Raw genomic sequence first — 70,602 nt, forward strand, 5'->3', positions numbered from 1 at the left:
TCATATGCTTTTATTGATTAAATTTATTTTTCTTGTGTTGAACATGATCCAAGCTTTGAAGATGGAAAACCAAAATTGAAACTCCTACAAACCCGTTCACAATATTCATCATGCAATCCATATTCTTCTAAAACAACGGTGTTTATCTTGATATTTTTCAACCTTGATTGCATGAACCTTCACCATAATGCATGACCCAACGTTACGATTTACGAATTTTAGATTCTACATAAATTTTTTATGCATTATATCCATAATATTGCTATTATGTGAATTGAATATGTGTGAATAAGCAAGAAAAAGAAAGAATAAAGCAAGCCCTAGAACTTGACTAGGGCTTGGAAACATGGATATATATGTTTCAGATTTGGGCCTAATTTATGGGAGCCCAATGCTTGAGCACTGAGCTCACGCTGGACCTGTGTCTACACCATGGCTTGAAGCCCACGGTTGTACCAAGCCGCGAAGCCCAATTGGGCCACGCAGCTCATGGCCCCACCGTACGGAATTACATTGTTTATGACGTCTTATTCCCTTAACCCCCTGCACCTCGACAGAATCGAGGATTGCGCCCGCATCCGTAACCATCACCAAATCTGGATGATTGCAGGACCATGGTGATATAGAAGTTGTCCACCACCGTCGATCTCGACGATGGAGATCAATTTTCCCAGTTGAAACACTTCATTGGATTTCTTTAGACACCCATTGCAATTCATGGAGCCTCTCCAGCTGTCTTCTGCCATCTTGTTTTTTGAGATTCTATGGGGACAAGCATGGATCGACGGCCTTGACCTCTGTGAACCATGCTCGCTGCCTTCCCTTATGACGTCGTTGGCCTCCATTGTTTCCAGACGAAACCCCTCACCTATCGTAAATGGGCTCGGATCTCATGCCTTAGAGGCCTTGGGCCTGTACTTTTCTCGAACCACACCCAACAAACAGCCCCAGTGTTGGGCTTAGGACCTCGTGACCCGTTTTGGTTTTTAGACCTGCTGCATTAATAGCCAGCCTATCAGCCTATTCCGGGCTTTGAGCTCATTCTTTTATTTTTCTGGGCTTTCAACCTTTTTTTTTTTTTCAAGTTGGACCTGTAGTCCAATTCGTGTGAAAAAAAAAATGTTTTCTTTTGGGTCTATTTACTTTAGCCCATGAAAAACTACCCCATTTAATAGGAGTTGTTTTTCACTTTTTCTTTCTTAGCCCATATTTGGGCCTGAGTTCTGTTAACCCAATTTTTTTTTCTTGCTGACCCACCGTCAAGCTGATTAAAATAATAATTTTTGGACTTGAAGCTATATACCTTTTTTAGGGTCGTTTCCCTAAACTTTCACACAAAAGGTCCCAAAGCTACCCACTATTAATATATTTGTTTTCTTTTTATATGTTATGTCTTGTATATATTGCATTTGTTTGCAAGTTTTATGAACTTGAAGTTCATACTTCCAAACCCGAAATTTCACAAAAGTGTCATAGAAACCTAAAGTTTCTTAATGCGCAACACTCATGTTAAGACCTGAAGTTCTCCATGCTTAAATCTGTTTAAACCAAACCATGTCTTAGAACCTGAATGTTCTAACTTTGATGTTGATGGAAATTTTATTTCCTAAAACACCAATCATATTCTTGTTTTCACCATTCAGCGTATTGTCAAACCCTAACAAGTTCGATTTCACTTATTTGGAAGTTTCGGAAAAAAACTACTTTATATGGATACAAGACGTGACACCTCGCTTGACTACGACTAGTTGCGAAATCATTGTAGCCTGTTATGGTGTGGAAGAGCTGAATATGCCTCCGCCATGATCTTCATTTGAAGACTAATGCTTAAAGCATATCAAATGGAAGTACCTCACTACCAAGGACTCCATGGCTCTTTGACTCGCTCCTATGAACCGTTTCAAATCATTCAAAGATGAATTCTTGCTCGAAGCAAGATATGATTGAAACCTTTTACGTCCATGAAAAGATACAATTATGAAGTTTATATCCGATTGAATTTTAACTGAAAGAAAATCTTTCTCGTCCTTTTATATCTAAATTGCTCCTGAAGTAGCAGTATAGAGAGTGGAAGTTTATCAAATTCTTGGATCTGATTACTACCACACTTGTGAGAGAAAGGCACCCTAGCAATTCGGCTAAGAGGTACCGAACGGTTAAACCCAGTTTCGACTGGAGTCTACCGAATGGTGGTGCCTTGCTTCGGCAGGGATGCACCGACATGCATGCTTTGTTTCGACAAAGATGCACCAAAGGGCATGTTCTGCTTTGGCAGAGGTGCACCAAACGGTATTGCTCTGCTTTGGTAGAGGCGTACCGAACAAACCTCTTTAGTTTCGACTGGAGCCTACCGAACCCAAGTCTGGGTCTGTCTCTCCCTCACAATCTAATTTCAAGTTTGTTTTACAACATATGGTAAAATTAGGGCCTGCCAAGATATGGTATTATGCCCGCATCATGATCCTTAGTAAAAACCTAAAACTTCAAGAATAAGGGATAATATTCCTGAACCTCAATCATGCAGAATCTAATTCCGTTTGGACGAAATAAATCATTCGTTTTGCACTTGTCTGTACCCCTACCAATGTTGTTGATGAGTACCATCCCCGTAGTCAATTCGTGAGACTAATTTTGATCCACCTAACACATTTGAAAGAGCAAAATTTGACATAGAAGGCCTATTGGCCGAACCCCCTTGTATATTTGGTTTACTTTGTAACAATTTATTTTACGAATTTAAGATTGGTGTTTGGATGTCACTATTATTCTCGAATAAGAGTTAATTACCAAAAATTACCACATGTGACTAATACAATTAACTCATGCTTAGGTATGTTTTGTGGGAAGTTAGTTGTATGGTTTTATGCTAAATTCATACCTAGTCACCCCTTGACAACCCCTTCAGGCTTATCCAACCTGATTATGGGGCATGGCACTGCCCTATATTGTCCAAGGGTACTAATTTTACCATAAAGGGAAGCCTTATACTCACTTCGTTCTGGAAGAACGCTTTTTTTTTTTAGCTTTAACGATATTTGAAAGAATTATTACCATATTGAAACCAATGTAGAAAATGGAGTGAAATTCCTTTGCACTTCCTATGAATATGGCCAAAAGCATATTCTAGAGAATATGGAATGCCTAACGAGTGGATTACACGCATGTAGGCCCACTGTGTAGCCGGCCAGAAGCCTAAGATTTCAAGGGAATTTTCGCTATGGATGTACGATTGGGATATCTAGGATGATTTGTAATGTGCCATTTTGGGCATCCTCTTAACAGAAGTAAAGACATCATACCTGGAAGCATACCATGCTTTAGCACCCTCCATTTTTTCTACAAAGGATTCAAGGGGACATTTGTGGATTGATTCAACCACCCTGCTAACCATTTATATACTTTATGGTATTGGTTAATGCTTCTACATGTTGATCACACGTGTGGCTATTATCCACAAGCTGCATTTTCCACACTGGTGGCTCAGATTAATAAGCTCAGGGTTCACCGCCCTGATTATATGATTAAATTTATTTGATTGGATAAGTTGGATAATTTACATCAAAAACTTTCTATGGATATTCCATGACGAGGTTGGGTTTTGAAGTTGAAGATCAAGTACCCTATGTTCATGCCCATAATTCATTAAACGCCTTCAAATGATTACGCGATCGTTGGTCATACGTACCAAGTTTCCAATCTCTGCTTGGGGCCATGCAATATTGCAAACAGCCATGTTGGTCCGCTTAAGGCTAGTTACGACCCAACCTTATAAAGCGCGTGTCAGTTGATTACTAGATACGAACCCAACATATCGCATCTACGCGTCTTTGGTTGTGCAGTCTATGTGCCATTTACGCGGCCCTATACGTACAAAAAAAAAGGGTTCTCAAAGAAGGATGGAAATCTATGTCGGTTATGATTCTCCTTTTAAAATTCGTTACTTAGAACCTTTGACAGGCAATCTCTTTACCGCTTGTTTTACGGATTGTCACTTTTATGAAACAGTCTTCCTGCCGTTATGGGGAGATAAGAACGTCAATGTTCCTAAAGAACGACACAAATTATCATGGACGTCCCCACTATGTCTCACCTCGATCCCAATCTAGATCATCAGAGTCTAACAAGACATTTCTTCTAATTTAGCAAAAGTGACGAGATCACATATACCAGATGCAAATGTGCCTACAAAGATGAATGTGCCAAATGTATGATGTACCTTCATCCCTGAAAGCAGTAATGCCACTACTATGGCCTACCCTCGTACATTGGCGGCTATCCAATCAATTTGTCCTGCGCCAAAAGCGTGGCAGATCACTTAGTTTGAAGGATTCACTTCCTCAAAAATGGAGAAACATGGCACAAATGAATCCTCCCCTCGATCGTTGTCTCAATCATTTCCATATCATGAGATTAAATCTGAATTACTCCTGAGACTTGAAGTTCTTGGTCCAGTATACTAGTTTGGATGAGATATGAAATTGGAATGAGATTATCATAGATGATGTTTCATTTATATGATAACTACCAACATAAATGAAAAGCGACGATAACCAACCGCGTTCCATTGATTAGTGTTAATGTAAAACTGATTGGTCAACTAGAAGAATCAATTCATGATGAATGAGATGAACTAAATAGTGCGATATGACGACTTGTGGCGCAAGGCTTTTCTCACACGCCCTATGATTGATTGCAGCATGACAAATGTGGTTGTAGTATCTCTAGGATCCTGATATGAAACCTACATGGAGTTTCCAAATGACTTACATGTACTTATTCAAATAGTTCTATACCACAAGAACACCCTTTCGGTTTTGATGGCCTTCACTTTACGGATGTAGAACTATCCGGGCGGATGTGGTATACCAGTCTAAGTGAATATTTGATCAGTTAGGGATATATGCCCCTGCGTGTACAAAATTCGAAATTGCTAGAGTTGAGAAAACTGACTCGCACATAAAGTTGAACTTTAAGTTAAATGATCTTGGGAAAACTCAACATGACCTCGACTTGAAGTTTCAAGCTAGTTCTAATGGTATTTTGGTCCACCAGTCGAACTAGACCCTGAAGGTGTTACGTCCGAGAATACCTTGATCGTCTATACGTTAGATGCAAATGAGACCTTTACAAAGGATATGGAGCATAAGGTTCCATATTGGAACATAAGGCAACCATATCTAAGTATAATTGGCGTTTGTTGTACGTAGCTCAATGCACTAGATCGGACATCTTATGTGCTGATAATCTTTTGGCATAAAGCAGCACTGCGCCTACATGCCACCACCAAATTTGGTGTTAAAGACGTTTTTCCGTTACTACAGATTTAGGTTTATCTATCCCTATGCATCTCAGAATAGATCACGCCCCCTTGATATTCGTAATGATGCCTACCTTGTGGGGTTCACTGAATCATATTATCTATTTGACCACACAAGGTACATTCTCGAATGGTTATTTCTTTACCATTAAGGAACACCGCAATATCTTGGAGGTCCGTGATATAGACCTTTAGTTGTGAAACCTTTGAATCGTTCCAAGACTCACTGTATCTCATCACGTGAGAAATATGGTTGACAATTCTTGTTAAGCATATTCGAACTCCCTGCGATTTTCATCTATCGTTTAGTCCTAACAACGATCCATGAAGACAACATTGTATATATCGATTAGATCATGATACATCTAACAAGTCAACACCAAGCATATTATGTCTACATCAGCATGAGCATCAGAAGATTAAAGTCAAGCAGTCCGATCCCAAGCAACCTTGTTGACCTCTACATGGAATCAATGTCGAAGTCTACCTTCCAGAAGCTTGTTCGAGTAATTGGTATGCATAACTTTCTCATTTGCAATGCTTGTAGTTTCATTTGGAAGTTATGTCAAACTCGGGGGGAGTATCCAAAAGTATACTCACTTGACCTTAATGTACTATTTTTCCCTACGCTTAGAAGCATTTTTTCCCACTGGATTTTTGCTACCTGACTAGGTTTTGACGAGGCACCCATCCTGAGTTGATCATACCCTTGATAGCACTCTACATGTGTCCTAAAAAAGTATAGTTTTGACTTAATGCAACTTATCACTTTTGTCCTTTGAATATGAGTTTTTGTCCCGCCTTGTGTTTTGTCATAGCGAGGTTTTGTGAGTTTTACCACCCATGCATTCTTCCGTTTGTTTTGAGACTCGCATTCATTACTTGTGCCTACTAGACGAGACAACTTCATCAAACTGCTTCTACATTTGCCTGAAGATCCGATGCGCCATCTACTTGAGTATTTGCACACTCAAAGGGGAGTGTTGTGACATATGTTCTAATACATATTGTGATTGTGTAAATCCTAAGTAGAGATAAATTAGGAATCCTTTAGGATCTAGAAGATCTTTCCTAATAGACTTTGTATGACTTGGAGCAAGTTTCTCTCATCCTTATTACTATAAATAAAAGCATAAGGACTGGAGAATGAACACACAATTACTCAAGTCTATTCTCCACTCTCTTTCTCACCATGCTGCACCCCTCAGTTAAATATAGGCCACAACATAAGAGATATAATTACTCTTTCTCTTTATAGAAAAATGCAAATCAATGAGAAATAACACATATAAGAGATAAAACTTCCAATCTAAAAACTGAGTAAGGTTGTGACATAGAAAAGAGAGGGGGTAACGTTAGGGAAGAGGTCAGGGAGTTGGGAGGAGAATAATTTTTCTTCTAATTTTTAATTTAATTTAATTTTTAAATATTTTAAATCAAATAAATAATTTTATAAATAAGTTTATAATAATTTATAATTTTTTTTTTTACAGAAATTAGATGGAAATGTCCTTAATTGGATAACAGAGATAAACACAAAGACCAAATTGGCCGTCACGCAAATGTGACGTAGCCATGTGCGCAATGCGGAAGTGATAAGGATATGAAAATGTGAGTAAATAAAAATCAAACTAACTAATTTACACTAAACAAATATGTAAGTGTGAGTGAAGATATTTAAGTATAGTTACACTTATTCAGAGCGTAGGTAACCTAAGTGCAGTTTAGTAGGTCAAGTACTAATTATACAATACCAGAGAGATCATCCTACATTGATTACAGTCTGTCAGAACCACTGTCAACTCCTCGTAAGCCACCAATAAGCAAGCCTACCTAGAACTTGGAGAGGCGCAAAACAAAAAGTGTGAGTGGGCAAAAATAAAGTTTTTCAAAACCATTTCTCTTTTTCAAAAAATAATAATCCCTTGTCGTAAAACCCATATAATTTCCCAGAAAATAAAATAAATACATATATCGAAACCATACTTGAAATACCAAAATCCACATGTATGCCATGTCAAATATCTTAACATAATGAATAAATAAACCAAGTGAAGTAAATCAATGAAAAGTGATATGCCAGCCGAATCCACCTATTGTGGCATGTATGGCTAAACCTATAGCTCATCAAGTATGCCTGCACATGAGTCGGAACCATCTAATGTGGTCTGTACGACAGGGCTAGGTGTAATAAGTACGCTCAAGTGCTACGATCACGTGAAGGCTGTGCGATAAATCGCGGGTCACCTACGAGTCGGAACCATCTATTGTGGTCTGTATGACAGGGTTGTGCACCAACTTGGATCCAAGGTGAGCGTGAGGTGCGGGAGGTGAACATCACGTGAAGGACTATGCCTTGGCCATGGGCGGGAGCACTAACACCGGGGTGCAGGTTTATGAGCTCTAAATGCATCTATATATAACCATCATAATGCAACTCACAATCAATAACACATATACTCACCTGGAACTTACCTAAGCGTCCACAACGTCAAATACTAACATACATAACTACTAATACATATTCTAAAATATAAAGCATTTGACATAGCATCTAAAATGCAAAATCATTTAAATAATTTTTTTCTGGGAAAAACGTAAGGCATATATACATATATTAAAAACCAAAAGCCCACTCACTGGTATGTGGCATGGTCGTAACCCCCGAGTCTCACCTGACTGCGTTCGTCCTCCGGAAACGTCTCACCTATATGGGAAACAACTATTTTAACATTAATTTTAAGCACATACTCAAAACTATGTAATATCTTCTCATACGTTGCTCAATTGAGGTGTTTGAATATACCATCGTGGCCTACTCAACACCACGAACATCCCCATATTTTTAGAAAAAAATTCTGATAACTCACGCTCCTTCACGCGCCGGCCAAGGCACGTGCCTGGCACGCTGACGGTAACCCTAACGCCGTTAGGGAATATTCTGTTAAATAATAGAATATACCGTTAAATATACTTGACGCCGTTAGGTATATTCCATCAAAATTGATGGAATATTCATCTTCTTCTCTGGTGGTTTGCCGGAATCCGTCGCCAGCCGCCGCTGCATTTGCCGGTTTCTGGAAAAACTTTAAACCTTAATATCTTTATTTCTCAACCAAATTTCATGAAATTTATATGGATTTAAAGCTTTCAACAAGGAGAACACATCGATACCTATTAAAACTCCAAAATCCAATAAAAATGGCTGGAAAATTTCTTGAAAACCGGCTATTCCTACAAACCCACTACCGAGCTTATTTCGACTTCCAAACTTAACCAAAACTAGTCTAACATCCTAGGGAAGTTGAATAATTACCTTACTAAGCCTCAAAACTAACTAAAACCTTCGCGATCACGTTGGAGAAAATTACACACCTTGCCGGAGCTCGGGTATCTCGAGTTCTATCAGTCCTCTCCTCAAACCAAGGGTAAGGCTCAACTCATGGGGTCGGGAGAAGTACGATAATACTAACCTTACACTCGATCTGTGAGGTTTTGAAAGGATTTGGGAGCTATGAGCTCGGGTTGTATGGAAAGAGAGAGTTCAAGAACTAGAGAGAGTGTGAAGGAAAAAGGGCACGTGTGTGTGTGTGTGTATGAAATTGGTCACCGGTTGGCCTAAATAAAAGGAAATAGGGCCTTGATTGGCCATAAGGTTTTAGGGATAACAATTGATCTAATAGCAACCCAAAGTTCTAATTGGACCCAAGAAAATATGAAGTAATGTAATTGGTCCATTTTCTTAGCCCGATATACATTCACAACACATCGATTCGAGGGCAAAATTGTCATTTCCACACTTTCAGGATATAATATATTTTATTTCGGGACGAGTCGTCACAATGGTTTAACGTATTCACTTATGTTAATAAAGTCCTAGCTTAACACCGATGGTCTAACATATTCTAATTTTTGCATGTTAGTTAATTATTTAGGTTTTAAGAGGTCTTAGGTTTGATTGTTACCAAAAGTGAATTTAAATCACATTATTGGTAGCCCATTAAGAGGCTTAACTCACTCCTCCAATTCCTTAGCATAAATAATATCGTTTGTTAAAAAAATGTTAAAGACTAATTTAAAATCAACCCAACATTTAGTTAATTAACTTCGATTAAAAACTTCAAAATTATTTTAGTTAATTAACTAAATTTTTGTAGGCATAATTTACTAGACAATTATGGATGCCATATAGAGAGAGAGGGTGCAGTATAGAGAGAGAAGAAAGAGATGTGTAATTGTGGGTGTGTGTTATTCCACCCCATTGTTCCTTTATTTATAGTAGTAAGGAAGGTTAATTCCTTACCCTTTTAGGATTACAACTCTTAATAGGTAATCAACTCCTAATAGGAATCTAAGAGATATTCCAATATATACTAGGATTTATACAATCACATTCCTAATCTAATAGGACTGCAACACTCCCCCTTGAGTGTGTAAATACTCAAATAAATGGCGCATCAAGTCTTCATTGATGAAGCAAGTACAGTTGATGAAGTCGTCGGCACAATGAGCAAATGCGAGTCTCAGATCAACGGAAGAATGCATAAAAAAAGTAAAACTCACAAAACCTCGCTATGGTCAAACCCAAGGTGGGAGAAAACCCATAGACTAAGGAGAAAAATGAGAAGTTGCATTAAATCAAAACTATACGTCTTTTGGACGCAAGTAGAAAAGCTCACAAGGGTATGATCAGCCCAGGATGAGTGCCTCGTTAAAACCTAGTAGGAAAAATGCTCCTAATCATAGGGAAAAAGAGTACATTAAGATCAAGTGAGTATACTTTTGGATACTCCCCCTGAGTTTGACATAACTTCTAAATGAGAACTACAAGCATCGCATACAAATAGTTAGGCATACCAATTCCTTGGACAAGCTTCTAGAAGGTTGACTTCGGCAGTGATGTCGTGTAGAGGTTGACAAGGTTATATGGGATTGGCTTGCATGACTTCAATCTCCTGATGCTTTGCTGATGTAGATGTGGACGCAATATGTCTTGGTGTTGACTTCGTTGATGTATCATGGCTTGGTCAGGTGGATACATGCGGCATAGTTTTCATGGATCATCGTTGGGACTCAACGATGGATGAAAACACAACAAGCACTTCGAATATGCTCAACAAGAACTCCTAACCATGTCTCGCTTGTGGTGTAGTGAAGTGAGGTGAGTCTTGGAACAATTCGAAGATTTCGCAACTAAGGTCATATCGTGGACCTCCAAGATATTGCGATATCCCTTAATGGTAAAAACATAATCATTCGGGGATTTTTCCTTATGCAGGTTTGATAAGTAACCGGGGTCAGCATAACAACAAGGCAATCATCATTCTAAGAATCAGGGGGATTGGATCCGCTCGAGATGCATTGGGATTTTCCCTCGTAGTTCCTTCAGGGTACGTCTTTAATACCAATTCAGTGGATGCGTGTAGGCACGGTGCTGCTTCTTTCCCAAGATCAACAACGAAGAAGATGTCTTGTTTAAATATAATGAGCTAAGTACAACAAAGCACAAAATTGAACTTAGATATGGAATTTTGGATTCTATAACCTCTTCAAGGGTCTCATTTGGATATAACGTATGGACGATCATAGGTATACTCAAAGGTAACACATTCGGAGTGTAGTTCGACTGGCATACCAAAATACCGTCAGAACAATGCTTCAACTTCGGGTCAAGGTATAAACGAGTTTTCCCAAGATCCTTCATCTTAAATTCCATCTTCAGGTGCGAGGCAGTTTTCTCAAGCTCTTCCGGAGTCTCAGTGAGATTCGTGCTAATGACATAAACTGTAACTCTAGCAATTCGGAATAAGACTTCATAGTTTAACACGCAAGGGCATAATTCATCCCTAACTAATCAAATAATCACTTAGACGGGTATACCACATCCGTCAGATTGTAAGTGAACGCCTCAAACAAGTTAAGAGGGTGTTCCGTGGTTTGGAACTATTTGAACCAATCCATGTAATTCTTCGGGAACTTACATGTAAATCTCTGTATCAATATCCCCATGGAGAAAACACTAACCACATTTCATAATGCTGCTATCAATCACATGATGTTTGAGAAAAACCTTGCGCCGTAAGGCGTGCATCATATCGCACTATTTCATTCATCTCATAATGCTTCATTTCCCACTTGTAACACAATAGGGTTACCTTGGGCAGTGTAGGAACGACAATTCCAATACACACTTTGGTAAGGAATTTGACCTGGATTGTAATTTCGGTTGTCCAATCAGTTCTACGTTGTCACTTAATCAACGGAACACGGTTCGATATCATCATTTTTCATTTATGTCGGTAGCTACTATATAAGTGAAAACATCATCGATGATAATCTCATTTCAATTCCATTTAGCTCATCCAAACTAGTATACTAGACCAAGAACTTTAAATCTCGGGAGAAATCCGGATTAATCTTATGAGATGGAAATGATTTGAGACAACGATCAAGTGTAGATTCATTTTTTGTCGTGCCTTCCTCTTCTAGGGAAGTGAATCCTACGAACCGAGTGATATGTCATGCTCTAAGCCAAGACAGATTGATTGGCTATTCGTCGGTGTACCAGACTATCTAACATGGGGTCCAAACAGTCCAACAGAGGTGACACACCCTCTAGGGATGTTGACTCGACGTCCGTTAAGTACGTCTATACTTGCAGGCATGTTTACATTTGGAATATGATCTCATCACTTTAGCTAGATTAGAGGAATGCGTCTAGGGTAACATTCTGAAAGTTAGAATTAATCGCACTTGCTTATCACACTTGTACGGTATGGGGATTGAGATGAGACATAGTGGGCAACGTCCACTCAAATTCACGCCGTTCCCTAGGAACGTTGGCATTCTTATCTCCCCCTAACGACGAGAAGATTGTCTCATTAAAGTGACAACCCGTAAATGAGTAAAAATATTGCATGCAAGGGCTTGAAGAGAGCTCATAATCGACAAAGTTCACATCCTTCTTTGAGGACCCATGTTGGTACGTTGCGGCGGCGCAACTTGGCACATAGAATGCACACCCAAATGCGTAAATACGATAGTCGTCAGGTTCGTACCCAATAACCAACTGTAACGTCATATAAGTTGAGTGGCAATGAGCCTTAAGCCGGACCAACATAACTGCGTATTGCATAGCCCTAGGTAGAAACCAAAAACTTGGCATGTTTACCGAAACCGGGCAATCATTTAAATTGCACTTTTATGATCGCTAGGCGAGGCTATTTGTGGTGAACATGGGAATTCGATGTTCAATTATAAACCCAAAATACATGCAATACTTTATCGAAAACCGTCGATGTAAACTCTTCGGGATTATCCAGTCTCCTGGACCTTAAGGGATAAGTAGGGTGGTGAACTCTTAATCGGCTAGGGGGTTTAGCAGAAATGTGTGTGGACAAACATGTGACCAGTTTGTCGATTCATCAACCAAAACCATAAGTACTTATATGGTCCAAATTTTGTTTGGATTAGTCCACATATATTCCCTTGAATCCACTGTGAAAAAGGAGTCGTTTCGTATCTTTGTGAGAAATGATATAGAAAATCAATTTCCCTAATGAGCAAGCTTGGCAAGGTGTGCTTGTGGGCACAAGATCCTTACTTCGGGTAAGGAGATGTGTCGTAGCATCATTGTTCGACCTAAGTGTCCCAAAAGGTCGTGGCAAAGCAAGTAAATTACTCAATCACCAGGCTTCAGGCCAGCCACATGTGGTGTATTCCCAGTTGGGAGACAACTCATTGACCTCAAATCAAAGCTTCAGGCTCATTTTTTTAGGTGGTGAAAAGATATTTCACTCTATTGTCTTCAGTGGTTTCATTTATGATCCTTGTCATCTCGAATATCCTTAAAAAAACTCAACGACAAGGAAAATTTAAGGTCCCATAAATGGTAAGTCAGTACCATTCATACAACGAAGAGCGTGCTAAATGCTCTTAATCAGGTTGAATAAACCTGAAGTCATTGTTAGAGATGTGATTTAGGTGTAAAGTTAGTGGGCGTTGTACGCATTCATCCTGGCAATTAACTTTCCCACATTCTTACCTAATCACGTGTTTAATTGAATCGGTCACATGTATCAAGAAACATGATTCAATTAACTCATATTCAAGGACAATATCAATAAGATTATCCATAAGTAAAACATACACCAAACTTAAATCCAAGAACATGGAAAAATGTTCACAAAGTAAATGGTTTACTAAGGGGATTCGGCCAACAAGGCCATCCATGTCAAAATTCTGCTCTTCTAACAATGTTTGGTGAAGCAAAATTAGTCTCACATATTGACTACTAGAATGGTACTCCTTAACAACATTGGTAGGGGCACAAACAGGTGCATAACCAATGATCTATTCCATCAAGACGGAAGTAGATTCTGCAGGGTTAAGGCTTGAGAATATTATCCCTTTATTCTTGAAGTCTTAGGTCTTAGGTGCCAAGGATCACACTTCGAGCATGATGCCGCACCTTGGCAGGCTCTGATTCTACCATATGTTTGTGGTAGTAATCATATTCGAGAATTTGGTAAACTTCCGCTTTCTACACTTATTGCTTCAGGAGCAAGTTAGAAACAAGGAATGACGAGAAAAGTATTCTCTAGTCAAATTTCGATTGGATTTATAAACTTCAGAATTGTACTCATTCATGGACGTAATCATGGTGTGCTTCAGGCAGTGCTTTCATGATTAAACAGTCCGTAGGAACGAGCCAAATAGTCATGGAATCCTCGTTTAGGAGGTACTTCCGTTTGTAATGCTTTAGGCATAAGTCTTCGAATGAAGATCATGGCGAAGGCTTATTCAGCTCTTCCTTGCCATTGTTGACTTCAATGGTGTCTTGGCTTCTTAATAGTCAAGTGGATATTCATGTCTTGTAGTGGTTTTTATTAGAAACGTCTAAATAAGGGAAATCGAACTTGTGACAGTTCGACAATCTATTGAATTGGAAGGAACAAGATTGTGATCGGTGCTATGGGAATAAATCATCCATAAACATCAAAGTTAGAACATTCGAGTTCTAAGACATGGTTTTCATGAAAAATGTCGGGTTTTCATGGGTGTATTGTTTTATGAAAACTTCGGGTTTCAAAGGCACTAAATTTGAAACTACATGTTCAATTTAGTTTATGAACGTTTAGTTCATAAAAGAGAAGTTCCTGCAAGAACACAGAATGCAATATGCTGATTTAAGTGTAGTGGATTCAAGGTTCTTCGGGAACTCAAGTGTGAGAGCTTCGTTACTACAAAAGTATGTCAACGGTTCAAAGTATAAAAATAAATTATTGAATCGTTAATGTCCAAAAGTGATCTTTAGGTCAATAACTAGAAATTGTGCCCGCGCGTTGCTGCGGGATTGAAAATTGTATGAAAAATTACGCAACTGTATTCTCTTCATAAAACAAATATAACAGAGTTTTAAATAATTAGATAATGGAAATTGGATACAAAAATATTAAAGTGGCAAAGTAAATGTAAGTGGTGAGAAAAGCTATACTAATTCTGCCCCCGATCTTTATCGAACATAGGCTTGAACAAAGAAGCAATCATTTCTACTTTTGGTGATTGAATACAAACTCCAACATAAAATACATGACATGATAAAGCAACAAACTTTATAGGTGACATCGTACGAAAATTGCTAGTCCAGACGCAATAGTGTAATATAACAGAATATAATAGGATTTAAAAAAGTTCAATTTCCATATCAACTAAGTTGCTGAAACAAAATTTAAAATCAATTCAGTTACAATTCATCTAGTAGGATAATCATCAATTAAGTTGCATTTCAACAAAAATTAGACTGCAACCTGTAAGTGAAGAAAAAGAAGAATCTTACTACTATAAGGCCAGTTTTCTTGTCGAGCTCATACTTAACCTTGTTGCGTTTGCCAATTTCAACAAACTGATATAGAAATAACCATACTCACAAACCGGTCAACAATCAAGAAAATGGGAGTGTGTGTGAGAAAGAATCCAACCTTAATTGTGCGCATGATATTCAGCAACTTCCTATAATACCTCTGTAATCGTATCACCCATGAAACTACATAAACAAAACCAACAAATGTGGAAATCTAAAGGCATCATAAACATCACAGATTAAACACAACTTATGATTAATCTTCAAGATGTAAAATTTAAAATTATTACTCACATCAGCATTCGACCAACAAATAGGTACAATTATCTAGATACTGATGAATTAAAGCTTGCAGCAACAATTTCAAGACCCATTGACATCACGCGAGCGGATAAAATGTATTAGTTAATTCCCAAGCTAGTAAGATAATGAATTTCATGAACAAAAAAAGAGAGATGCAACTCCAATTTAACATGTCAAAAGCATTGCAACTGTAGGTTTGGAAATTATAAAAGTCCATCCAATCAATAGACAGAAAACAATAGTTGTGAGTAGGTGAATATGCAACCAAGAATCTAAAATATACTTGACAAATTTGCGATTCCATTGTAGCCTAAATGATAACAAATAATTTGCCCATTATAGACACAGTACAATTTATATACAAACTCATCATGAATGAAACAAATTTAAACACCAAAACAGAAATTTATTCCTCCAGAGTAGAGGGGGAAATAATTTTTTACTTGAAAAGTTGGAAGTAGCACTACTGCATAAATTACAAATGCAAATTGAGGGAGTACCTATCAAATAAGGTTGACTACATTCTGAGCAATGCTAGAGAATATTCTTCATCGTTTCAAATGCTACATGCAGCGAACATAAAGTTTGGATACCAGACTGGCTCCTAGTTGTTTCCAAAGAAGGAAAAATTGACATTATTTTGCAATAAATTGCAGAGAGTACCTTACACAGAAAACAAAAACAATCAACCAACGATGTACAATGATAAAACTATAAGACAAAATAAAAGGTTGATATTCAGATGACCCATGGTGATGGTGATCCAAAAAAAAAAAATATATATATATATATATATGGACAACAACTTCAAAATTGAGTTTTAGAGAGAGTGAGAGGTGAAGTCACCTTGTAACCAAAGACCAAATCCATTTTTTTTCTCATTACCCACGTTGCAATTCAACTTGAGAAATCCCGAAACCAAACACCCAAACACAATGCAATCAAATATCAGCACGAAATATTAATTGGAAGCTAAAAAGATTGAAACTTGCCTACTGTGATGTATACAGTTTGGGCATTTGCTTGTGAGACTGTTGTGACATGCTGATCTCAGCTCCTTTAAAGTAACATCAGGCGTTGTCTACCAAGTAGGTAAAATCCATAAGATATCTTATAATCCATGAGATAAATTATTGCGTCAAAGTTATACGCTAAAAGAAAATTCATACTTCCATATGAACCCAAAGGACAATTTTTGCATATACCTTGGTAGGTTCATTCTCTAGATGAGTTTCTCTACTCATCATCCATGTCATGTGAAAATCTCATGCTAACTTCTGCAGAAAGCCACCAAAAAAATGAAAAATAAAATTAGACAAAAATGTTGGAGAGAATATGAAATAACTAATTAGAGAGAGCAGAACCATAGTAACCAATCGGGAAAGATGCTTTTAAATTCAAGAAAAAACATTTAAGAGAAAGTGAGAATAAAAACCATCAATTTTCAATTATTTTTCAGTCTTATAGTTGGGATTACACAGAAAATATAACTAAAATCCACAACTTTCTCAGAAAACTACAACTATTTTTACAAATTTCTATCACCCAACATTGAAAAATGAAAATTAAGAAGCAACACAAAAGTAGGCAAACAACAGATAAAAGAACAAAACACGTGAGAACCGAAACGTTAAAAACAACACATACCCATTCAAAAACAAAAAATCCCAGAAAATCTGTATATTAGCACTCCCTGCAATACCCCAAAATCAGAAAATTAGAAAAATTTAGTTTGATAACATTGTACCTTAAGAAACCTCTAAATTTCTAGTCAAAGGAAAATTAATACCACATCTGCATAAAAAATAATCAGAAGATAAAAACTCAAATTCATAAAGCATTTGTTCAAAGTATTTATTAGAGAAACTTACATATGGATGAAGGTGTCGATCTCTTGTATCATGTAGAGCAGCATTGCCTGGACTTCGCGAATATAATAGGTTCTCAGCATTCAAATGATTTTCATACACTTTGCAAAAAACCAGACCATATAACTGCACAAAAAAATTAAAAAAAAATTATAATGATAAATTCGAATCTATAGTACAATAAAGAACAAAGAAAAAGTCACTTATTATAAATCAGCTACTTTGCTTCATCATTGTGGAGCCAAAAATATTCACTAGGCGACACGTGGACTTTTGAACGAAAGAGGACAAAAATACCCTTGAGGCATACCGGGATTCCTACGCGCAAGTAGTGGGTAATCATCCTCAACCAATTCAAAAATGCTCCAGAAGAGGTAACCAATTCCAAATTATCTTATTTTAGGTAATTATTTCCAAAACTTAATTTCCCTAATATATTATTTAGTTAATTAATTATCTAAATAATATATTCTTCCCATATCTCCTAAAATCATCCCTTAATTATCAATTTGAAACATCCACTCAAACCTAAAAAATAGTATAGGGCCGGCTATCCCATTCAAAACCTAATCCATCACTTTTTTTCTACCTTTTCCATCATTTCTTCCCTTTTATTAGCCAATCAATACCATAAAGTACTAAAACATTTCCTTTCATATTTAATTAGCCAATTAATTGGCTAATTAAACCTAAAATAAAACCTAAAACTCCCACCTAGTAGCCAGCCACATTCCCTCCCTTCTTTTCCCTACCTTTTCTGATTTCCTCCACTTTATTACCCAAATAAAGCTAGTCATTCAATTTGGTAATTTCCCATTTATTTCTATCATATTTTATTAGCCAATAAAGTGACTAATTAAACCACAAAAATTCACCAAAAAACACACAAAGGGGCCGGCCACTTTCTTGAAAAAGTGGACCAACTTAGTCCTATAAATAGTCACCCATTTTTACCAAACACTCATTCCAAACCTCTTGCAAAAAATCTCAAATACTCAAAACACTATTTCTCTCTAAAAATTCTAACTTTGGCATCGGAGGTTCTTCGGCCAAAGCCCCCCCATTCATCGTGGGCGCGTGAGGCTTTTGGCCTTAACCTAAGGTGCTAGTTGTTTTGTAGGTGCAAAATCGTCCAAGATCGAGGAGGAGAAAATTTGCATCCACAATCATCGTATGCACAATCTTCTGCCAATTCATACTTAAATATCCATAAGATCTAACAAATAAATCGCTTGAAAAAACATATGAAATCCAAACTCCAGCAGTTTTGAAGTAACCTAAAATAAAAATTATTCTTATAGATACAAAGAAACTAAACAAAATTTATACCTTTCTCTTTTTTGGGATTTGAAATTCTCGAGAGCCCCATCCTCATTTTCTTTAGTCCAGACAACATATTGAGAAGCATCTTTACAGAATACACACATGCATAAGTCAAAGTCGCTTGATTTGACATTCGACCATGAAAACGAAGAAAGGGAGAGGTGGCCGTGCTTTACCTTTATATGGGATTTGCGGAGTCCTCCGTGAAGGCAGAGTCATTGATGATGAGTGCAGAGCCGATCTGAGCAAGGCACCGCGAGATGGTGATGGATCTTGATCCAGTTTGGGGGTTGAACTTTTGGAGATCGATTTAATTTCTTGTTTCAAAAGTGTTAATCGCAGAAGACACAATAGAGACGTTTGCGAGAGGTGTGTTAGGGAAGCAGAGGGCTATAGTTTTTTTAGAAAGAAGCAGACGTCTGAGAGCTTGGCTTCCACCAGAAGGACCAGAATTTCTAGAACCACATCAACGCGTCGAGATCCCATAGAAGCAGGTTTCTTTTCCACGATGACCAACACGTGTATACAAAGGGTACAATTGTAAATTCATTGTACAAAAACGGAAAAAATAGCTGTGAATGGGCAGCAGCTCAAGGGTAGTTCTGCCAAAACACTGCTCGTGAACAGTGCTTTTCCACCGGGTTTTAGTATATAGATAATTTTGGATTCATTATTATATTAATAGACTGCAGGTCACTTTTAATTAATTCAATAGATTGGGACCAAACGGGGTCAATCGTAGAAGCAAAAATAATAATAACATTCGAGTTAAAATTATTTAAAATGCCAAAAATTAGCATTGGGTCAAAAAAGAATGCAGCCCAACACACTTTGGTTGGCTGCAATACAGAGCCCTGCAAAAAATTGCAGGCCTTTGGGCTCGGGTCAGGCTGCACGGAGCCCATGCAAGAAGGCAAGCTGCAATTGCAGCAGGAAGAAGGCCAAGACTTGGGCATGACCCAGCAAGCAACGCGTGCTTAATGCAGGCAAGCCAATTGTGCGGGACCAGGCCCAACAACATATGGGTTGTTGGTGATTGGGCCATGAGTGCAAGGGGAGAGCCGAACAAACGGCTGCGGGACGTACTGTGGATGGTCTGGGGCTGCAAGCCCAAAATCGAATCAAACCCAAGCCAAAGAGGCAGGGTTGTCCTTGCTCGCTTCTAGCCCAACGGGCTGCAATCATGGGCAGATGTCAAAACGACATCGTCTTGGTATCTTGCTCGACGCTGCTAGGCTTTAGGCCAGCGTGAAGGTCTACGGCAGTGGTGCTGGTGCTGCGCAACTGTTCCAAAAAAAATTTAAAGTTTTTCGACATCCCTAGGGTTTAGGAAACCCTAAATTGCTTCTAATTTATGTATATACTTTGACTCACAAATTCCACATAGCATAATTGCGTATTGCATGAACAAATATATATATTGACAAAATATATGAAATATATACAATATATATCGGAATGAAAATATAAACATAGGGGGTTCATGCATCATGGGGAATGTTTTCATGCTTCAAGGTCGTTTCAAATATCTTACTTTATTTTAAGCGTACCTGATTGGTAGAAAACAACAAAAGTCTTTGAATTTGTAAAAGATCCTTCGCAGAAAGCCGGAATTGCATCTCAATTGCATTGTATCACGTTCAGCAAAGAAAAATTAAATTGAATCAATAACATGTAGATCAATTCAAAATAATAAATTAATCATAAAAAGAATGATTAAAACGTAATACTCCCGTGATTGAATAATAAATTCTCTTGTTAGCGCAGTGTCAAGAGTGTAATGATAACGGGTTGTAGGCATAATTTACTAAATAATTATGGAGACCATATAGAGAGAGGGTGCAATATAGAGAGAGATGTGTAATTGTGGATGTGTGTTATTCCATCCCATTGTGCCTTTATTTATAATAGTAGGGAAAGTTAATTCCTTACCCTTTTAGGATTACAACTCTTAAAAGGTAATCAATTCCTAATAGGAATCGAAGAGATATTTTAATATATACTATGATTTACACAATTACATTCCTAATCTAAAATAGGATTGCAATGTAAATATCATTTTTCCATTGCTCCAGTCAAGCACTGTCTTTTCTTTTTGGGAACTTTAACGAAAAGCACCCGGTACTGTTCACTTTAACGAAAAACCACATTTTTACACTAAAAAGTCAATCCTGATACTATTCACTTTACCCTTTATTTTGTCCTTATCATTAAAACTCAAAGTTTTAAATTCCTTTTCATTAGTTCTTTTTCTTTTTTGAGACAAAGTCAACCACTGTCTGAAGTTAAACAACAGCAACTTCCCCTCTCTTTCCTTGTCTCTCTCCTCCCTCTCAAAGCATAGCTGAGAAGAGAAAACAAAGGCATGGCGGTGGTGAGTCGCAGAGAGAAAGCGCAGTCTCTTAGCAAATCGAAGGTCGGCGCCGCCATAGCAGTTGGAGTCCTTCTCGGCTGCGTCTTCGCCTTCTGCTTCCCCAGTGGCTTCCTTTCCATTTCCAATCCGGCCGCCATTCTCAATCGCAACTTCGCTAAATCGATCGCCCAGGTTCCTTCTCGTCCTTCTTGGGTTTTTATACTTCTCTGTTTGAGTGATTAGTTCTTGAAATTTTTTATAATTTTAAATTAATGGGTGATTAGCGATTGGGATTTAGGCAATTCGATGCGAAATGATGCCCGATGACTTGAGCTTTGGATGCATTGACTTTTTATTCAAACCCAGAAAATGTAATTGATTTGCCTGTGCTATGTACTTGACAAATGACAGTGTTTGGAAATACTAAAGCTGATAATTTGACATGCTTTTGTTTTTCGTTTGATAAATCGAAATCAGATTTGTATGTGTTTGGAATAATGAGGAATAAGCTTGATGTGAACTATGATGCGTGTTTTCAAACCGGCTTTCGTTTCCCATTTGGGCATTTATTTGAAGCTTTGACATGAGGTGGAAATCGTTTATGCATACTCTTTAACATAATCGTTGGCAGTTCATATAGCTGTTCTTGCACTACGAAATCAAATAGCTAAGCACATAACAGATGGTTTAATATTTTTGGGTGCAATTTGCGGTTCTTAAAGATGTTGATGTTGATATTTTTAGTTATTTGTGCACTAGGTTGGTTCTTCCCCGTGCGAGTCGTCTGAACGGATCAACCTGTTGAAGTCAGAGTTTGTTGCAGCATCTGAGAAAAATGCCGAGTTGAAGAAGCATGTTAGAGAATTGACTGAAAAGATTCGGTTGGCTGAGCAAAGGAAAGATCAGGCAGAGAAACAAGTTCTTGTGTTGGGAGATCAAAAGAAAGCTGGGCCTTTTGGTACCGTCAAAGGCTCACGAACCAACCCCAGTGTTCTTCCTGATGAATCAGTGAATCCAAGGTTAGCAAAGATTTTGGAGAAGGTTGCTGTTAACAGAGAGCTTATAGTTGCTCTTGCAAACTCAAATGTGAAGGAAATGTTGGATTTGTGGTTCACTAATATTAAGAGAGTGGGCATATCTAATTATCTGGTTGTTGCTTTGGACGAAGAAATTGCTAGATATTGTGAATCGAAAGATGTTCCAGTTTATATGAGAGACCCAGACAAAGTCATTGATTCAGTTGCGAGGACCGGAGGTAACCATGCTGTCTCCGGGTTAAAATTTCGTGTTCTGAGGGAGTTTTTGCAGCTCGGGTATAGTGTTCTTCTCTCAGATGTCGATATTGTGTACTTGCAAAACCCTTTTGATCATCTATATCGCGATTCGGATGTAGAGTCCATGACTGATGGTCACAACAATATGACTGGTTATGGTTACAACGACGTCTTTGATGAGCCAGGAATGGGTTGGGCTCGATATGCTCATACAATGCGTATGTGGGTTTATAACTCTGGTTTCTTCTACATTCGACCAACAATTCCTTCAATTGAGCTATTGGATCGTGTGGCCAATCGACTCTCTAAGGAGCGGGCTTGGGACCAGGCAGTGTTCAATGAGGAACTCTTTTTCCCCTCTCATCCCGGGTACGATGGACTTCATGCTTCCAGGAGAACTATGGATTTCTATCTCTTTATGAACAGCAAGGTCCTCTTCAAGACCGTGAGGAAAGACGCTAAACTGAGTAAGTTAAAGCCGGTGATTGTTCACGTTAATTACCATCCCGATAAGTATCCTAGAATGTTAGCTGTTGTGGAATTTTATGTCAACGGGAAGCAGAATGCACTGAAACCTTTCCCTGATGGTTCAGAGTGATGGAGATTGTTCCCCCTAATCATACATAAACTCAGGACATTTTTACTTTGTGTTCAAAGGAATTGTAACGTATATGTTCGAATGTCATACTTTGTGTTCAAAACAATATCCAGAGAGTTGTAGGATTTAAGGCCAATTTTTTTCTGTTTGAAATCGTTTTAAGAATTGAAATCCTGTGATATCATATTTACGCATGGCATTTTTCAATATTCTTAAAAATGCCAAGCACTAGTCCCGCGGCAAACAGGGGCTAGCGCCTAGACGGTTTTTTTTTTTAGTTTAGTTAAGTTTATTATATAACGTATTAATAAGCGTCTACTTATACTTAAAACATACATAATTGTGTTTAGGATACATAAATTGCAAAGTAAATATAAATTATAAAGTACTAAAACATATTGAAAACATAGGGAACAAACATATAATGAATGTCAATTAATTGAAAAATAAAATGTCAAATAAAACTTATCTATTTTTTGACTAACCGAAAGTTGCGTCCTAAGACATTTTGTTAAATAAAAAAAAATAAAGCAAAAAAGTTACAAAACTACCCATCTCGCCTAATTAGGTCTAGGCGTCCTTTCTTATTCTTTTAAACGCCTAGGACTAATCACAGTGGTGCCAAGCCACCCAGCGCTCAGGCGGGAACTTAAAAACACTGGTGCTACTTCTTTATCCACAAGTAGGAATTTTTCTGGAGCTTTCAACTACATGAAACAACAGCAGAGTGATTACAGGCCCGAACTGAGTGATGGAGGATCAGGACTTCAGCTGTCTCTGCTCGGCGTCTTTGGGTCAGTGTCTTTGCCTTTACCTTCCAAAGAGTCCTTCACAGCTCTCAGATCAGAAACTGCATCTGCACCATACTTCTTCTCTAGCTCATCCTGTTCCATTGGCAAATCGATGTCGTGAATTCTTTCTTCCTTCCAGAAGTAAAAGGTAAACTGAAGGAAAATAGGGACAGAGGATAAAGAAAAACTAGAGTTTAGATGACTAACAAATATGCTGTCGTTTTCTTCCCTGAGTTTCTCAATTTGCTCAGAAAGCCTCCATATATCGCGTGGGATCTGGGCAATCTCGCTCTCAAGAATCTCTGCGGTTGCTTGTAGTTTCTCACATTCTTGCTGGAAAGTAATACAAAACCAATATATCATATGGAACACAACAATAATCGAGTGAAAAAGAAACTCCTATATCAAATGCGAAGAGTCAAAAGTTCATCATCTAAGAAAGAAGAGATACATTACAATCAACGCATGAGAAAAGAAGAGTAACAGAGCTTGGAATGTTTGCTAAAACATCTTTCAGCCGCGGTACCAACTCCTGCAGGTCAGGTAAACCAATCCACTTATACGGTACCATAATTTTCCGGGAAGGCTAACACAGAAGAAGATGGAGGAAGGTTTGATTTTTACGGATTATATTCTACATTAGTTTCTAAATCATGATACCAGGAATGGGAAAGGCGAAAAAGTTCAGGCCTAGAGAACCGTAGAATATCAATATGTACTGAACTTATCCGATATCTGAAACTTATCTAATTTCCTTTAAATTTTGAGTCTCCACTCCACGCATTGCTTACATCGACGATTAAGAGTTCAAACCTAAAAGAATGTTCTTGCATCGACGATTAAGACTTCAAACGTCGTTGTACTTCTTATCATCCCCATCAAATCCTTGAGACACATAAGCAAGTTCTTGCATAGAAACCAAGATAGTGTTTTCCTAGAGTGACAATATTAAATACAGAGATCCAAGTAGTGTTTGACACCTTATATACTGTATCCTACTGTATCCTAAACGTTGAAAAAGGTAAGAACAAAACTCTGCTCACAAAATACCGCACCCTCTACTGGAAGGGAAAAAAGCTAATTAACGAATGAAATTATGAAATCTCTATATATTACCTGTCTGCGTATTCTTGACCTCCTAGCAGCTTCCCTGTTAGCCAGTCTTCTTCTTTCCATTCTCTGTTCATAATCTTCCTGTCAAAACAATAGAAATGAATAGAGGGGAGTACTGCAAGGGAGAGAACAATAGTTGCATTGGCATATACCAGACACCATGAGTGAATAGCAAGGAGAACAGAAAGGAACCGAAACATTGGAAGGTTCCGAAAATGATAACTAATCCAAAGGATGATAGGTCCAACTGTGCAAATGAAGATGATAAGAGCATCCCCACTTCATTTGCACATTTGATGTTCTATAAGAAAAAGAAAAGCATTGGCGAGTATGTTGCTCATCTCCAATCACATGAATCAATAATTCTAAAGTAGTTATCGTACCTGAGCGTCATAGTATGCTTGAAACTAGATCATAGCAAGAAAGGAAACACACAAAAAGAACTGAAGAATTCATGAAATCAACTTATTGAGCATAAAATTAAGTAGAATGGCATACTCGGCTAGTTCCACCGCTCTTGTCTGATGAGTCCTCACCTCTGCTTGCAGCACCGTCGAAAGGAAACAATGCAAAACATGAACAGACTTGCCAAATAAAAACATGTTACCGAAGGCGTTGATCATAGAGACAAATTAACAATACCTTTGAGAAGCACCATCACAATTATTTCCAGAAATACAAGTTGTCTTTTTGCCTTCAGCAACTCTTTTACCTACGAAATCCGTACCTACTGAGCCCCCCTCGTATATTGTCAATGACTCCGTGTACTCATCGAGAATCAGTTCTTCTTTCTTTTGCATTTCGAATGCCACAACCTGGCCATTTAGTTTAATTGGTTACAAAAGAAAATGTATTCATCCATCAATATGCAAGTAAGTTGAAGGTGCATAATGATCTGGAGAGAGAGGGGGGGAGAGAGATAGGGAGAAAGAGAGCACCTGAGTTGAAGGTGCACTGCTTTCCTTAGTTCCCATTTGTTTGGAAGGTATTGCAATCCTGCTGGTTATGAACTCCAATAACTAAAAGACTGAAACAAGAAAACAAACCTAAATTATCAAAAGCATACATCTCCACTTGTTCATCAGAGTTAGACCTCCATTAAACAAAAACAAGGGGAGAAAAAAAAAAAAAAAAAAAACAGATTTCTTAGTTCAAATGCCCATTCTTTATTTATTGGGGTAACTTTCATAGAATTAATCTTGCAATTTAATTTTAAAATAATTGCTCTACGAGTTTAAGCTAATAAAAAATAGCAAATAAATAATAAAAATAAATGAAGAATTAATTGAACTAATAACTGCATACATTGGCATCAATTTTTCTGACACTAAATTCATGATTCTCAACGGGTTAATTATAACTAAGAAATTCAAGAACCACAAACCCAATTGAATTTAATTATAACTAAGAAATTAGCGCCATAATTTAGTTGCAAGAAAGCTAGAGAGAGAGAGGGAAAGAGAGAGAGAGACCTGTGGCTGTTTTAGTTGTGGCGCCAAACGAGAGAGTGTAGTGAGTGTGGGATTTGTTGGTTTGGTTCACACTGTAGAGCTTGGGCTTATATACAGTGTACCATATGGGTACTGGAGCTTTCCTATTCGCACATGGTTCAAATACGACGGTTAGGATTTCTTCTGGACGATATCTACGGTTCAGAATGGTTTCGTTTCCACTACTTTCCGTATCTTCTTGTCCTGCCACGATTATCAAATACACGTCTCGTGTCCCGCCCTTTTCTTTCGTTTTTTCAATTTCTTTTTTTTTCATGTTGTTTTAACAGGGAACTTTAACGAAAAGCATCCGGTATTGTTCACTTTAACGAAAAATCACATTTTTACACTAAAAAGTCAATCCTCGTACTATTCACTTTACCATTTATTTTGTCCTTATCATTAAAACTCAAAGTTTTCAAGTCATTTTCATTAGTTTTCCTTTTATTTTTTCGGCTCTCATTCTTTCTTACAATGTTTCATAATAATTGAACTTTTTATATACGCAAAAAATCAATTAAATTGTTACTTAGTAATACAGTCAAGCGGTATTCATATTCACTTATAATAAGAAATCTTAGATTCGATTTTCGTTAAAAGCGAATTTGAACCATATTATTGTTAACCTATTGTGAGACTTAACCTACTCTTCTACTCTCTTAGTGTAGATAATATTGTTTTTTTAAAAAATCAATTAAATTAACAATTGTTTATTAATTGACATCATCCAAATTTTAGTTTCTAACTAAATAACATGATTCATCTATTTATTGAATAACTTTAGATGAATAAACGATTTCATATTTAGTTAATTTCTAACACATTTGATTCTTAAATAGTAGCTTTAAAAATAGACGATTCTGGTCATCCTACAAGACTTTAGCTTGAAAAGAGAGTTGAAAAGTTAAAACGAAAAGGTTTTCAATGAAGAGTGAGGAGGCTTAACCTACTCCTCTACTCTCTTAGTATAGATAATATCTTTTGTTTAAAAAAAAATCAATTAAATTAACAATTGTTTATTAATTGACGGCTTCCAAATTTTAGTTTCTAACTAAATAGCATGATTCATCTCTTTATTGAATAACTTTAGATGAATAAACGATTTCATATTTAGTTAATTTCTAACACATTTGATTCTTAGATAGTAATTTTAAAAATAGACGATTCTGGTCATCCTGCAAAACTTTAACTTGAAAAGAGAGTCGAAAAGTTAAAACGAAAAGGTTTTTAATGAAGAGTGAGGAGACTTAACCTACTCATCTACTCTCTTAGTGTAAATAATATCGTTTGTTTAAAAACAAAATCAATTAAATTAACAATTGTTTATTAATTGACGGCGTCCAAATTTTAGTTTCTAACTAAATAACATGATTTATCTATTTATTGAATAACTTTAGATGAATAAACGATTTCATATTTAGTTAATTTCTAACACATTTGATTCTTAAATAGTAAATTTAAAAATACACGATTCTAGTCATCCTGCAAAACTTTAGCTTGAAAAAAGAGTCGAAAAATTAAAACGAAAAGGTTTAAAAAAAAAGAGTGAGGAGGCTTAACCTACTCATCTAATCTCTTAGTGTAGATAATATCGTTTGTTTAAAAAAATCAATTAAATTAACAATTGTTTATTAATTGGCGGCATCCAAATTTTAGTTTCTATCCAAATAACATGATTCATCTATTTATTGAATAACTATAGATGAATAAACGATTTCATATTTAGTTAATTTCTAACACATTTGATTCTTAAATAGTAACTTTTAAAATAGACAATTATGTGTCACATCCCAGACCGACTCCGCCGTATCACGATATTATCCGCTTTGGGCCCCGACCACACCACCACGGTTTTGTTTCTGGGAACTTACACAAGAACTTCCTAGAGGGTCACCCTATCCTGGGAATGCTCTTGCCCGAACTCATTTAGCTTCGGAGTTCCAATGGAATCCAAAGTTATTGAGTCCCCAAAAGGCCTTGTGCTATATGGAGGTGGGCATGTACATACAGGGCCGGCCCAGGCCCAGTGCAAGCAGGGCAACCGTCCGGGGCCCAAAAATATTGGGGGCACCAAAATTATTAGGGTGATATATTTATATATGTTTTCATAAGAGTATAAATTTATAAAACTTGGTTCAATGACATAGAAATTTAAGTAGAAGAGGTGGTTTGGTCATTTGAAAATAATAAGTGGTCTTGAGTTCAAAACACCACATGTGCTTATTTACTTTCTAATTTTTACAAATTTATTTTCATAAGAGTATAAATTTATAAATTTGGTTAAAGGATCAAGAAGTGTAATTAGAAGCAATGGTTTTTGTTGTTTAAAATTAACAAGAGGTCCTAAGTTCGAAACGCTATGTGCATGTTTATTTTTTTCAATTTTTACAAATTTTTGTTTGGTTGTTAATTTATTTTTTGTTTGGTTGTTAATTTATTTTTAGTTACTAGCTTGTAGCTATGTGGGTTGTTATTTTTAAATATTCGTTTCAATTCAAGTCTAATCTTCAACAATGAGTAATACGTAGACCAAATTTTTAGCGCAAATTTGTAAATTATATGACGTGTTATCAAAATATTTAATTTAATGCCCATTCATTACTAATACATATCAATTAAAGACTCGAAAACATCATTATTTTTTTAGTCCCATATTGACAAGGTTAGTAAATAAGAAAAAACACCTCATGATTTATACAAAAACACTTTCAAAGTTCAAATGGAAAACAAAATTCATCATCTATCTACTTATAAGCCCAAAGTTGTTTGGTTTTCTTCTCTCAATACAAAATAAATTAGTCTTTTTGTGTTTCTAAATTATTGAGTTTGAAGTGCTTTTCTAAGTATAATTTTATCAATGTCTTACATGTGAAAATAAATAATTTTCTTATATGAAGTTAGGGCACTTTTTTTGGCGTCGCCCCGGGGCTCAAAAATCTCTGGACCGGCCCTGTGTACATATAAGGCACATCACCCCTTCTCTGTTGGTCGATGTGGGATTACATTCTTGTCATCCCGCAGAACTTTAGCTTTAAAAGAGAGTCGAAAAGTTAAAACAAAAAGGTTTTTAATGAAGAGTGATGAGGCTTAACATACTCCACTACTCTCTTAATATAGATAATATCGTTTGTTTAAAAAAAATCAATTAAATTAACAATTGTTTATTAATTGATGGCGTCCAAATTTTAGTTTCTAACTAAATAACATGATTCATCTATTTATTAAATAAGTTTAGATGAATAAACGATTTCATATTTAGTTAATTTCTAACACAGTTGACTCTTAAATAAAAACTTTAAAAATAGACGATTCCGGTCATCCTGCAAAACTTTAGCTTGAAAAGAGAGTCGAAATGTTAAAATGAAAAGGTTTTTAATGAAGAGTGGGGAGGCTTAACCTACTCCTCTACTTTTTTAGTGTAGATAATATCGTTTGTTTAAAAAAAATCAATTAAATTAACAATTGTTTATTAATTGACGGCATCCAAATTTTAGTTTCTAACTAAATAACATGATTTATCTATTTATTGAAGAACTTTAAATGAATAAACAATTTCATATTTAGTTAATCTCTAACACATTTGATTCGTAAATAGTAACTCTAAAAATAGACGATTTTGGTCATCCTGCAAAACTTTAGCTTGAAAAGAGAGTCGAAAAGTTAAAACGAAAAGGTTTTTAATGAAGAGTGAGGAGGCTTAACCTACTCCTCTATTCTCTTACTGTAGATAATATCGTTTGTTAAAATAAAATCAATTAAATTAACAATTGTTTATTAATTGACAGCGTCCAAATTTTAGTTTCTAACTAAATAACATGATTCATTTATTTATTGAATAACTTTAGATGAATAAACGATTTCATATTTAGTTAATTTCTAACACATTTGATTCTTAAATAGTAACTTTAAAAATAGATGATTATGGTCATCCTGCAAAATTTTAGCTTGAAAAGAGAGTTGAAAATTTAAAACGAAAAGGTTTTTAATGAAGAGTGAGGAGGCTTAACCTACTACTCCTCTCTTAGTATAGATAATATTATTTGTTTAAAAAATAATCAATTAAATTAACAATTGTTTATTAATTGACGGAATCTAAATTTTAGTTTTTAACTAAATAACATGATTCATCTATTTATTGAATAACTTTAGATGAATAAACGGTTTCATATTTAGTTAATTTCTAACACATTTGATTCTTAAATAGTAACTTTAAAAATAGACAAATTTCTGGTCATCCTGCAAAACTTTAGCTTGAGAAGAAAGTTGAAAAGTTAAAACGAGAAGGTTGTTAATGAAGAGTGAGGATCCTCTTTGTGAGGATCCTGAGGATCCTCAAATCACATCCGTTCATTGTAAATTTTTTTATTTAAAATTGAATATAAACAATACCTGACAAAAACTGGCCGCATGATGTATGATAAACAAATATGATCGGAGGATTCCCAGAATCCTCACAAAGAGGATTCGGCGAGGATCCTCTCTCTTTAATGAAGAGGTTACTAGAAGAATAGTAATCTATGATGATAAATAGAATATTTAGAAATATTGTTGTCTTCTCAATGTTGTCGTTAAACCATCTCTAATTAATATCTTTGGGAAATAAGCATATTGCATTGTGTCACATTTGTTGATGATATCTCTATGAAGTATGTGCATTTACATCATGAAGCATAATGATCAAGTATTAGATGGGTTCTTTAAGTGGGAAGTATTGAAACTCAAAGTGGTAGTAAAATCAAAGGAAAACAAATGAAAATGGCTTGAAAATTTTGAGTTTTAACGATAAGGGCAAAATAAAGGGTAAAGTGAATAGTACCATGATTGACTTTTTAGTGTAAAAATATGGTTTTTCTTTAAAGTGAACAGTATCGGGAACTTTTCACTAAAGTTCCCTAAAATCAAAGCTATCATATAAAGGCAGTTTACGGTTAGAGGGACATCACACCCTAATAGGACGAGTGTCTGGGTCGTAGTTTTCTAAAGAAAGATCGGTGTATGTTGTCTAATTCTAATTTAAGATCTAAATTCTAAGTCGTTTATATTGTCATGTCGTAAATTTATACCTTTAATATATGTGTATGTAGTTTATACTTTTGTTTGATTTCATCTCAGTTAAAGAAATATATTACAAAAAATAAATTGATTTCAATCTTTGTCAAAGAGCTTCTAACTTAATTGATTAAGAACATTTATCTTTGCAAACAAGTTACAAGTTCAATTCTTCCTTTTTTTCCGATATTTGCTTGTGTTAAAATGTATCCATAATTTAGTAATTCATAGATGCAAGGTTGATATTATCTATACTAAGAGGGTGTGGGAGTGGGCTAAGCCTCATACTTACCGGGCTAGTCATAATAATGCAGTTCACAAACTGTCTCTTTTTTCCTACATATTTTGATTTGTTTGAGTTTTAACACATATTTGTTTAATAACAAATTTTTTTCGCTCACCTTGTAAAAAATTTCTTAAGCTAGCTGATACTGTGAAAAATAAAGTATCAAGTTTCTTTGTTTATAATTATTTAAATCTTTAAGCTAGCCCACCCGACGAAAAATTCCTAGCTTCGCCATTGCCTTTGACGAGAATCGAACCTAAAATCTCTCACTTACTAGTGAAGAGGAACACCACTAAGCCATAGTACTAACTGACAATCTATTTAGAATATTAAATTGTTAAGTCATGCATGCTAAGCCATATTATACATAACATTAATCTCATGATTTGGGTGAGTAGAAACAAGTATATATACTTGATGAGTTGATATTATACTATATATTTTACCCGATTCTTAGTATTAATTTATTGGTTATTTTGTGTGAACTTTGATACTTTGTTATGTATTTTCAATGTAGGACATTCGACTTCCTCTGGAGCAAACAGTGATCAAAAGGATGAATTTTGGTGTTTCCAATTGGAGGATGTTCACGAGTCTTTCTAGATGATTGTATCAAAATTTCATATTTTTCTACCATGCTGTTTGACCGTGGCGATAAAAGAAAGGCCCAATGCGCAACTTTCCCAAATTGACGTCTTTGGACGTTTTGGGTATTTTGAAGGTCAAGATGACACAGTTTGAGGGAAGACTCATTCTGAGGATTTGTTAGGGACGTCTCAAGCTTTAAAAAAGAGACCTTTTGGGACCAAGTCGGAGTTGATTTGGTCGTTCAAAAGTCTGATTTTCTGAGACGTTCGAATTTCAGTTTAAATAGGAAACCTTTTATTTCCTAGTTATCTTATTCTATTATGCTTCCTAGTTTTTAGAAGACATTTTCTAGGTAGGTTTTATTTTGTAGTAGTATAAATAAGGCTATTTAGCCATTAAGTTTAAGAAAAAAAATGCACTTTAGAGAGAGCGCACTACTTTGGAGAACTTAGTTTAGAGAGCTTTTGATGATTGAAGTTTACTTTCAAGGTGTTTTCTATCCATGTTCTTAATAATATTTTGTTTTATGATTGTTCGTAACTAATCTCGTTTCCTAGGACGAGGCCACGAGCCTTAGCAAGAATATGTAGTTTCTTTTTAATTTGCTTATGATATTATGAATGCTAGTTTTGAATTATTAATCACCATGTTGAAACTATCTATTTATCTTAGTGATTGGCCACTATTAGAGTATTTAGAAAAGTAATTTGATGCAATTTTAGCAGAGGGTTGTCCCTAATATTGACTAAGGCTTCTTGTAGTTATATGTGTAACTTCTTAAGATGGATGACACGTTGTAAGGGTAATATGGTTTTTCAAAAGGTTTTCACAAAACTGAACGAGTCTTGCATGTTTACATTTGATCTGGACATCACAGATGGGTTGCATGTTAAATATACGTTCTATGTTGGAGGTTCCAAGTATAATATACTTTAGGAAAACCTAACCTTCAAAATATGCATGGGTAATTCATAAATAATTGGAAGAACTACGTAGGATTGTTAAGGTGATGATGGAACCCAAGTGCTTAAATTGATTTTCAAAACTATTTTCTTTACTTTGCCAATTTATTTGTTTGTTTTTAATTAAATTCGTTTTTAATATTTTAGGTCATAAAATCACCCTTTTCCAAAGTTTGTTTTCAAATAATTAATTAAGATTTGGTTTAACATAAATTATTCATTCAATCCATGTGGAGAACGGTCTTTCTAGAGCCTAGCTACTATACTACAATTATCTTGTACTCTTGCAAGTATTTTAAGCGTTTTTATCCCTACTTTTGTAAGTGGTAAAAATCTTATCAATACTCCTTACATCAACGTACTGAAGAAAAAAACCCTACATAAACGTACATGAATACAAATAGAACGAGTATATATCATTCGTAGTGCAAGGTAGCAATACTACATACACTCATAAATGTAAGTCCATGGCATGGTTGTTTGTTTCCACCACTTTCAGTTTTCCTTCCGTTAGAACCTAAAAAGAGGTTCTTTAACCATTAGATCTTTGTTTACAAATCAAGATTTAATGGTTAAAAAGTTCAGAGCATCTTATAAAAAAACCCTAAATAAGCAGTCAAACGTAGGCACACCCATAATAAGCATAAAAACCAAACACATTAGCCCAAAATAAGATACTACATGACCACCATGGGGTGCCCCAATAGTTGGAAATGAATTCCAAGTTCGTATTTCATACAACACGTCCTGGATTCGATTTATGACGATGGTGAATCGCACGATGGTGGCCAAGGAGAGGCTGAAATGCCTCTGTGAGTCTTTTCGGCTCTAAAAAAGGTAGACTGCCGTAACACGGTCACCATACTTCAGTCTTGAAATATTTCAACCAAGATAAAGGAACCCTGATGTTAAAGAAAAAGAAGAGTAATACCAATTAATGTCAATCTGTTGCCAATTCAGTGGCCATATATATGTACTAATATTAATTAGCTTCCAATAATCCTCTCTTGTTTCTGTGTATTTGCCAAGAAACGTGCACAAATAAAGCAACAGATTTAGAATAACAAAATACCTAATTTTTCTTTTCTACTCTAGCTGTCAAGACTAATTCTGGATGTTAGAACTGTTGTGGGACTCACAATTGTAGCCAGCTCGCATGGGATGGACCTACTCTTAATCAAATACATCTCATAGAATAAGACACTACTCTTTTTGGTCAATGTTAAGAAAAAGCTTAACTATGATTTTTATTTTTATTTTTTTTTATTTGACTATGTAGTTTGGACGTAGATGTAAGATCGGTTAGTTAGGATAATATGTTTGTCTCTTTGCACTCATGTTCAAAGTCTCGTCCAGTAAATTATAGAGTAATTTAGAATATTATGTTGCAAAAAAAAAAAAAGTTTGTTTAGTTTAGGTGAAGTTTCACTTTTCTCACTGCATTTCCAATTTTCGTGATTATGTTATCTATTTCTATTAGAGGTCGCACTTGGTGCGATGGCAAGTGCCTTCGCCCATGAGCGGTAGGTCTCGGGGTCGAGACTTGGGAGCAGCCTCTCCATAAATGGGGGTAAGGCTAGCCGACATTCACCTCTCCCAGACCCTGCGTAAAGCGGGAGCCTTGTGCACTGGGTACGACCTTTTATGTTATCTATTTCTATTGAAGGACAATAAATTATCTTCTTTGGTGTTTATTGGTAGGATTCTTGTCCATGGTGTACAATTGCGGCTTTTGCTCATAGTCACTAAGGGCTTTCAAATTTTCGTTTCTCTTAGGAGTTGTCTTAATTGATTTTTGTTTCCAATATTTTTCTATTTCTTCTTAGGATATCCCTTCATGTCCCTTAAAACTTATTGTACATTCATTTATTTTTCTTCAATATATTTACAACTAATGTCCTTTTTCATTACCGCAATGTTGGAGTGGAAGTGATATTGTTGTCTTAATTAAAAAAATAAAAACAAATTATCTCCTTTAATTTTATGCAACAATAAATTAAGTGGAAAGATACACACATTTAAATTGTGACAACTAAAGGCATGTTAGATACTGTTTCTTACTAAGTAGTTTTAGATTTGACTCATGAGTTCCAAATTATTATGATTGACATATTACTTAAATCTCCTACATCTTAATGTAAATATTGTTGTATTAAATTAAAAATGTTTTTTAACTCATAAGAGTAGTTTTTTAAAAAGGTAGACTGCCGTAACACGGTAGCCTGGTCCCTTTTTTTTTTTTTTTTTAAAAAAAGATACTTCAGTCTTGAAATATTTCAACCAAGATAAAGGAACCCTGATGTTAAAGAAAAAGAAGAGTAATACCAATTAATGTCAATCTGTTGCCAATTCAGTGGCCATATATATGTACCAATATTAATTAGCTTCCAATAATCCTCTCTTGTTTCTGTGTATTTGCCAAGAAACGTGCACAAATAAAGCAACAGATTTAGAATAACAAAATACCTAATTTTTCTTTACTACTCTAGCTGTCAAGACTAATTCTGGATGTTAGAACTGTTGTGGGACTCACAATTGTAGCCAGCTCGCATGGGATGGACCTCCTCTTAATCAAATACATCTCATTAGAATAAGACACTACTCTTTTTGGTCAATGTTAAGAGAAAGCTTAACTATGATTTTTTTTTTATTTGACTCTGTAGTTTGGACGTAGATGTAAGATCGGTTAGTTAGGATAATATGTTTGTCTCTTTGCGCTCATGTTCAAAGTCTCGTACTGTAAATTATAGAGTAATTTAGAATATTATGTTGCAAAAAAAAAAAGTTTGTTTAGTTTAGGTGAAGTTTCACTTTTCTCACTGCATTTCCAATTTTCATGATTATGTTATCTATTTCTATTGAAGGACAATAAATTATCTTCTTTGGTGTTTATTGGTAGGATTCTTGTCCATGGTGTACAATTGTGGCTTTTGCTCATAGTCACTAAGGGCTTTCAAATTTTCGTTTCTCTTAGGAGTTGTCTTAATTGATTTTTGTTTCCAATATTTTTCTATTTCTTCTTAGGATATCCCTTCATGTCCCCTAAAACTTATTGTACATTCATTTATTTTTCTTCAATATATTTACAACTAATGTCCTTTTTCATTACCGCAATGTTTGAGTGGAAGTGATATTGTTGTCTTAATTAAAAAAAATAAAAACAAATTATCTCCTTTAATTTTATGCAACAATAAATTAAGTGGAAAGATACACACATTTAAATTGTGACAACTAAAGGCATGTTAGATACTGTTTCTTACTAAGTAGTTTTAGATTTGACTCATGAGTTCCAAATTATTATGATTGACATATTACTTAAATCTCCTACATCTTAATGTAAATATTGTTGTATTAAATTAAAAATGTTTTCTAACTCATAAGAGTAGTTTTTTAATTTTTTTTTTGAACAAATGATATTATCTACACTAATGAGGAGGGGTGAGCTTAGTCTCATAATGCGTTAGTAATAATGTGATTGAAATTCGTCTTTGTCAAGAATTGAAACTAAGACCTTCTACTTACAAGTAAAAAAAATACTATTACATCGTAATACTAAATGACAATTTAAAAAAAATATATTTATATTTTAATAATAATTTCAACCTGTTTTTATTATTCCAAACAAGATATAAAACAAGAAAAACAAAAGTGAAACTTTTTTTTTTATCCGGTCAAGAAGTTCAATATTTGAAATTTTGATTATTTCAAACCAGGACATCCAAAAAGAGAAAAACAGCACATGATTGACCATTACTCAGAGAGGAGGACCCAAGGGTTTGCTAAAATTGAAGCACATATTACTCGGTCAGTCAAAAGTGTCCCAAAGTGAAAGACAAGTTTCTTTCACAAATTTCACCTTTATCCACCATTTAACATTTTCTTGTTATTTTATTCAATTTTTAAAGAAACTAGTGAGCAGTCCGAAGAACAGTTAATCGATTAGATATTACATATAGTGGTTTAAAGAATCTTTGCAACCTTTAAATTTTGTTTTAAATTCGTTTTATTTTTTTACTAAACGATATTATTCATATTAAGAGATGTAAGAGTGGGATAAACTTCACAATGCAATAATGTGATTAAAATTTGCTTTGGAGATAATATAACTTAAACCTCTCACTTAACAGCGAAGATGAATACAACTAGACTATAGTACTAAGTGGTAAAATTCGTACTACTTAATGCTAACTAAATGTCAAACACTTAATATTACGATATAGTGATATTTCTTTTCGTCAAACATAAATCTAACCCATTGTAAAATCAAGTTCACTACCTCCTTTTTAGTGTAATATTATCTTTTGTTAAACATAAATCTATTTTATCAGTCATTCTGTAGTCCGCCAGCTTTCATTTTCTGATTTCTGTCAGGAACAGGACAGAAAGAAGAAGAAAAATAATGTGTGGGTTTCTTCCACACACTGCCCTCTCTTCTCTTCTCTGCTTTGAATTTTGAAAAAAAAAATCCAAAAATGGTTGCTTGGCGTCTTGGTGACGGATGCATTGGCTCCTCCAGTCGGTGACGAGTGTCACTCTTCCGAGAGGTTAGTGGGTTTCTCTGGGTTTTCGTTTTTCTCTACTGGGTTTCGATTATTTTCTCAAGTTTTTGCGTTTCTTGATTTGTTTTTGGCATTTCAACTTGCGTTTTAATTTGTCATCGTATTTTTTTATGAAGTTTATTAGGTACATTTTTTATTTTCCATCTGTAAATGTTTAATTCCCGAGTTTCCTCATGAATCTGATCTGCTTTGTTTGGAGATTTCTCTGGTTAGAATTTCAGTAGATTTATCTTCAGAATTCTTACTAAAATTTTCAGACTTTTGAAGAAAAAAGAAGGAACTAAAAATTTGTAAAACGGTTTACGTTTGGCACCATTTTGTTAATGGGTTCTTTCTTACATCTGGAAATTTAAATGTTTATTTGATATTAAGTGCATAACCAATGTCTCTGGGAGAGAATTAAAACAAAAGAATCAAAGATGTGGACTGACAGTGAGAGTTGAGTGAATCTTTCAAGTTTCAACAAACTTCTTTGTCTTTCATTTATATGGAAAGCTTAGAAATTTGGCTTTTTTGTTGGGTTGATAGTGAATTGCAGCATTTAGGATTTTTACATTTCACCTTCGAGGGCCAAACTCCATAGTGTAAAAGATTAAACCCGACATCTGTGAAGCACTGTAAGCAGGGTGTATGATAAATTGATGGCTTAATGAACACTAGCATGATTCAAGTCGATGCTTTTATGGGAATTCAACGATGAGGATTAATGGAAATCAAAATGGGTTAATATATTGAGGCCGATATGATGACCGGTGGATAAGTGGTAATCGAACTGGGTTAGTGAGGGATGGCATTATTCACTTCAGATACTCTTAGAGCAATAAAGAAAAGTTGAACAAATTTATATTCTTGATAGTCATAATCCTGATGAAACTTCCCCAGAAATAATCTTGAGAAGCTTCACAGTTGCTAGTCTGTAAGGCTTTGCAGACAAGACGTTTTCTGGATGGGAAAATTTTCTTTTGACAATATTGCGATCTGATCGCACTTCAGATCCACCAGTACTCCCTTCAAGTTTCAACGGGGATCTCCATCCAGCCACATGAAAGTTCTTGATGCCTGTGCAACTTGGGATGTATACACTTAACGTTTCTCACTGCCAGTAACCCTTCTACTTAAAACTGCTGAAATACCTAAAGCTGAGATATGGGACTTATTAGGTTTGTTTGTCATGGTGTCCTGAAATTCACTACTTGGTTATATAATAGCAGCAATTTTATAATTGATAAGATTGAACTACGGCAAGATATATCCATTTGCATTTTTGCATTAATGAAAGTTGACATAAATGAAACCAGTATCACCACAGGTTTTGTGCAAACAAGCTATCTTAAAGCTGAGCTGGGTTAGGTAGTCGAAGTTTCTTGTCTCAAGTTTCATAAACTTTGTCAATGCATACAGAATTTGTAGACATTATAACACAACTAGATAAGTATGAGTGCCAATTTGATCTTTTAGGGTATTATGGATACAAAGAGAAACGATAATTAGATATGTCATCTGATATTATTTTTGAAGCCAATATTCGTATCTTGTCGTAAATTAATTTCTATTCATTTTTGCAGGTCTGGACAACGCATTTATTGATTCCTGGTTTCACCCTTCAGCATGAAATCAGGACCAAAGGATGGCTGGCACTCTATTATGCCTCTTTGTTTGAGAGGCAAAGCAGCCTCACGTTTTTGCATGTTTCCAAAAGTGAAGGCTGAAGACTACATTCAAGGGAGCGCACCTGTCTATCTGAATGTATATGACTTGACACCAGCAAATGGCTATGTCTATTGGGCAGGCCTTGGCATCTTTCACTCCGGGGTAGAAGGTTAGCATACCTTAATCAATCTATGTTGGTGGTTTCTTTGAAAAGAGTAGTCCCACCATAGTCCCCTGAAATTTTGTGGTTACGTTTGATTCTTGATTGTAAGATCAATTGCTGATTAATCAACTTAAACTGTTGTCTAACTTTTACCTTGATATTGCTCGTATGAAGCCGGTTAAACCTTAATGACAAACTCAACCCACGCAGATTCAGCTGGATAAGACTTTTCCTAAACTTTATTGTGTAATATGCATGTTCACCATTATAGCCACTTCAACGACCAACGTTTTGTGTAAGAGTAAAACTCTCTAAATTAGTTTGGTCTTGCAGCGTCATTCCTCTTAGAAAGTATTTACCTTACGTCCTCCTGTTCCTTCCACTAGGCTGAATAGCTATTCTCCCTGGTCAGACATATTTGAAGGAAATTACATTTACTTGGAGGCTTGGATATAAAATTTCCAAACAATATCTCCATTGAAATAATTTATGTTGCATCCTGAGTATTAGGTTTCTCAAGATGGTGCAAATGTTTATTGATCATGTTTTCATGCCTACAGTTCATGGGGTGGAATATGCCTTTGGAGCCCATGAGTACTCATCAAGCGGTGTCTTTGAGGTTGAACCTCGACAATGCCCTGGCTTCAAGTTTAGAAGGTCAATTTTCATTGGCATGACATGCTTGGATCCTTTCCAGGTTAGAGAGTTCATGGAGCGTCAATCTGCCATCTACATTGGTGACTCATACCACTTGATTGTCAAGAACTGCAACCATTTCTGTGAAGATATATGTTATAAGCTGACTGGGAAGCGAATACCCAAATGGGTCAATCGACTCGCAAGAATAGGTATATGATACATGTCTTTCTGAACCCCTGTTTCTTCTCAAGCTATTGATGAGGACCACACACATTAATTTCATGTAGATTTACCTTCCACGCTTGCAACTCTTTAGAGCACTAGCCTTTCATGATTACTCAACTATGCCACGAGGCTCACCTTACTATAGTGAAGAAAATATCTATATGATTTCCTGTCAACGAACACATTAAGTGATGCAAAACGTGCCTCCTTTTCTAGAAATGTTCAGTTGCAAGCTTTAAGAGTATTTTAGTTTTGGAATAATACTTTTTTCTTCATTTTCTTAAGTATTATGGTCAATTCGTTCTGAAATCATATAATCTGCTTCCTTTTAGGTTCTCTGTGCAACTGTATACTCCCAGACGCCCTAAAGACGACCACTATTCCTCATGACCCCAATTTCGAAGGATGCGAAAGTGAAAAAAAGAGACTAAGAAGTGCCTTCACTTGCTTGTCATCAATGTCGATGCCACAGAGGGAAGTATCAATGTCGTCATTGTTTCTACATTCTCACTATAAAGGCTGCCTACCACCATGGGAATTTAAAAGGTCTAGAAATGGCTCATTGAAGGAAGGTTGATAAAAACTGAAATCCATCATCGTTTTCTACGCTGCCGATCAACCATCGGTCTGCAAATGCTGAGCCAGTGGGGGGATGTCACCTTCATCCTTGGCGAGTCCTAGGAGGGCGAATATGTTGTTGTTTTGAGATTGGAGTGTAAAATCACTGGGTGAATGCTCGTCTGTGCTAACTGGTGTTTGTGAAGTTTCCGTGTTGTATTTGTACGATTGTATTGTAAAATCTCTGATGTTAGAGTTATTGATATGCAGTCATATAATTGTAGGAGAGCCTCCATTTTTATCAAAGTATATTGAGCTTCATGTTCTTCTGAAACAGTAACATTTGTTTTAAACAAAATTGAAGATGAAAAGAAGGCTTTTTAATCAAAATGGTCCCTGAGATTTGCATAATACATAACTTTGGTTTCTGAGATTTAAAATAAATAGAAGTGGTTCCTGAGATTGTCCGTCATTCATTATTTTGGTCATTTCGTTAAAAAACTCCGTTAAGTTGAGGGTATAACACATAACTTTGGTTCATGAGATTGTTCACCATTCATCATTTTGGTTCTTCCATTAAAAAGCTCATGGACCACTTAACGGAGTTTTTTAATAGAAGAACCAAAATAATGGATAGTGAACAATATTGCTCAGGCATCATTCTATTGATTTTAAATCTCAGGGACCAAAGTTATGTGTTATGAAAATCTTAGGACCATTTTAGCTAAAAAACCAGAAAAGAATTCTTGAATATGTCTGTCTAAAATTCATCAGAAAATTTAGTAGTATACTACATTCCAACTGATCGTTTAAAACAAATTATCGAAACATATATAATGTATTCATGTACGGTAAGAAATCTGGAAAATCTTTGTAAACAAGAACACGAACCACAATTTTATTGACGATCATAATGTTTCAATGAACCATCAACCATCAACCATCAACCATGAGAACTACTGATTATACAATTTTTGAAAGCACAAATCTCTCAGCTATCTAAACATTATCAACACCATTTACCAAAAATCGAATTTCTATTAACACCCGTATCAGAAGATCCCTTCACAAACAATGTATGCAAATGCACAAGAATGTCGGTTAATCAGAACTAGTCCAGTCCATGACCTGGCCGATGAAGAGAAGGCTGTGCAAATCTCTGCACTATTCCAGCCATGTATTTTCCATGATGCTCTGCAAGATCCAGCTCCGTTTCACTTGGTTTCCTGGTGCCATCACCAGAAAAGACACCAGCACCATATGGAGACCCTCCTCTAAGGGAGTCCATTTCGAACATTCCAGCACCGAATGTGTAACCGATAGGAACATAGACCATTCCATGGTGAGCTAACTGAGTTATTGCCGTCCAACTGCAGAAAATTCATATAGATTAACATGTTTACAGGTAAATGAGATTGATCATATAAAAATGTTAATTTAATTGACAAAGAGATGGACACAAACCAAGCACACATCTTAATTTAATTGACTAAATATTTATTAGTTGTACATTCACAAATTAAATAGGAAAGAAGAAATCTTTTACACCCAAGTTAGGAATTTGGAATGCATTATTTCTGTAGTAAAATTCCTTAGGTTATCAACCTTGACAAGCCAATGTATCAAGCTGGTTTTATGATCATATGCATCAATCTCAATATCGTTAAATAAGATATAATATATTAAAGTGTATGATCAAGAAGTTCATTAAAGTGTCACATATGGGGCTGATTAAGTCCAACAGTGACGAAATTTGCGTAGTGTTCCTCGTTCTGGATGTAATTCTTGGACAATTCTGGACAATCTTCAACAGTTTTCACACCCCCACAGAGATGTTTCGGAAACAGGCTGAAAGTTGAAAATTCCTTCATTCCCGGTTTTCCCCCTATTGATAAACTGTATGAGAGACTTGACACACAACCCCATTCTCACTAATTTTAAGGTTTAAATAAGCAACTCAAAAGACCAACTACCCCACACTAAAATGCACACTTCATCATCTTCATGCGACATTTTTCATGAAATCTGAAAATTCTAGAGCCAGTATGGGTTTCCCACAAAGGTTTCTGCACTCCCAAAGATATCGAATTTCTCTTCTCTGTTCTCTGAAATCGAGCCGGAACTACATTCTCTAAACTTGCAAAGCCACCGATCACTATTTCTACTACAAGCCATATGATCAAATGTCAATTCTGTTCCCGCAATTTACACATAGCAACAAGAAACTAAGATATTTTTCTTGAAACCAAAGGGTGTCTTACTCAAATCAACATACCAACAAAATTCACCAAAACTAATATGAAGAATGTAAAGCACAATTCTTGAAACCAAAGGGTGTCTTACTTACGCCGTGGTTTCTTGTCCTCCACCCTGAGTGCCAGTACTGACAAAGAAGCCAGCTGGCACACCAGCAAGCCTCTGCTCCCTCCACAACTGTCCGGTGGAGTCGAAAAACGCCTTCATCTGCGCAGCCATGGACCCATACCGGGTCGGAAACCCGAATAACAGCCCATCAGCCTCCGCCAACCTCTCAGGTAATATCACAGGAACCTCATCTGCGTTACCATCTTTCTTCTTGGGCACCTTCATCTGCTCCAAAACTTCCGGAGACAGCGTCTCCGGAACCCGGAACAGAAACCCTTCAACCCCATCAATGGAATCAACCCCTTTTTTAATCCTCCTGGCCAAAATCTCCACGTGCCCATACATTGAGTAAAACACTATGAAAACCTTCAGCTTCCTTTGTGCTTGCTGTTCTTGTGGTGGGACCCCAATATCAATTGGGTTTTGTTCTGGTGTGATTTGGGATAGGTTCTGGTCTGAAACAGGGCCATCGCTTTCTGGGTTCGGAAGATCTTGATCGGAAACGCCTTTGGGTGGCTTGTTCTTGCTTGGCACGCAGCCACCTCCTTTACCCATAAAATTTAGAAAATGGATAAGCAAGCTGTGATCACGGATTGTGAATTGTGGCTCAGTTAGTTAGTAGAGACAGACATATATTACCAAATGAAGCAAAAACGAGAAATGGAGAAGAATTGGATTTTGGAGTTGGCAGAAATGAGGTCGGAGTTTGGTTGACTTCAATCCCGAGCTGTCTGGACAGACTGGACTAAAACTAGAGACTCAGATGCCCCTTGACTCCAAAACTTCGCTTGCATTTTGGTTAAGCATATTAATGAAAATAACTTCAAAATTTTAAATTTAGGTTAATTTTAGTTTATTATCCTGAAGTTTTTTAGTTTTTCAATATTTCATACATTAAATTTTTTTCGTCACAATCTAATACTTTAAGTCATAATTTTGGGATCATTTCATACATATGTTAAGTTTTTTGTCAAAACCTCTAGTAACGAGCCTCTACATTTAGTGCTCGTTTGAAAATATTTTTAATATGAAAAAAAGTTTTTGATGAAAATGTTTTTAGAAATCCTTAAAAAGAATGCAAGTGAATGCTGAAAAAAAAAAACAGTGTTTCATGTAAAAAGCATCAATTATGTGTTTTTTAAATGAACCACTTCAAGTGTTTTTAAAACCCAAAAATATTTTTTCTAAAAATACTTTTAGTCATTTTAAAAGTACTTCCAACCTAGCCATTTTTAATTATGCATTTATTTGCATTTCACTATGTTTAAACAATTCAGATGATCTAACGGCTTAAGACATGACACACAAGTTAATATAGAATTTAATTAGCTATATTCTTTTTTTTTTCTTCCGAAATTTTATTCCACATTATTTTTGTAAATTTTAATTCTTTTCCTAAATGACGTTAACTTTTAATTCAATTTATCATCTCATCTCTCTCTTGAATTCTAATTTTTGGATCATCGCAACCATAACTGCTATATCCAACCAACCCATTAAAAGTTATTTATTTATTTTAATTTTTTTAACAAACGGCACTAAAGGCAATTAAAAATTTAGATAAGAATAAGAACACGTTTATTTGGCTTTACTAACATGAACTGGATTGGACTGAACTAGACTTGTTTTTAGTGTAATCCTCTGTTTGTTGGCTACCAAGACTAAGTACTAGCTTGGTCCTAAGGTACTTTTATAAAAAGTGGGTATAAAAAAAAAAAAAAAACTGAGCTCAAAAAAGTGTTTCGTAAACACTAAACAACTTATTTTCACAGTTTTGGTTGAAAAAAAAACTGAAAATGTGAAGCAGCAAAAATGAGCTTATTCTCGTAGCAAAAATGAGCTTATTCTCACAGCACAGTAGAAACAGTTTTTTTTTCAAAGCTCAGCAATACCAAACCAAGTTTAATGGTATTAAGTAGGACTCGCTCTCACTAACTCCTTCGTTAGGTGGTCTTAGTGAGACCCCCAAATACGAGCGGATTGCTTTGATTATGTGAAATCTGGATTGCTTTGATTATGTGAAATCTAGGTTGGTCTTATGCTGTGAAAGTGCTTGTTCTTCAATGATTTCTGCTTCTGGGTATTTTATGATGTAGTTGTACGGATTTGATTTCCCCTTTCTGGATATTTATTATCGGTTGTCGTTGTATATTTATTTCGGTTCTCTTATGCTGAAAATTGGTGGACATTTGGTCCCCTTAAATTTCTTTCCTTTTCTGCAGCCAAAGGAGAGAACTTTGTGCAATGGCTTGATTCAGAATTCTCATCCGGTAAGAATGATCAAAACTTAGATATCGTAGCTAATTGAATTCTCAAACTTTAAACCAAATAAGTTGTAGTATCTATTTATATGGGTCCCTGTTTCATGACAAGCTAAGCATAGAGAAGATACCTCCAGGCACGAACTTTTTCTGATTTGTAACTTTCTTTTATTTCAAGGTTTTAGGCAAACTTGTGTTGTTTTACTTGCTTTATGTTAATATAATCGCAAGTAGGCTTGCTAATTACTGATATAGATTTTGTTCTTCTAATTTGCAATGTGTGTTGTTATAACTTCAAGTTTTGTGGAAGTTGCATATTATAGATTATGGGGATCTGTTGTAGTGGAAGGATACGGTGATCGTAAAACGAACTGATACTCTTGCTACTTTTCATTATGTTGATGCCAATAATTATATTTCTCAATCCATCTACTTGGATCAAATGCTACAGCTGCCATCTCTATATATAATAATAATTTAGTACTTTGTTTTATTGAATCAAATTGAAAGTATATATGGCTGGTGCCTCTAACTTGGAAATCGCTATGGAACATTGTAGTCTAAAGGGGAGATTATGGACCAATGATATCGATACTTCAAATAGTGGTGGAGTTATGGTTCATTCGTTTAGTTGTTACTGCTCCTATTCTTACTTTTAACATAATGGCTAATGCCAATTCAAATTTGAATGAAGTTGTAGCTAATGGAATGACTAAAGATGATTACGTGTGATTCTGCATTTGCTAATTTCCTATCCTTTGTGATACTGCATTTGCTAATCGGTAACATCTTATTGTTGCATTGAACTTCGATATCACCAACCAGTAGGGAATATTGAAATCTGATGCCAATGGCCGGCTTTGTAAAATACTTTGCTAATTTGGACATTGATTCTATTAGTCTGCCAAGTTTCTTATTATGTTGGTTTTTTTTATGCAGGTGATGGTTATGCATTATGAAAGTAAGCATTTTGACCAGACAAGTATCAAAATAGCATAGTTTTGAGTTTATTTGTTTAGTGAGCTATATTGTAAATTCCTTTACTTACAATTGTATGTAAACATTGGGATGAATGAATATGGTATTATTCATGGATTTTGGTAGGCTGTGAAGAAAGAAATCAAAATTTTCTTCATTCAAATTTGTGGTCTGATGAGCTTAAGTTTTTAACAATTTTGGGACATTTGGGTTGCCGAACATTTCAATGTTTATAGATTTCTCAATTTTAGAGGCGTAGAGGGATTTTAGACCAAAAAGTGAGAAAGTTGGATGTACTCATTCTGTATTCCTCAGTTGTAGTTGAAACCGCTGTTTGGTTTTGCAAATTGCAATGCTACAATGCACAAAAACTCAATATTTTCTTTCGTTTCCAAGCAATTGCCGTTGAGTTTAATGCAATTATATCATTTGATTTGACTGTGTGTATTTTGCAGTTGAGTTGGATATTTTCTTTCGTTTCCAAGCAATTGCCGTTGAGTTTAATGCAATTATATCATTTGATTTGACTGTGTGTATTTTGCAGTTGAGTTGGAGTAATTCTATCGTTAAAATTTGCAATTTCACTATTTTTTATTATTTTGGTTATTAGTCCGACACTGCACCAAACACCTTACTAAGTCACTATAGCTTAATCTATTCTAAGCCAGTCCAACTTATTTCCTGAAGCTAATTCAGTTCGAAATAGTCCGGTGCAACAAACGCATCCTAAAAGAGATCCAACATTCTAGCAAATATCTTACAAATCTCACAAATTAATCCTATAACAAAATTGATTTTATTGGTTCGAGGTTACAAATCTCACCAAAAACCCAATATCCATACCAAAAAGATTGTAGACAATCAAAACTATTACTTTTGGAGAAAGAAAGCGATCCTCCTTTTTTGGGTTTTTGCTTAATATGGTTTCATCATATCAGTTTATGAATTTGGCGACCATTCCTGAGGTTGCCATTGTTAACGTGGAAATAGAAAAGAATGAAACTAATTCAATTTAATGATAGATGGTGTGTCATATTTTAACTCGTTAGATTGTCAGAATGGTTTAGATATAGCGTAGTGTGTATAAATGCATGCTTTCTAAATGTAGAGACTTAAAATCCTTGTCGTATAGTAATACAAATATAATAGTCATTACAATATATATTATTTCAATATCATTCAAGTGAATCGAATATGACATATTATCTAATTAGGTGGAGACAAAACCATTAAACAAAATACTTTCTTTTTTTTAAAATTTATTTATTACAAGTGATATTACTACCTAAAGATATACTAGGTGAGTTAAAGAGAAAAGTCATATGAACCAAGATAATTAATTCATTACTGCCTTCTCCTTTTCTGTTTTGATTTTCACTTAACTCGTAGCAACTCTTCCTTATCCTTATGCTTATGTATCATATTGGAATAGATAACTCTCTAATTAAAAAATATGTTGAGGGGAGTGATGAGGCGATATTATCCTATATATTTTACCCGAATATTAGTACTAATTTATTGATTATTTTGATAGAACTTTGATACTTTGTTATATATTTACAATGTAGGACATTCGACTTTATCTGGAGCAAAAAGTAACCAAACGGATGAATTTTGGAGCGCTTCCAATTGAAGGATGTTCATGTGCCTTTCAAGATGATTGTGTCAAAATTATATATTTTTCTACTTAGCCGTTTGACCGTGATGATGAAATAAAGGCCCGCGTGCATCTTTCCCAGATTGACGTTTCTAGATGTTTTGGGTATTTTGGAGGTCAAGATGACATATTTTAAGGAAGATTCCTGCTGAGGATTTGTAGTGCACGTCTTCAGTTTCAAAGGAGACCTTCTGGGACCAAATCGGAGTTGATTTGATTGGTCAAAAGTCTGGTTTTTTGAGAAATCCGAATTCTAGTTCAAATAGAAAACCTTTTATTTTTTGTTTTATTATTTTATTATGTTTCCTAGTTTTATTCTAAGACCTTTTAGGGTTTTATTTTGTATTAGTATAAATAAGATAGTTAGCCATTAGGGTAAAAGAGGGGGAGAACGCACGCACTTTGGCTTTAGAGAGCTTTTGACGATTCAAGTTTATTTTCAAGGTGTTTTCTATCTGTGATTTTAATAATATTTTGTTTTATAATTTTTCGTAACTAGTTTCGTTTTCTAGGGCGAGGCCACGAGCCTTAGCAAGAATATGTAGTTTGTTGATGTACAAAACTGGAGGGGTCTTGGAACAACGTAAATTCGACCGTGAATCTGCAAGAAAGTAAAGAACACAAGATGTATTGTGGTTCACCCCAATGTTTGGGCTACGTCCACACTGATATTGTATTTCTCTGAGATGTTGAAGAGGGAGAGAGAGCTTCTCTGTTATACTGTGGGATGAGAGCTTTGAGAGGATGAGGGGGCTCAAGAAATAACATCCCCTTAATGAGGAGAGTGAGGAGTCCTTTTATAGAATAAGGGCTCCTCACTTATTACATATTTGCCCATTCCTTTATTACATAATTACATTTAAGTCCCTCGAGTATTTATACGAGATCTAAATACGGAGGCCCTAAGTATGGTACAAACAGTAGTCCCCCAAGTCTTTAGTTAAGAGAATCTTTTGGCTGGAGACTTGAAATTCAGTCCATGTGTGGGTTGAAGTAACTAGATGTCGTCTATGACTGATACTCGATACGAGGTAGTGCTCAATCTGAAATGATGCTCAACTAGAAGTAGCACATGTTGCGAGGCTACTCTGCTTGTGTTGCCTTGGTTAGCTCGGCTTATGGCGTTGAGGGTGAGGGAGTCCATTTTATAGAATAAGGGCTCGCTCCTTATTACAAAAAATGATGGGTTAAAGTTGGTGCTCGCGACGAGGCGGTTGCTCAGCTGGCGGTGATGGTGAGGGAGTCCATTTTATAGAATAAGGGCTCATTCCTCAATACATAAAGTGATGGGTTAGGAATGATGCTCGCGGTGAGGCGATTGCTTAGTTGGCGGCGATACTTTCTAATGAAGGTGAGGGAGTCCCTTTGCTATTTATACACAGAGGTCGAAACTGGTGTTGTTTTATGCACTCACGCAATGTAAAAATCTTGGAAGTCACCAGATTTCTCCGACTCTTTCTTTTTTACCTTCCTCAGATACAACTCGAACCAGATCCCGTCGCTAGAGACAGGTATGGGAAGACTTCGAGTAACATTTCTGGTGAGGTGATTGTTAGTGTGCTCTGCTGAAGAGCACGTCCGAAGGAGAAGGGTAGAGACCACGACTTATTTCCCTTGAGTTGGTTCATGGCGTTGAGGTTGAGGGTAGCCTCCTCCTCACTCTGTCCACCGGACAAGAACACAATAGCAAAGACAGCTGCATGGGTAGTGCGCAACAAAGCACGAGTTGTGTACTCAGTAATCACTTCTGGTGAAACCTTCTTAGCATTAGATCATGGGGTAACCATGTTGGGTTTCAAGAGAGTTCCTTTAAGCAGGACATGGTGGTCGTTAAGGCATTAAACTTCTGAGCTTGCTCGCAGTAGATTGCTTCACGGCAAGTGACGGCGAGCCGTCGACGTAGATCTTGACTGACGGCTGAAGATTTTCTGACAAAATACTTTCGATCTTCGGGTCCATTATCTATTCTAAAATTGAGGAGGGATTTGACTGTAGCTTAGCTACAGTCAAAATTTTGTCCCTTGATTTTGCCTTATTTACACACTGCTGCCACCAAATCTGTGGCTGGGTTGGGGTTTGGGCTGCCTCAATTTTTTTCATGGGCTTCGTTAGTTTTCGGTAAAAGCCCGGCCCTCAGTTGGACCCTCTGTCGTTTGATGACAGTTCTGCCCATCAAAGCTTAAAATTCGACGGTAGGGATGATGTGTTTGGAAGGGCAATTTGGTCCTCTAATGTTTTGAGCGAATTGTGGGGTAGGTTTGGCTTCGTTGTCATTCGATGAGGATTTCGGGGGATGGACCGCCCCTGAGATGGAGAGTGTGTGTGAGAGAGAGATATGGGAGGATTTGTGGAGGGATTTTAGGGATTTTCTTAGAGAGGGAGATGAGACAGAGAGAGAGAGAGAGATTTCAGCGATTTGAAAATTCATCCCCTTCACACAAGCTCTGCAAATCAGTCTTCCTTTCTTTTCTATCTGCCGTTTGCATATTTCTCTCGCCAATTATCGACGCCGGTTCTTGGTCAGAAACTTTTGCGCTCTTGCAAAATTCTTTTGTTTGAAAACCCTCAACCCTTACAAGTTTCTGCCTTTTTTGAAGTCGGTCGGAATCCAATTTCTTGCTCACATAACCTAGCGTTTCCTGGTGAGTTTTTCGTCTTTCTCAGTGTGCTTGATTTTTACTTTTTTTTTGGGATTTGCGTGTGGTTGCCTGATTTGATTTGGTTTTTGCTTTCAGGAAAGGCTGGGGTTCGAATTATGGGGTTTTTGCATACAAGATTGGAAGCCCTTTCTTATCAAGGTATATAATTTCTGTTTTTCATATTATATCTTTTGTTGAACAAAATTTAAATATTTTGGGGTTCTGTTCCATTTGCAGATCCGTTTTCTGTAAATATTTTTTTTTTTCATTTTTGGAGTTTTGTTCCTGCGTTCGGATTTTGAGTGTGGCTGTAGTTTTTTGGGGCTTTTGTGTGCAGGCTTCCAAGCTTTTTGTGCTTGGGCTATATAATTTCAGATTTTCCCTTTGACTTTTTTATTGAAGAAAATTTTAACTTTTTGTGTGCTCTGAAGGTTGAATACGTAGGGATCTATCTGTTTTTATATTTTTGTGCATTTTGAGAATACCGTTTCCTGCTTTTTATGGTTTTGTATCATATTTTACAAGTTTGTGCTTTTTCTTTATCGTTGCAATTGATTTTACTTTCCTTGGTGGGAAGTTAACGGAAACCTACTGCTTGGATTTGGCTCTCCCTCGCATTGAACACATAACTATTGAAACATAACTAGATGCCAATTCCTTTCTTCAGTTGGAAGAAAATGGAAACCCTATCAAAGTCTGTAACTACAAGCAAACATGAGGAGACACAAATCGGATTGAGGTATAAATGTTTCCACTTATTTAGTGTGCTCAATTGATTATTGCTTTGAATGCATTGTGGTTCGGAACATGATATAGTGCATTACACTGATTTAGTACATATTTGATTGACAGTGAGAGATATATGTTTTGGAATCAGGCAGAATCCCTTTAACCACGGAGACTATTTTTGGTGAGTTTTTTTTAGTGGGACAACAATGTTAGTGTAATGTAGTTGGTAATTCTTTTCTGTAATTTTTTGAACAAATCCAAATGTGGTTAATTCTAAGAAGGTTTTAAACATTCCTTATACTCTTCCTACCGTTTGTTGCCTCTTCATTTTTTACCCTTTTATGTCTCTGCAAATCTGCTTCTCCTATTTTGTGTGTGTGTGTGTGTGTGTGTGAGAGAGAGAGAGAGAGAGAGAGAGAGAGAGAGAGAGAGAGAGATTTTATTCAAAATTTACAATGATTTCATGTCTTTATTTGTGCTTTGCTTAGCATATGTATTTGGATTGGGAACCATGATTTACTTTACAGTAATCTGTCTCATTGAGTTGCAGTTGCTTCCTTATTCACATTCTTGCTCTCTGTGTTTTTTAATCTTTTCTAACCTACTATGTTCTGATTCATTATCCTGTTAGTTAATTCTCTATGTACTTTTGTGTAGACAAGTGAATGAAAAGGGAAATAGTTATTGGGAAAAGAATTGCCACCAAATTTTGGGACTGAGAAAGCTATTCGTGCCAAGTAAGTTGTTTTCTAAAATTAATTATGAGCTTTATGTGGAACATGGAGAATGCGTCAGTTGTTATTTCCTTCTGCTCTTAACTTTCTTGGGAACTTTCAGGTATGAGGAAAGACTGGGTTGCGAAGAATGCAAAACAACCAGCTCCTAAACCAGTAGATATGAGCATCAGTTCCAATAGTTTGGTAAAGGATAGAGCCACATGTGGAGCTCCAAAGGAAACAAGGAGACATTCTCTTGAGGAAGCGATGCTTTTTACGGTGGCGGAAGCTGCTCCTCCAGTGGCAAGATCCCGTGGGGTAGATTTTAACTAGATCTCTCATTCACAGTTGCAAAATAATGGTCAGTTGGTGCGACGATATTGACTTCACTAATGGACATGAAAATGAGACATGGTATAGTAAAGATGTAAGTACAAATTTTTTGTTACGTATTAGACGGAATTGATTTGAGCACGATAGAGTTGATTGGTATGAGTATGAATGGTTTCAAAAATTTGGATGAAAAAGTATTGTTTTAGACGTATGATGGCTAGAAGATAAGCACTGGAACTTTTAATAGAAAACATAAATAATTCAAGTTTCAGATTTATATTAGTGAATTTAGTTTGAAAATTGGATTTATATTTGCAATTCACATTTATGTTGTATTTTTCTTCCTAAGTGGTCTTCTCCAATTATGAAACTACATTTCCTGCCTTCAATATCTACTAAATAAATGATATGCATACCCAGTATCTAACCATGTTCATTAGCCTCCATATCCATGAGCATGCCTTCATTTATTCTCCATCTTACAAATAAGTAGCCAACTTTTTTACATATTGTTCTCAGTTGGACGATGTTTGTAATTTTATAGTGGCTTGCTTCTTCTTTTCCCTCTACTCTATCAAGACTATTCAATCCTTCTTTAGGTTTTGAACAATCCTATTAAATAGGTTTCAACATTGGATTTAATAAACCTCTAATACAGGCTTATAGTTTTAGTTTGGCTTTTATGTTTTCCACCATCACAAATTTTCCCGGAATCTTTCTATTTATTTTATATTTTGCTTATAAACGAAATTGTTCCCTGGATTGCAGTTACTTTTCAGCATCTGACAACACTGATATAGCATTTGGTGTATACTTTGCTTTTGAATCCCAATCGGAATTATGCCCCTCTCAGTACTGAGGATCCTGGAAATTCCAGGTCTCTCTTCTCTTTCCCTCTCCCTATGTGTAGTTTAATATAATTGAACAGCTCTGTTTGATTTAAGATTTAGTTGGAAGTGTTTGAGATTTAATTAAGTGAAAATTTAGTTCAATAGTAGAAAATAAATGGAACATTCAGATAGTGGAGAAAGAAAGAAGCCTTTTAGGATTTTAGAGGTTGCGGTCCATGAAGATGATTCACTAGATAGAAGCATTATGATTTGTGGATTTTCATATTTGAATTAGTTCTATTATGTTTGCAATGCGAGTTCTTGAAATGGTTTGGTTCTTCTTGGACCTTGCAATGCAAGAAGGTTATTGAAAACCTTTTAGTAAGTTTGGGACGTTTGTAATTACTAAAATTTTGTTGCAAGAAATTGGGGGATGAATTTGGGTTTCGGGGGAATGTTATCCTTTTTTATTCTTATACTGCACCAAAAAAAAAAAAAAAAGCATTGGGTGCGAGTATGTGTTTTTTAACATTTATTTCTATAGTGTGAAAGTCAATTGCGTTTTTTTTGCTGCAGTCGGGTTGCACTTACTCTTGGTCTACCCCCAACATTGGTCTTTAAATGTGGAAGAGGAAGCGCGTCCATCCCACCCACCAAAAAATGGTTAGAGCCTTAGAGGTGAATGGTGTTCTTTTCTTTAGACAAGTTTTTGGAAACAATATTATTTGAATTTTTTATATTTTAACAAGCAAGTGAAGTCAAGTCTTAGTGATTTTGATGCATATTTTATTAGTGATTTTGATGCCACCAACCTTATCTCAGTGTATCACTTTTGACATTTTATTCAGCTTCCTTTGGTAATTGTACTTAATGAATAGGATTTTAGATGTTTTCATTTGCGGTTCATTTAGTTAGTCAAGGTATTAATTTGTTTCAATTATGTTCATAAAGTTTGATTAAACTCTTCATTTTCAATTGTACCAATTAGGCTCATAAAGTGGTTCAAAGAGCTTCAAGAGCTTGATTCACTCAATTTATACTTTTCATGTGAAACTTTTTTCAAAAAGTTGAAACATCTTTCAGTGTAGATAACATTAATCATTTGTAACAATCTTTTATCCTTCTGAAACATATTTTTTCATGCAGTTTTTAATCTCGCAGCAACGCGCGGGCAATATTTCTAGTTATCTCTAAAGCAGACATGGCAGCAAAAAGATTGAAATTATCTCCGTTAATGAGCATACCATCTTGAAGATCTTTACAGGCGGCATCGAGGAAGGGCGAGACGTCGACCCAGACGGTTTGATTGCCGGAAGGAATGAGGGTGCCGCGGTCGGGTAAAGAGAGGTTCACGGTAACTTTCTCTACACTAATCGTCACGGCCATCGTTGCAGATGCTTTTTTTTTTATCCACTGCCGCGTTGGAATGTCAGTCATTTTGGTTTAACTTGTTGGTTGCTGCTGCCCACTTTGCCTGCCTTGAGAAAGTGAAACGAGGAAGGAAGAAGGTGAGCGTGGACTGGTTCCTTGGGTTTTTCTGGGAAAGTTTTGGGTTGTTGAATTTTTGCAGATTTTGCAGATTCACGGTGGAGGTGAAAAAATGAAGGACAACCGACACAACTTTTCGTATCGATTCCCATAGACGGCGCCAAATGTTGATGCACAAAGCTGGAAGGGTCTTGGAACAACGTAAATTCGACCGTGAATCTGCAAAAAAGTAAAGAACACAAGATGTATCGTGGTTCACCCCAATGTTTGGGCTACGTCCACACTGATATTGTATTTCTCTGAGATGTTGAAAAGGGAGAGAGAGCTTCTCTGTTATCCCGTGGGATGAGAGCTTTGAGATGATGAAGGGGCTTAAGAAATGGCCTCCCCTAATGAGGAGGGTGAGGAGTCCTTTTATAGACTAGGGCTCCTCACTTATTACATATTTGCCCCTTCATTTATTACATAATTACATTTAAGTCCCCCGAGTATTTATACGAGGTCTAAATACAGAGGCCTTAAGTATGGTACAAACATAGTTTTTTTTTTTTTCAATTTGCTTATAATATTATGCATGCAAGTTTTGAATTAAACTTAATGAGTCTTGCATGTTCACATTCGATCCGGACGCCACAGACAGGTTGCATGTTAGATATACGTTATATGTTGAAGGTTCCAAGTAGGGCATACTTTAGGAAAGCCTAACCTTCAAAATATGCATGTGTAATTCATAAGTAATTGGAAGAATTACGTAGGATTGTTAAGGTAACGGCGGAACCCTAATGCTCAAATTTATTTTTAAAACTATTTTCTTTTGATTTTCTTTACTTTCTCAATTTATTTAATTGTTTTTAGGGTAAATTACATAGTAACCCCTCATGTTTGAGGTCTATTACAACTCCATACAACATCTTTAAAACATTTCACTTTCATACCTCAAGTACTATTTTATTTCAAAATAATACAACCGTTACATTTTCCATCCATTGATCTGTTAAACGTTGACGTGACTGCCACATTTGTGCCACGTGGCTGCCAAATGTGTGCCATGTGGCAAAAAAAATAATTTTTTATTATTTTTTTAAAACCTAAATCTTCTATTAAAAAAAAAAAACCAAAACAAATGCAGAAACCTCTAACCCAGCAAACTCACTTCCTTTCCCTACCCCCCACGCCCCCGCACCCCAGCACCTCCCTTCCCCACCTTCCCAGACCGTCCCCCCGAGCTCTTCCCAACACCTCCCCCCACCCAGAAACCTTGTCCCCCCTCCCGCGGCATACCCACACCCTCCTCGCACGACCTGCCCGCAGAGCCACCTCCGACAAGCTCCCGCAGAGCCGTCAATTTTCTTCCCATTAAAACGGCCAATTTAACCAGCGCCACTAAAACTTCTCCTTTTTTTCATTCATACCCCTGAAACAATTCAAATTCCTCACCGAGGCAATCACTTCACTTTTACGGATTTTGGATTTAGGGTTTTGATTTGATTGGTTTCTGCTATCCAGCTAGGCTTTTTTGGGTTTTAGGAACTCAATCAAATTAGGGTTATTTTTCTTCTAATTCTTGTTCAAAGAATCAATCATAGAAGAGGAGGCAATGGCGACGAAGTCATCGGAGGGAGAAGAGGATGCGAAGTTGACGGGAGGGAACCAGCTGTTGGTAGTCGACGACGATCTCAGAGAAATGGGCAAAAAGGCTGCTTGGAGCGTCAACTCCTGCAAGGCCGGCAATGGCGTCTCGTCTTTCCGTGACGACAATCTCGACACCTACTGGCAGTCTCTACTCCAATTCCCCTTTCCCTGCTTCAATCCCTCAAAATATTGAAATCTTTGAATTTTAATTTTGTTTGTTTGTTCTTAGTTTGCAGACCGACGATGCGCAGCCTCATTTGGTGAACATTCAATTCCAGAGGAAAGGCTTCAAGGTATGGTGGTTGCAGGTAAGGGAGTCGGGGGAAAAAGATGAAGATGGGGGAGAAAAGATGGGAGGAGGAAGGGGAAGATGAACTGAGTTGGGGGGTGGTCGTATGGGGTATGGGTTTCGCGGGGGTATGAGATCTGGGTTGTTCTCTGGGTTTTTTTTTTTCCTTCAAAGGTGCAGGTATGGGGTGGGGGAAGATGGGAGCGGGGAATAAGAAGGCTGAGGGGGGTTCATGGGGTGGGGTTTTGTTCAGGTTTTGGGTTTTTATTTTTTTATTTTTTATTTTTTTTTAATTTAGAAGATTTAGGTTTTTAAAAAAAAAAAAAAAATTTATTATTTTTGCCACGTGGCACACATTTGGCAGCCACATCAGCACAAATGTGGCAGCCACGTCAGCATTTAACAGATTAATGGACGGAAAATCTAACGGATGTATTATTTTGAAATAAAATGGTACATGATGTATGAAAGTGAAATGTTTTAAAGACGTTGTATGGGATTGTAATAGACCTCAAACCTAATTGGCTACTATGTAATTTACCCTTGTTTTTAATTAAATTCGTTTTTAATATTTTAGGTCATTAAATTACCTTTTTCTAAACTTTGTTTTCAAATAATTAATTATGATTTGATTTTAACATAAATTATTCATTCAATCCCTGCGGAAAACGACCTTGCTTGAGCTGCTATACTACGACAACCTTATACTCTCGCAAGTATTTTTAACTGTTTTTATCCCTACTTTTGCAGATGTTAAAAATCATTATCAGGGAGAAATGAAAAAGACATCCAACTCCAAGGTTAAAAATGGATTACTAATGGAAATAAAAATAAATAAAAATAAAAACTTACCTATCCAATCCTTTTCAAAATGGTAGGACTAAAAGAGATGCACTTCTTCGTGTCTAAGTGCTCTAATGGAATATGTCACTACTAAATTGCTACATGTTTTGTTTTGATATTGTTTGGGTAAAAAACGATGTTTTGGGCCGAAGGTAACAAATGGGCCGAGACTCTTGATCTAGTGGTAGTAAGGGGGATCATGGGTCGGCTGGGTATTGGGGGTTGTCTAGTTGTTTGTTGATTGAGTCCCTTTGTGAGAAGGATTGATTTGGATAAAAATGATGGATGAATCCTTAAAGCCCCAGGAGTGTTAAAGCTAAAGGCACTAAAGAACACGGAAAAAATCTGGTTCGTTACACAAAGTCTTAATTAAAGTAGGATTGGTCGAGTCTAAGTTAGATCAGGATGAGAAGTCCTAGTCCGGGTAAGGTTCTAACTTAGCCAAAAGTAGGTTCACTCCTATAAATACAAAGGATGAACACACATTCGGGGTTTCCTACTCAACACACAAACTACCTTGCGCAAACTCTCGCTCTATGCGAAACCTCTCAACAACCTTGAGATTTTTCATTTTCTTTTCTGCCAACACATATTCAGTTTGGATAAACAACATTGTGAAGACAACCGGTGAACATCTCCAGTTTGGATAAACAACACTACCGCCTTAGAATTAGCTGACATTGAAGCATCTTCAGTTTGGATCAACAGTATTGCATCGAGGCCAACTGGTTATCTATCCAAGTCTCGGCCGAGAAGCATTTTCGAATCCTTGTTGGTAGAGGTCATTTCATTAGCCTTCTCGGTGAAGTGAGATGTTACAAATTACTAGACTCGGTGCATTGAACGTCGAGGCATTCACACAAATTAAGGTCTCCTTCACAACTCCACCCGTCCTGGTCCCACCACGACGTGGTAGACCTCTCAAGCTATACATCTTTGTGGCCAAGGAGTCCATCGGATGCCTTCTTCCACAAGACAATGATGTTGGGCGCGAACAGGCCATTTTTTATCTTAGTCGAAATCTCAACCCACCAGAGATTAATTATTCCGCTGTCGAGAAGCTTTGCCTCGCCTTATTTTTCGCTACATCCAAACTCAGGCATTACATGCTCTCGTCATTCACTCTAGTCATCACCTAGACCGATGTCATTCGTTACATGCTCACTCGGCCAATAGTAAAAGGCCGAATTGGAAAATGGACAATGGCACTGTCCGAATTCAGTTTGCAGTATGTGCCCCAGAAAGCTGTCAAAGGCAAAGCGTTGGCCGATTTCTTGGCACAACATCCATCACCATATGATTTTGGGGGCAATGATGTGGACATCGGCATAGTGCAAACACGTGAAAATTACTGGACAATGTACTTTGATGGTTCTCGTACTTCCATCTCAGCTGACATTGGGATCGTTATTCAATCCCCCAATCATAGCCATTGGTATTTTTCTCTCAAGCTCGAGTTCGAGTGCACGAATAATCAGGCCGAATACGAAGCCCTCATTATTAACCTTGGTATCCTTCACGATTTACGGCAACTCAAGTCCTTATTCTCGGTGATTTCGAACTTGTGATTAACCAACTTAATGGGACTTTTCGTTGCATGAGTTGTACTCTAGCGTCATATCACATGGTTGCTAGCTATTTGGCCGAGTCTTTCGACAATGTTACCTTCAAACACATTTCATGGGTTTGAAACATTGAGGCTGACGAATTAGCTTAAATAGCCTCTGGAGCATAACTTCTGGAGGGCAAACTAGGCCGAGAAATACCTGTGACCCGATTAGCATACCTGGCCTTGGTTAATTAGCAAGTTCTCCAACATGATTACGTGATCCGTACACGAGTCAGGTTATTACCATCGTTGTTAGAGCGAAATGACCCTATAAAGGTTTGTGCAGTGGAGGCGATGCCGGATGATTAGAGAAAGTCAATTATACAGTATCTTAACAATCCCAATGGTAAACACGACCGAAATACAAGGGTTCACGCCACGAATTATGTAATGTACCAAAATGAATTGTATCGAATGGGTGAGGACAGTCAATTGTTATTATGCCTTAGCCCTCATGAGGCTGCTTAAGCAATCACAGACGTCCATGAAGGTATTTGCGGGGCTCATTAATCTGGATGAAATATGCATTGGCGACACGGCTTTTTCTGGTTGAGCATTCTGAAGGATTGTATCGAGTATGCAAAAGGATGTGTACAGTGTCAAATTCATGGGCCTATACAAAGAGTTCTGGCTGAATCATTCAATTCGATCACCAAACCATGCCCGTTCAAGGGATGGGCTATGGATGTAATCGGCAAAATCGCACCATCTTCCGGGTCAGCAAAGCATGCGTGGATACTTGTCGTAACGGATTACTTCACCAAATGGGTCGAAGCCAAGTCATATGCCGAGTTAACATCTAAAGAAGTTTGTAATTTTGTAGAAAAAAATATCGTGACTAGATTCGGCGTACTAGAAACAATCATAACAGATAATGGTACGATTTTTACATCTGGCAGGTTTTAGAAGTATACGGAAAATCTAAAAATTTGACTCGAGCAATTTACACAGTATTACCCACAGGCGAACGGACAGGCTGAAGCAAGTAATAAGGTTTTAATCGATATTCTCGAGAAAATGGTACAAGAAAGGCCTGGTATGTGGCATTTAAAGTTAAACGAAACATTATGAGCTTATCGAACTTTACCCCGATCGGCCACTGGAATGACTCTATACGTATTAACCTATGGCCACAATGCTATGTTCCAGTCGAGCTAAGTATAAACTCGTTACGAGTGATTGAACAAAGTAGTTTGTTCAGTGTCAAGTACAGTCAAGCCATGCGACAAGAGTTAGAAGATTTGGAAGAAAATTAGCTTGACGTTTATAATTTATTGGTGGCACAGAAAAAGATTGCCGAGCGAGCTTATAATCAGCGAGTTAGACAAAAAACATTTGGAGAGGGCGAGTTAGTTTGGCAAACTATGCTGCCCGTAGGAATTAAAAACCCCAGGTTTGGCAAATGGTTGTCGAATTGGGAATGACCGTTCATCGTTCACAAAGTTCTCGATACCACCTCAAGGATTGAACTGGTTTAATTCACAAGTTACCAATCAAAAGGAAATTTTTAAAGAAATATTATCCATGTCACTTGGGAGATGCAAGAATAAAAGATCATTAATTGATTTTGCAAAGAAATGTACAAGCAAAGTTACAAAAGATTCCTAAAGACTAAAATCCGAAAGGGTCGAAGGAAGGAAGGCTTCAAGAGTAGCCTTCAGTTCCAACCACCTTACTTCACCCATGGTGACTTCGGCTTGCCTCATCCTGCTATTAAGCTGAAGTTGTTGGATCAGCCTTGCGACAGCCACGAAGTCCGTTAACCAAGCCTTATTTGCTTCAAAATTCTTTTCGAGGTTCGAAACAACGGCCAACCTTTGCTGTTGAAGTTCTGCAATTTAACGTTGCAGCTCAGCGATTTAATGATCAAAGTTGGCCAACTGTGTTTTCTTTGCTTTAATGGCCTCAACCTTTGGCCGACTGGCTTCGTGAGCGGTCTTGGCAGCCTTTAAGTTGTCTTCAGCTTGGATAGCCCGTTCAAAAGTAGTAAAAAACTGTCGAGTCCGCTCCAGGATATTGGATAGGTGGATGACATTCTCGGTACTCAACAGACCACTAGCTGCAAAAGCGTTCAGGCACTCTCCTACGAAGTCAAGGCCTTTACATTGAAGGATTTGTAAAGCATAGAGGGATATGAGTTTTTGTAACTTGGCGAGGGCATTGGATTCAGCCTTGATTGCTGAAGGCTCGACCAACGTAGTAGATGATCCGGCTACCCCAGCAGTATTCGAAAGGAGAACGTCGAGCTCGACTTCCCATGAAAGCTACACATGAAAAGGTTTTAGGCGAAAAGAAAATTGTAAAGAATATAACAGAGAGAATTTGCTTTAGACCTACTGGGAAAAGACTTCGACCATGTCCTCTGGTTCATTGCTTGAACCTAGAGAGCTCAATGGCCGAGCCCAGTATTTAATACTGCTTTTCAATTCACGCGGCTGATGAAGGTTATCTACATTCGACGGCCACTTAGGTGGCCAGGAAATATAGATAACACCCTTCAGCGCATAGAATTATCGATGAAATGAATAATCAGGCACCTGACATTTAATATTATTCTCGGTTCAGACTTGTTATAGTAAAATCAACGAAAGAAAAGGATCGAGTAACTTTTTGAGGAGAAATGCCAAGGTCTTGATCCTGCGGATTGATTAGTGTCTCTGCCGTTGCTTTAGGCTCGACAATGGGCCTTTTTCCACGGTCAGCTGCAGGAGGATCAACCTGGTCAATTGCCTCAACCACAGGTGGAAGCTTGTTAGTAGGAAGTCTAGTTGGTCAAGGACGACTTATTAGCGGGATTTATTAGTTGTTGTCATCCTAAAAAAGAGTTGTTAGAATTCAGAATCTAGTCAAAGGAAATTTTACCGACGACATAATTATATCTCTTCCTCTAGAATGAACACTGGTTTTGTTTTTGGATTCAGGGGGAGATTTTTCTCGGTTAGGGAAGTCACATTTTCCAGTGTAGTCATCATCGGGCTGGCTTCGGCGTGAGCAGTTGCCATTGCTGAAGTTACAAGTTGCTTGACAACTGGGTCGATGGCCGATTCAATTGTCAGGTCTGGTCGTACTGCGGCTGAGGCTTCGACGACAGAGGGAGGGAGAGAAACACTATGAGCGGTTGTTCCTGTAGTCTGACTAGAGATAACGTGAATCTCCCGCTCCATTTTTTTAGCCAACTTCTTAACAAGTTTTTTGGGCCGGGGAACATCTCCTGCAGCTTCAACTTCTGGGCTAGGACTTTGCTTGGTAGGGTTGTTTTAGTAGCAGTCACCTTTTTTGTAAGAGGGGCAAGTTTGTGTTTAGCTGTGGCCATTGCCACCACCGCAACCCATTTTATGGTTCGGCCACCTGGGGACATTAACTCAAGGTTAAAATAAGGCTTAAAAGAAAATAAGGAAAGTAAAGGAAGTTACATACCTTGGACTATTTCCTTAGGTTTTGGGGTTGCAATTTTTGGACGACCGTCAAAGATTTTCTTCACGATTTCTTCACCCGGCGTTTGGAAGAGGTCCTTGGTGTAGGTGTCCCACCATTCGGCAAAGGTACTAGTACACCGAGATTCTGGGACCTTTGGTCGAAGGCGGAATTTGGCGCACCGTTTGTACTCTTTTTCTGAGGAAATAGAAAAGAGTTTTCGGCTTAAAAGGCCGTGAGAGGCAAGGAATGGTAAGGGGCACCCTTGGAGGTAGCCTAATTGATGGGCCAAGAAGTTAGTGTGATAGACTTCTCAGCTGCCTCGACGAGCTTCGCAACCATAGGGCAGGTCACGAGTCATGATGAATGACCCCTAAAACTCCCGAAGATTAGCATCCTCGGCCGCGTCCCATGCCGATTGTGGGAGAATGATGGAAGACGAGTATGTCCAGCAACAACATATTTGAAAGTCGTCGTCAGACAAGTCTTCTAGGCTGAAGAAATGTTGAAAATTTTCTTCGGCCGAGTGAGGAAGAATAAGGCGTGAGGCCAGCTCCAGACCCATAGCTTCGGAGGAACTAAAGTTTAGGATTTCAGGCCGCAACATTGGGAAGTAAACTTGCAACCAAAGCTGGAAGACCCATAATGGGCCACTGTATTAGGGTCGATTTTCCCAAAGGTTGCTTCGGCCAAGTATCGGGTAAGGTTGGAGAGGATGGCTGAGCTAAGAGCCAGGACGTGACCGCTTGATAGAGCCTCGGCGCCATGCATGTTTTTGACCAAACACTTATTTGACTTGGCACAAAAAATATATTTGCTGTACCAGTAAAATAAGAAGGCATCATATTCCTTTTTTTTGATACTTTCCCTTTCCGAGCTAGCGAAGTGGGTGATCAGGGTGTTGTAGTTAAACAAGTTTTTGTATAAATTTTGCACTTCTTCTTTCGGCGGCCTTTGGTCTCCTTTTGTCAGGGCTTCAACGGCACGTTCTTCGAAGACTGCCTTCAGGTCCAGGTCAAGTTTATATCCAACAAGAGAAATGTCAATTGGGAGGCCGGATGGAGAAGTGTCAAGGATAGCGGTTATGTCCAGAATCATTGGACCAAAAGGGCAGAGAAGGAGAATCATCATCTTGATTACCGGGCACAAGAAGCTTAACGCGGCCATCACGAGCTCTCGGTCCATGTTCATCTCGATGGTCGAGAGTTTAATAGCATCTAAAATGCCTAGAGCCCTCCATTCGTCGCTGAAGTGTGGTTCCATCTGGGTGACCCAGGCAACCCAGGATGGAGTGGTCGAAGGCCAAACACCTTGGGGTCTGACATATTCCTATTTTGGCCAGTCGTACCCGTGAAACAGGGGTTTTAGGCATTGATTCTTAAGCATTTCGGTGATCGCCTCTGGAACGTCGTCCTTGAATAATGGGCCAAGGGTTTGATGGGAGGCATTTGGTTCATCTTTAAAACAAATGGTTTTGATTGTGTTTCGGTCGGTAATGTCTTAGCATTTGTTGCACTCCTCAATCAACTTGGTAATAAAAACGTTGGCGGCCATCGGAGAAGACAAAGGGGAAGTTTAGCTTTCTGGGTTTGAGAACAAATAGCAGAAAATTCGAAAGCAGATGGCAAGAGGATTTGAGAGTTTTGGGAGCGTCAGAAGTGGAATGAGGAAAGTTAGGTTTCTTATAAGCGTACTGGGGAAGATTCGACGGTTTAAATGTTTAAAATGAAGGGTTAGATTTGAGCCGGAATTTGGTAATCATGATAAATATTCAAAGAATCCAGGTGAAGGGACCGATGAATTCGCGGATCAAGGTTACACGATGGCGTGCTGCAGTGAGTTTAATGATGAAGAAACGTTCGGGTATCTACACGTCTCAAAATGACTACAATTCGCAAATCAAGGTTATAATGATGGTATGTGGAAGGCTAGGCGTTTCAGTGTCAAGTAAGGACAAGCATGCTAGGAAGTTGCCACGTGGTAGGGTGTTTGACAAAATTAAGATCGTGCAATCGTGCTTCATAAATATGCCGGATAGATGGAATATTCGAATTGTTTTAGAAAATATACCCTGGTTTTGTTTTCACTTCTTCAAGGTCGAAATTCGGCTAAGGAATTCTAAGCTGAATACCTCAGAAGCGAGGGGCAATGTTTAGGGCGAAGGTAACAAATGGGCCAAGACTCTTGATCCAGTAGTAGTAAGGGGGATCATGGGCCGGTTGGGTACTGGGGGTTATCTAGTTGTTTGTAGATCAAGTCACTTTGTGAGAAGGATTGATTTGGATAAAGATGAAGTATGAATCTTTAAACCCCAAGATTGTTAAAGCTAAAGGCACTAAGGAACACAGAAAGAATCTGGTTCGTTACACAAAGTCTTAATTAAAGTAGGATTGATCGAGTCTTAGTTAGATCAGGATGAAGAGTTCTAGTCCAGGTAAGGTTTTAACTCGGCCGAAAGTAGGTTCGCTCTTATAAATACAGAGGATGAACACACATTCAGGGTTTCTACTCAACACACAAACTGCCCTGCGCAAACTTTCGCTCTACGCGAAACTTCTCAACAACCTTGAGATTTTTCATTTTCTTTTCCACCAACACATTTTCAATTTGGATAAACAGCATTGTGAAGGCAACCGGAGAACATCTTCAGTTTGGATAAACAGCATTGCCATCGTAGAATCAGTCGATTGTGAAGCACTTTCAATTTGGATAAACAACACTGCGTCGAGGTCGACTGATTATCTATCCAAGCCTCGGCCGAGAAGGATTTGAAAATCCTTGTTGGTAGAGATCATTTCATTAGCCTTCTTGGCGAAGTGAGGTGTTACAAATACTAGGCTCGGCGCATTGAACGCCATTGGTTATTCACGAGTAGGGTTTAGAGTTCAGCATTCTGACAGCCGAACCACGTTTACCATCAAGACATATATTTCCTTTGAGTACTTGTGTCCGTATAATTTGGAGTCGGCTTGGCGTGCTTATACTCTCACAAATATAATCACCGTGACCGAACCTGGTGCCAACGATCCATGAACTTCACATAACTAGTAGCCTTGTCTTCAGACTCTAGAACCCGAAGGTTGAGACATGTTCCTTCCTCGGCCGCAGTCGTAAGATTAAGAAGTCAGCAGCGTGCTCAACGCAACATCAACATATTTTACTCCTCGATTGAGCTCGGCCGATGAGTTGGCACACCCATATACAACCAAAAGACGTAGTTAGCTCATTAGTTACTCGGCCTGTGCACCACGTAGGCTTGGTAGTTTTTAGGATCAACATATATATGTAAAAGCATTCGACTTTAGGATGCAGCTAAATATCGTGTCTCACATGAACAAACCGGGCTAAGAGTCTGTGACCAAATCATGGCAATCCATAGGCTTAAGACTTGAGTATTATTTTGTTTTTTTCATACTAAGGATACAATTTTACTGAGGTGGTAATACATTTAGGCCAAATCTCACAATAAGTCGAACATAAAGTCTCTAACCTAAGAAAAATTAATAATAATGCAAATGTGAGGTCTCATTTTCAGTTATTCAAATCAAAACAACGCAATTCACAAGTGGATTTTCCTTTAATATTTCCTTTTTTTTTTAACAAAAGATAATATCTACATTAATATTCTTTTATTTTTAAACCCTTATAAAGAGAAAGAATAATTGCATCTCTTAAGAGGAAAATGCACGTCATTTTTTTTTAGGAATGGTCTTGAAACGAAAATTAAGAAATTGAACATGTTTGTTTAAATCTTCTGATTAAGAAATTTATACGACAAAAATTATTCATAAATGGTGGAATATGTGGACATAGACACAAGTATTATTCTAAAAAAAATTGCCAGTCTAAGGAAAAAAGTTGATTTAAATATAATATAGGGTGAACATGTGAAATTATTTTTTGCTAGTGTAGGAAAAACAAAGAATATTTTGAACGAAATTAAGAAAAGCCAGTCAACACCTCCTCCACACTTACAGTCTCGCACTAGTTTTGCGATCTGAGAGAGTTGCTCGCATTTCTTCTCCGCAGTCCCTCCCCAAACCCAACCAACCATGTCGAAGCTCCTCGGCGTCCTTGCCTTCCTAACCCTAACCCTCCCATTTCTTGCCCACTCCTTCTCGCCGGACCACCCCACCGACCGCCGCGTCCTCGTCCTGCTCGACGACCTCGCCGTCAAATCCTCCCACTCCTTGTTCTTCAAGTCCCTCCAGTCTCGAGGCTTCGAGCTCGATTTCAAGCTCGCCGATGATCCCAAGATCTCCTTGCAGCGATACGGCCTCTACAGCTACGACGCCTTGATCCTCTTTTCTCCTTCCGTCGATCGTAAGTCTCTCAGTTGAATTTTGTGATTGTTTGTGTTTTGTGATTTTGGGGAAAGTTGTGGAATTTGGGAGCTTTTGATCGGTTGAAATGGAGGATCAATTTATTCAGAATTTGTGTTTGTCGTGTATTATAGGTTTTGGAGGATCCATTGACCTGGCTGCTATACTGGATTTCGTGGATAGCGGTCATGATTTGATCATTGCAGCTGATACCAATGCATCTGATTTGATCCGGCAAATCGCGGTTGAGTGCGGAGTTGATTTCGACGAGGTTGGTTCAAGCATCGAAGCATTTTCACTGGTTGCTGTATTGATTATATGTTTTCAAGCTTGTCAGAATTTCCTCTAAATTGAATTATGTCCAATATGCATGCATTGCTTCATGATATCCTCTACCACCCGAAGAAAATACTTTTCTTTGAAGAATTGATTGTCCAATTTGTTTGAGGATAACAGAAACAAGCATAATCACTAAGGTGCATGTCCTTATGAATGTAGCCAATTCGAATAAAATTTAAACGGAAAGGGTGTAGAAGAGATTAAAATGCGTTCTTAACAATGGCAGGGTCATCATATCGTGTTATGAACCGTCACTACCTTTGAGCTCTTTATGAATGATCTTTGTAGAGGTTTATTTGGGCATCTTCCCAGTTACTACCTCCTATGATTAAGTACACATAATCAAAAACCACTGTCATGTACTACACTGATGTGACTGCGAGGTTGGAAAAAATCATTCTTTTGTCTGCTTATACAATCCAAGGAGCATATTTTCCATTTTTACAAAGAAAAAAAATCTTAAAATCCTCGGGTTTGTATTCCTTTCCTGGAATTATGAATTCATAGAAAGCATTTTGGCAGCCTCTGTTTGAATAGCTGTGTTCTGGATATATGTTCTTCTGCTCCTTTCATCTCATACAGTATTCTACAGGGCTTATTGATACCCAATATTCTTATCTTTACCTTGAATTCTTACAAGTTTATATAGGTCTTACCTTTTCATCCAGCGTTTGGAGCATGGTTATGGAATTGATGTGTTTGGGTAAATTATTTATTATGGATACAGGATCCTGCTGCTATGGTCATAGATCACACAAGCTATGCAGTGTCAGACACTGAAGGAGATCATACAGTGATTGCTAGTGATGATTTCATCAAGTCTGATGTAATTTTGGGTAGCGAGAAAATTGAGGCAAGTTCTATTCTGATAATATTTGTGGTCCAGTTTACTAAATCGTACATTGTATCTTCAATTAAGTAATATGGGTACTGGTCAAGCCACATGTTGTCACATTTTTCCTTGAGCCATTCATTTTTTATGTCCTTGTATCCAGTAGTAGCTTAAGCAAAGTATTTTGAGAATATATAATCGTAGAATTATCAACGGATGCACTTAGAGACAGTTCAATGCACACTACTGCTAAATGGTGATGGTAATTGTTGTCTTCGTCTCTGATATTGTTTCCATTGGTGGTTCTGCCACAGGCTCCTGTACTTTTCCAAGGGATTGGCCATGCAGTAAACTCTGAAAATAGCCTGGTAAGAATTTCCAGTTATCCATATTCAATGCGCTGCAACAAACAAGAGAATCAGCCTTTGTGCCAATTAAAGTTATTCAACTGTGATTGTTCATTCATTTTTCTTTAAAAATTGTTATTACCCTCTTTAATGTCAATTTATGAACATTTAGGTTTTGAAAGTTCTCTCAGCTTCACCTTCAGCATATTCTGCTAACCCCAAAAGCAAGCTGTCAAATCCTCCATCTCTCACTGGATCTGCTATATCTTTAGTTTCAGTTGTGCAGGTATGTTAAATTTTCTTAGCCTGTTGTCTGCGCTTCTTTTACTTCATTGCCGTGTGTATATTTTGAAATACATACATGGTTTCCTTTGTTTATGTGTTTGTTCATGCTTTAATTGGAAACGTCATGCCTATCTGGTCCATGATAAGGAAATGATATTGTAGGTCGTATTAGTTTGCAGCTGTCTGTTGGCTTCATATTGTCTTCTTGTTAAGCATAGGAATACCTCGCTCTTTCTCTGTCTCTCTATTCTTTAATTTTTTTGGGAGGAAACATTGGACTAATTGCAATAACATATCTACTAACAGAGAACTGTTCTGCAGCATCCTACCTTTTTTACCATTACATTTCATATTATTTTTTTCGTCCTCTTTTGCCTATTGGGGCGGCGTCTCTAAATCCTGCCACACCTTTGGAAATGGACCTTAATGTTTGATGATATAGCTCCCTATTGTCTGGTTCCAGATGTTTGCAGTCATAAATAATACTAAGTAGTGAGTTCTCTGGGTGCACTGGTCTGTAAATGAAATACAGTTTCTTTGATGCTTTTTAGCGTATGAATGTGAATGCGTCTATTTTACACATTGTATTTTCTTTAAAGGTTTTCTTGTGTTTATTGCACAGGCAAGAAACAATGCTCGGGTTTTGATCTCTGGTTCATTGAGTTTGTTCAGCGACAGGTATGTGATAATTTCCGGATAAATTACGTTCTCTTATTCTTTTGAACGTTTCCATTGACAGGATTTGGTTTTGTTTACAGGTTTTTCAGATCTAAGGTGCAGAAGGCTGGGAGCTCAAAGAAGTGAGTGATGCTGTGACTTGTAATTTGATTTCCTTGCCATACGTGTTACATTGATATTTAAGGACATCTCCATTTCTAACTGCCATATAAACTATGAACTTACATAATCGAAGAGGATAAATTATCTTATTAGTGGAGATACAGCTTGCCTGTTGGGAATTAACTTTTAGCTATATGTCACATATTGTGAAGTGGTCTGGTTGTAGCTTTTAGTGCCCACGTTAACTGATATATTGTATATGATGAAATTCAGTTGTTGATTGTTTAAAAACTAATAAAAGGTTATAGGCTATGGCGCCTGTTTTGAGGCAGGGATGTGCTTTACAACTTAATGATTAGCTATGATTGATGCAGAGATTAGGCTAGACATGTAGACATCAATGGAAATATGCATCTTGGAGACGTAAAGTGTTTACACTAGCAGTTCATAAGATATTTATTTTCGTAATGTAGCTGTACAAAATGACTACTCACGAATAAAATATGCATTTTTGAATGAGTTTGTCGAAGATATCTCTTAATGACACAGAATACTTTTCGGTTTGAAAGAAGAAATTTATGAGAAACTTTTTTTTTATAACAGACATGAGAAATCGTCAAATGAGCAGTTTCTGACTGAAATTAGCAAATGGGTCTTCCATGAAAGAAGTCATCTCAAGGTGAGGCAAAAATTAGTTTTTTGTTGTCAGAATATTGTTTGTTTAACGAGGCCTGAACAAAATAAAGAAAAGAAAAGGAGAAAAGTAAAAAGAGAAGTGGTGGTGGCTGGTTTAACTCAGCTAATTGTTTCACTATAGCTATGTCTGTAATCAGCTTTTTGGGTTTCTTAAATTCTCACCTTGTTAATCATGTTTTGTCCTGTAGGCTGTGAATGTAAAACACAACAGAGTTGGGGAAGCAGATGAACCTGCAATGTACAGGATC

General features: G+C 37.0%; 5 protein-coding genes and 3 long non-coding RNA genes across 12 annotated transcripts in view; 5 read left to right on the forward strand and 3 right to left on the reverse strand.

The window, feature by feature from the left end:
* Positions 1–14,977: 14,977 nt before the first annotated feature.
* Positions 14,978–15,536, reverse strand: LOC139188841 (uncharacterized). Its single transcript, XR_011572186.1, has 2 exons — positions 15,298–15,536; positions 14,978–15,221 (listed from the first exon to the last, which is right to left on the reverse strand). It is a non-coding gene; the product is annotated as an uncharacterized lncRNA (long non-coding RNA).
* Positions 15,537–20,700: 5,164 nt separating this feature from the next.
* On the forward strand, positions 20,701–23,034 carry LOC103449819 (arabinosyltransferase RRA2-like). Its single transcript, XM_008389140.4, has 3 exons — positions 20,701–20,757; positions 20,918–21,218; positions 21,786–23,034. Exons 2-3 carry the CDS (start codon positions 21,039–21,041, stop codon positions 22,896–22,898), a joined length of 1,293 nt encoding a protein of 430 aa, XP_008387362.1. The 5' UTR covers positions 20,701–20,757; positions 20,918–21,038; the 3' UTR covers positions 22,899–23,034.
* A 286-nt stretch (positions 23,035–23,320) lies between these two features.
* Positions 23,321–26,346, reverse strand: LOC103449818 (G-box-binding factor 1). 3 transcript variants are annotated; one of them, XM_029109587.2, is made up of 8 exons: positions 26,275–26,346; positions 25,741–25,829; positions 25,445–25,593; positions 25,301–25,340; positions 24,806–24,883; positions 24,141–24,221; positions 23,897–24,022; positions 23,321–23,782 (listed from the first exon to the last, which is right to left on the reverse strand). In XM_029109587.2, the coding sequence occupies exons 2-8, from the start codon at positions 25,774–25,776 to the stop codon at positions 23,666–23,668; spliced, it is 627 nt and encodes a 208-aa protein (XP_028965420.1). In that variant the 5' UTR covers positions 25,777–25,829; positions 26,275–26,346; the 3' UTR covers positions 23,321–23,665. The 3 variants fall into 3 exon arrangements, with proteins under 3 accessions (XP_028965420.1, XP_008387360.1, XP_028965421.1); XM_008389138.4 differs by having other exon boundaries at positions 25,445–25,617; XM_029109588.2 differs by lacking the exon at positions 24,141–24,221 and having other exon boundaries at positions 25,445–25,617.
* Positions 26,347–37,414: 11,068 nt separating this feature from the next.
* On the forward strand, positions 37,415–41,305 carry LOC103449815 (deSI-like protein At4g17486). The gene is made up of 4 exons (XM_008389135.4): positions 37,415–37,721; positions 39,302–39,555; positions 40,110–40,397; positions 40,746–41,305. The coding sequence occupies exons 2-4, from the start codon at positions 39,345–39,347 to the stop codon at positions 40,988–40,990; spliced, it is 744 nt and encodes a 247-aa protein (XP_008387357.1). The 5' UTR covers positions 37,415–37,721; positions 39,302–39,344; the 3' UTR covers positions 40,991–41,305.
* A 536-nt stretch (positions 41,306–41,841) lies between these two features.
* LOC103449816 (probable NAD(P)H dehydrogenase (quinone) FQR1-like 1) lies at positions 41,842–44,144 on the reverse strand. The gene is made up of 2 exons (XM_008389136.4): positions 43,319–44,144; positions 41,842–42,341 (listed from the first exon to the last, which is right to left on the reverse strand). Exons 1-2 carry the CDS (start codon positions 43,888–43,890, stop codon positions 42,083–42,085), a joined length of 831 nt encoding a protein of 276 aa, XP_008387358.1. The 5' UTR covers positions 43,891–44,144; the 3' UTR covers positions 41,842–42,082.
* Positions 44,145–45,297: 1,153 nt separating this feature from the next.
* On the forward strand, positions 45,298–46,737 carry LOC114827269 (uncharacterized). Its single transcript, XR_003776468.2, has 2 exons — positions 45,298–45,605; positions 46,536–46,737. It is a non-coding gene; the product is annotated as an uncharacterized lncRNA (long non-coding RNA).
* Positions 46,738–50,531: 3,794 nt separating this feature from the next.
* Positions 50,532–54,763, forward strand: LOC103441375 (uncharacterized). 3 transcript variants are annotated; one of them, XR_011572286.1, is made up of 9 exons: positions 50,538–50,873; positions 50,967–51,029; positions 51,538–51,609; positions 51,723–51,780; positions 52,257–52,336; positions 52,437–52,742; positions 53,417–53,525; positions 54,055–54,156; positions 54,625–54,763. It is a non-coding gene; the product is annotated as an uncharacterized lncRNA (long non-coding RNA). The 3 variants fall into 3 exon arrangements; XR_011572285.1 differs by lacking the exon at positions 54,625–54,763 and having other exon boundaries at positions 50,532–50,873; positions 54,055–54,439; XR_003770606.2 differs by lacking the exons at positions 53,417–53,525; positions 54,625–54,763 and having other exon boundaries at positions 50,558–50,873; positions 54,055–54,439.
* Positions 54,764–66,613: 11,850 nt separating this feature from the next.
* LOC103413622 (dolichyl-diphosphooligosaccharide--protein glycosyltransferase 48 kDa subunit-like) overlaps positions 66,614–70,602 on the forward strand; it is a 5,678-nt gene continuing 1,689 nt past the window's right edge. Inside the window, exons 1-9 of the mRNA XM_008352078.4 lie at positions 66,614–67,076; positions 67,210–67,346; positions 68,142–68,267; positions 68,561–68,614; positions 68,766–68,879; positions 69,501–69,556; positions 69,637–69,678; positions 70,262–70,337; positions 70,543–70,602. The exon at positions 70,543–70,602 is cut by the window's right edge and continues 12 nt beyond it. Coding sequence (XP_008350300.1) covers positions 66,806–67,076; positions 67,210–67,346; positions 68,142–68,267; positions 68,561–68,614; positions 68,766–68,879; positions 69,501–69,556; positions 69,637–69,678; positions 70,262–70,337; positions 70,543–70,602 — 936 coding nt within the window. The 5' untranslated portion in view covers positions 66,614–66,805. The remainder of the gene's footprint in view (positions 67,077–67,209; positions 67,347–68,141; positions 68,268–68,560; positions 68,615–68,765; positions 68,880–69,500; positions 69,557–69,636; positions 69,679–70,261; positions 70,338–70,542) is intronic.

The sequence above is a fragment of the Malus domestica genome, chromosome 10 (assembly GCF_042453785.1).
Source record: "Malus domestica chromosome 10, GDT2T_hap1".
Classification (NCBI taxonomy): Eukaryota; Viridiplantae; Streptophyta; class Magnoliopsida; order Rosales; family Rosaceae; genus Malus; species Malus domestica.

What these genes read in the sequence shown, in the direction of transcription:
- LOC103449818 (XM_008389138.4), bottom strand. Translation starts at nt 25,776, where the DNA reads ATGGGAACTAAGGAAAGCAGTGCACCTTCAACTCAG. An exon ending in TGTGATGGTGCTTCTCAAAG is followed by an intron (nt 25,341 to 25,444) that starts GTATTGTTAATT and finishes TGCTGCAAGCAG; the next exon opens with AGGTGAGGACTCATCAGACA. An exon ending in AAGAAAACGACAGCATATTT is followed by an intron (nt 23,783 to 23,896) that starts GTTAGTCATCTA and finishes CCAATGGAACAG; the next exon opens with GATGAGCTAGAGAAGAAGTA.
- LOC103449815 (XM_008389135.4), top strand. Translation starts at nt 39,345, where the DNA reads ATGAAATCAGGACCAAAGGATGGCTGGCACTCTATTATGCCTCTTTGT. An exon ending in CTTTCACTCCGGGGTAGAAG is followed by an intron (nt 39,556 to 40,109) that starts GTTAGCATACCT and finishes TCATGCCTACAG; the next exon opens with TTCATGGGGTGGAATATGCC. An exon ending in CAATCGACTCGCAAGAATAG is followed by an intron (nt 40,398 to 40,745) that starts GTATATGATACA and finishes GCTTCCTTTTAG; the next exon opens with GTTCTCTGTGCAACTGTATA.
- LOC103449819 (XM_008389140.4), top strand. Translation starts at nt 21,039, where the DNA reads ATGGCGGTGGTGAGTCGCAGAGAGAAAGCGCAGTCTCTTAGCAAATCG. An exon ending in TCGCTAAATCGATCGCCCAG is followed by an intron (nt 21,219 to 21,785) that starts GTTCCTTCTCGT and finishes TTTGTGCACTAG; the next exon opens with GTTGGTTCTTCCCCGTGCGA.
- LOC103449816 (XM_008389136.4), bottom strand. Translation starts at nt 43,890, where the DNA reads ATGGGTAAAGGAGGTGGCTGCGTGCCAAGCAAGAACAAGCCACCCAAA. An exon ending in GGAGGACAAGAAACCACGGC is followed by an intron (nt 42,342 to 43,318) that starts GTAAGTAAGACA and finishes AATTTTCTGCAG; the next exon opens with TTGGACGGCAATAACTCAGT.